We start from the raw sequence: 72,089 nt of genomic DNA, 5'->3' as shown, positions 1-72,089 counted from the left end.
TTAATGTAAACATGTATTGCTATAAACTTCCTTCTTCAAGTAGCATTTTCTGCATCCCAGTTTTAGTATGGTGTATTCTCATTTTCTTTTGTCTCAAGATATTTTTTTATGTTCCTTTTAGTTTCTACTTTGATCTATTGGTTGATTTGATCTATTGGTTCTTCTTTGATCTATTGGTTGTTCATGAATGTTGTTTAATTTTCATGTAGGCATGATTTTTTTCCAGTTTGCCTCCTATTATTTATTTCTAATTTCATACCATTGTACTCAGACAAGATACATGGTATAATTAAATCTTCTTGAATTTGCTGATTTGTTTTGTAACCTGACATATGGTCTATCCCAGAAGATGTTCCATATGAACTTCAGGGAAAGAAAAAGTGTATTCTGCTATTGTCAGGTAGAATGTTCTATATAATATGTCTGTTAGTCCATTTTGTCTTCAGTGTTGCTCAGTGTTTAGTGATTCTCTGTCTGCATATCCATCCATTGTTGAGAATGGGTGTAAGAATCTCCAACAATTACTGTATTGCTATTTATTTCTCTTTCTAGCTCTGTTAGGTTTTGTTTTCTATACTTAGGTAATCCAAAGTTGGGCATGTAAATATTTACAATTGCTCTATCTTTTGATGAATTGACTCCTTTATAATTACATAATTACCTTTGTCTTGTTTTTCCATTTTTAAAGTCTATTTTGTCTAATAAAAGTATAGATACCCTGATTTTTTGTTGTTGCTACTGTTACCATTTGCATGAAATTTCTTTTTCCATCCCTTTACTCTCAGTTTATGTGTGTCTTCAAGGCTAAAGTGAGCCTTTTATATGCAGCATATCATTGAATCTTGTCCCTTTTTTTTCTTTAATTTTATATTCATTATGTGTCTTCTAAATGGGCGAATTTGATCTTTCTACATTTGAAATGATTTTGATAAATAAAGGCTTTTGCCAATTTGTTTATTTTTTCTGGCAGTTTGGTAAACTTATTAGTCCTTGTTTCTTTGTGTGTTGTTTTAATATCTTTTTAGTATGCTCTGACTTCTTTATCATTTTCTTTTGTGTAATTAGTGTAAGTTTTTCTCCTGTAGTTACCATGAGGCTTATATAAAATCGTAAAATTATAACACCCCTACTTAAACTGATAATTTTTTTAACTTTTTTTCCATTTTCTTTATTTTTGAAAGACAGAGAGAGACAGAGCTCAAGCAGGGGAGGGGCAGAGAGAGAGGGAGACACAAAATCTGAAGCAGGTTCCAGGCCCTGAGCTGTCAGCACAGAGCCTGACTTGGGGCTCGAACTCACAGACCATGAGATCATGACCTGAGCTGAAGTCAGACGCTTAACGTACTGAGCCATCCAGGTGCCCCATAAACTGATCGTTTAACTTCTACACCACCCCTAAATGTATTTTTCCTTCTCCTCCCCTCACATTTCATGTTGTCAATATCACAGCATATTATTGTATCATACATCTAATAACAGATTATTGTAGTTATGGTTATATTTTACTATAATTGTTTTTTAACTTTTTAAACTAGAGTTGTGAATGACTTATGTATGACCATTACCAGATCATAGAATCTGACTTTATATTTACCATTACCAGTGAGTTTTACACTACCTCTTATGTTTTTAGGATGTTAAGTAGTGTCCTTCTATTCCATGCAAAAAGCTACCTATAGTATAACTTGTAAGCCAAGTGTAGAGGTGATCAAATCCGTCACTTTTTGTTTGGGAAAGTCTTTATCTCTCTGTCATTTCTGAAGGACAGCTTTGCTCCTATATTTCACTAAACTTCAAGAGGATTATTTAGAACTCTAGAAAAGTTATGTTTAGGCTATACTGTAAGTCTATTCAGTGTGTGATAATACAATAGTATGTCTTAATTTAAAAAAATACTTTATGCTAAAAAATGCTAGCCATTATCTGAGCTTTGTGTGTGATAATTTCTGGGCGGGGCTCATAATAAACATAATGATAACTTAAAAGTTGGAAATAATGCAAAAATTACCAGAACGTGACACAGAGACACAAAATGAGCAAATACTATTGGAAAAATGGCCAATAGAGTTGCTCAAAACAGAGTTGCCACAAACCTTCAATTTGTTAAACACACACACACACACACACACACACACAAATTATCTGCAAAACACAACAAAACGAGATATTCCTGAATTAGTTTCCTTTTGTGGGGTCATGTTTACCTGATTTTCTGTGCTCTTGGTTCCTCACATTGATATCTGTGAATGTGAATAATTGTCTGTTCATCCAGACTTTATAGTTTTTCTCTGGCAAAGACACCTCTTCACTAGTCAGCTCAGTTTGGGTTTCTGGTTATGTTGGGTGGCAAAGTTCTTGGGCAGGTGGGGCTTGCTATCAGAATTTATTTGTGGGTAAGGCCACTGCCCAAGTTCTGAGATGAGGGAGTAGAGGTGGTGCAATTGGCAGATAATAATTGGATAGGACTGCTAGTTTTGCTCTCTGGCCAAAGGAGTAGGATTGATTCCACAGTTGCCTGGATTCTCTGGTCAGGCATACTAGATGGTCAAGACCTATTATACTCAGGGACAGATCAGAATATGAGTTAACTTTTCTGCACTGGTAGGAAAGTAGAGCTTTCCCTAGGGCCTGCACAGCTTGTTGTTTGGGGAACCTGAGTCAGGCAAGCATATGCATTGATTTCCCTAGCCACACAGAGTCCCTGGTTTTGCTCTGCGGATGGGGAAAGCTCTCTGTTCAAGGCTGTTGAATGGAGCTATGTAGCTTCCCAAGTGCTCTGGCTAGGTTCCATTGTAGAGCAGGCTGAAGCCTGTCTTCAGCAATGGGCAGAGCTACAAATTAGTTTCACTGCCCAGGTGGAGAGGGAAAACCATCTCCAAGGTTGGTTAAGTTCTTTGTTTACGGTCTTAACTCAATCTGACCAGTGTCCCAAGTTACCTGGCTGAATAATGTCACTGGCTTTGCTCTGCATATGATCAGCTATCCTCTATACTTCTAGATTTTCTGCATAGGCTTTCTGTTGATAGGGGCTCAGCAGTGGGCCTGGCTATAACTCAGCTTCCTTGCCTTATTGGGGGCAGACTAGGCTCCACAGTTTGTAAGGCTTTTTGTTTGAGGACCTAAATCAAGTAGATTTATATACTCTGCACTTCCTGGTAAGACTGTCTTGGTTTTGTAGATGAGTCAATCTGCTAGGTGGCACTATGCCTTGAGTGCTGTGGATAGCAACCTGTTCCAACAAGATACATGTGCTGCTTGCTGCAAGCCCCGATCCCCTTTCCATCATGATTACCAGTGAAAGAGCCTTGGAGATCCCCCCCCAAATCCTTGTGGAGGAAAACTATATTTGGAACTCACATGTAGTGACCCATAATGCTCAAGGAAGTGGACATCCACTCTGGGCTCTTCTTTGCCATTGGAAGAACTGTGGCCTCAGGAGACGTCTTGACGTGATACTGAGCCTATGGGAGGAACACGGAGTTCAGTGTGTAGATGCTCCTCTTACCCTTCTAATGCAGTCTGTCTTGATCTCTGTGGTGCAGGGGCATGTGTCAGCATCAGTCTCGTGCTCTGAGATACTCTTATGAATATTTGTCCATGGATAGGTATTAGTTGTCCTTCTTGGGTGTGAGGAGAAATGTCAGGAAAGACCTATGTCACCCTCTTGATGACATCACCTTCACAAATTCTGAATGAAAATGCTTTGTGCAGATTATGGCCTTTATTACATAATCCATAAATATACTGTTATATTTCCTTCTTTCAATTAATCAATCTTCTGCCTATAAATACACATTAAAAGAACTTGTAAATCTGTAATTGAGAACTTGCTTGTTCTGTTCAGCTGTGCATTATATGGGTTATAGAAAATTAATTTTCACTCTTCTTTTCAACAACTTTTATTTAATCCCTAGTATGGAGTGTTAGTATTAGGTTATAAGTGAATAACACACAATGACAACTACTATCATGGGAATTATAGTCCGGAGAGTTAATAAGCATTCCTACTTCACATTAAAGATTAGCAAGTAAAAGGAAGATCTAATGTTTATAAATTGTAATGAGTTTCATGAAGATGGTAAAAATTCACCAGGAAGAGAGTAAATTGACTGGCAGGAATCAAAAAAAACTTTTGAAGAAAATTTATAGTAATGTCTTAGGTAAAAATTTGGGGTTGGGGTGGGGAATGTATTCCTGGCAAAGGAAACAAATCATTGGTGCAATTACCTCAGGTGGGAAAGGACTGGTTATATTAGAGGAAGTGTAAAAAATCCAAGATGGTTGTGGATCATCTGGGTGATTCAGCTGGCTAAGCGTCCAACTTAGGCTCAGGTCATGATCTTGCAGTTCACGAGTTCTAGCCCCATGTTCCAGCTCTGTGCTGGCAGCTCAGAGCTTGGAGCCTGCTTCTGATTCTGTGTCTCCCCCTGTCTCTCTAAAAAATAAGTAAAACATTTAAAAAATTTAAAGAAAAATCCAGGATGGCTGTAAAACAGTCCATATAATTAATGACATAAAAAAAACAAAAAACAGGCAGTGGTGAGAATCTTCTAGGTCATGCTAGTGGGTCTGGGAATCAATTAAAGAGCAGAAATCAGAAAAAAATGAAATATTCTATAAGATTATTAAGAGTGTTACATAAATTATGGATGGGAATCCATAAATGTTGCAAATATGTTGATTGGAATAAAAGCCCAGAAATTAACAAATAGTGTAATACTAATAAAACAAACATAACATAATTAAACAATTTTTAGGTATATATAATACATGTAGAAAATTATTTTGAAAATCAAAACAAATTAAGGATATACCAAATATTCAAGATAATAATAGCCTACGTGGAAATGTAGGATATGAAGTAAATGCAAAACTTTTGGTAACATTCTAGTGCTGAATTTTGGTGTCAATAAACAGCGGTTGTGATTTTGATTTCTAAATGTCTGTTACTATTATGTATTTTAATACATCAAGCATTATTTTAAAACAGAGTGGATTGGTGGTGGAGGATGGGAGGCAAAAGTAGAGGCTAAGGAAAGTTAGGAGGCTTATTAACTTGTTCTCAACTAGATGGAGTAGGTGAGGGAGAATAATGGGTCAAGGATGGCTCCTAGGTTTCTGGTTCTACCAAAGAAGAAAGAGTGTTGCCTATTCCTGAGATGGAGAAGATTAAAGGAGGGTTGAGAAAAACAAAATACTTAGTTTGGAACCTTTTGAACTTGAGATTCTACAGCGATCTCTTAGAGGAGATGTAAAGCCAGAAGTGGGGATTGGAAATCTACACAGTAGAGACATTGTCTTATTCATTTGCTGACAACCAACCAAATGCCAAGTATAATTGTATCTCAACAATGTACAAGTCTTTTACCCATATTTTTCCTTACATGGCTACCACCCTAGCTTAGAATCTTATTACTTCTTACCTACACTAATCTCTCAAATTCCATTTAATCCATTCAAATACTGTATCTATATCATACCCTCTAAAATGCAGGAGAAATTAAATTTATTTACTTAAGAGCCAGTGTCATCTTATACTTTTCACTAATACTGCCAAATGAATGTACTTCTTGTTACCTATTATAGCCTACATTTTTAATAATGTATTTTCTATTAAGCTCGAGGTTTTACAACTGTAATTCTCCCACCTTCTAAGCTAATTTTATTCACCTGTACTTTAAGCCAATGTCAAATCCCATCTTTATTATGATGTATTTTCTCATCCTCCCTAGCAGGTAAGATCTTGTTTTCTACTTTACTTCTCTTCTCCTAATTCCCCATAATCTTCATCTGTGCTTTGGTGTGCCTGAAGCTGGGTCATATTCTGCTCCATAGAAGCAGATGACAGGGATTCAGATGTATTCTTTACTTAAAAAAAAAAAAAAAAAAAAAAAGATCATGGTTAAGAAACTTAAGCCTTTGAGCTTCAGTTTCTTTATTTAAAAAAAGGGGGAGCATTCTATTATGTTCATATGAAGATGAGACAATACATAACAATAAAATATTAGATCTCAATCCTCTCTTCTCTTTGATTCATTTTTACTCTTCTACAACCTAAAATAATTCCTTGTACAAAATCTCCACCTATTAATATATGCCAATTTAAACTGAATGTTAAAAGTTGAATTAATAATTATCTTTAATAATCCTTTTTGTTTTAAGATAGGAAATTACGGCACTACACACACACACACACACACACACACACACACACACACAACCAAATTGCACTGCTACCATGAGAATAAAGAAAAGGAATGGAAAAAAAAAATGAAGATGGGAAAGAGCAAAGTAAAAACAACTTTCTCTTAAAATTTTAGCTTTGGGCAGGTCCTAAAGAGAACAATTTCATGGAAGAAACACCACGGCTCAAGAGCTAAAGTTACAAAATAAAACAACGTTTTTTTTAAGGTGCTATTATTGCCCTTTAAGAGATGTAATTGACTGAGATCAGCCTTCTAAGTACTAAAATATGTATATATTGAAAACAGAAACCACACACACATTTCATAATTTTCACAAGTATTTGAAATATATTAAAATATTTTCTAGCTACCAATTACAAATAAAAAGCTTGCTTCTTTTTTGTTGTTGTTAATCACATAGATATTTTCAAAGTCAGCAGGAACCTCTTGATGGCAACAAAGCTTTGTAATTCATATGTGTCTATTTTTATTCCACATTTTAGCATGGTTACCAGAAATGTTTCTAATTCCATATAAAGTACAAACTATTATATAATCAGTTTGTTACCTGAAGGTCGGATTATGGCTTTGCATTTCTGTGAAGTTTTAAACTCATGCTTCAGATGAAATATACATGCTTGGTGGAAATAATACTTAGCTGCATTTGTTGTTTACCATTTCAAAATATTGCAAAAAACCATAGTGACTTAAATCTGCCATGGAAAGTTAAGGCACCTTACCAGAGATCAACATGCTATAAACATAGGAGCAGGAAAAGTAATAGCATTTCAAAACCCAGCACAAATTCTTGGTATGTGATTGTTTTGTGGAGTCAGCAAGGAGTTTCTCAACTCCACAATTAATGCTGGTATTACTCAATTTAGGTTCAGCAACTCTCAAAGGTTTGGAAATCACATATTAGAACATGGGATGGATTTCCCCCACAAAACAATGTTATAAGTGGTAGTATTCCTTATGGCCTCTCACTCCTGAACTTAATGAAACCAAATTCTTTATATATACTATTTTATTATAATATTTTATACCCCCATGTTTCTATTTCCCATATCTGTGTCTAGGCTTAACAGAATTATGTTCAAATTTTCTGCCAAATTTCCCTTTTTTTTAAATGAGGGGAGCAGTGTAATAAGTTCTGGACTCAGAGATCAAGCTAGATGCCCACTCAGTTTGGCATTTAATATTTATTGGAATTGTTTGTATGCCCATGTATTTATATTCAGTAATAAGCTTACATATATTGATATTCTTGAAATTAGTGTTATCAGTTTAAAATAGACTATATCAATTTCTCTATTAGCAGATGTTCCTTAAAAACAAAATAATAATGATGTCTGTGAGTCTAATGTTCAATAGTGTTCAATATAGCCTATTAGCCTTTCCTCAAGATTAGATGGGAAGGATTTTTCTGAAATCTTCTGTATTTCCAAAATTTTGCCCTCTTCCTGATTACCTTAATCTTGACTTCTTCATTCAACATCTTATTTAAGAAAACATTTGGGGATAAAGGAGGATTTAGTAGAGTTCAGAGACTGATGATGTACCTTTGTTTTTCTCATATGCATGATATTGAGGGGAATCTTACATATTGTAAGTAGTTACCATATTCTGCAGTAGATAGACACATAGTCTTCTAGATCATCACATTTAATGCCACAGTTTCATGAAATCCCACCCTTTTCATGTTGTAATTTTCCATACTGGTGTTACCTTCCAGTTTCATACCTTCTGCTTCAGTTAGGCATATATTTTAACTCTTTACTCTTTGAACATAGTTTTCCCTGTATTGCTTATTGTCATAATGTCCACAAGGAGTATCACTGGATGATATTTTCCTTTGAGTCTCTTGTGCTTAACAACATATCTGACACCAAGTGATTGTTTAAAATTTTTTTCTGATGCATATTTCTTCTTTAAAGACAAAAATTTTTATACTATAAATTAATGATCAAACTCAAGATCACAAAAATTGTCCTTTGGTAAAACCTGCTCTGTAAATAAATGTGGATTTTTAAAAAAAGATTTTGATCAAAATCAGTAAGAAAGAACAAGAACTTGTATAAAATATATATTAACTATAATAAAAATACATTAAAAGTTCCCCAGAATTTCCAAGTGATAAAATGAACTGTCAAGAGAATCCTTCATGGTCATTAAAAAAGTGAAAACTAGAATTGAAATAACAAGTGATAATAATGAATGCAAGTGTTATAGAACTCACGTAAATATGACAGGCATACCTCACCTCTCTGCTCAAGTATTTTTACATGACCAGATTTTGCTCCAATACTTTATTTCTCTTAATAGGCATGCTGTTAACCTATTTAGGGATCAGAGAATAGGCAATAGGAATAAAGAGTGAGTCTTCATCTTTGTAATGCTCTCAAAAGACCTTAATCAACAACTATTGATTTTAAGTCTAGTGGGAGGTCAGCCACAGTCATGTACATTAATATTTATTAAAAGTTGTAGGTGAGGTATAATAAAAATTAGATTTTCTTTTTATCTGCATTTGGATGGCAAGGAAATGATGCTGTAAAAGCACCAATAATTGATTCCAGGTATTTTCTTTACTTTATCTTGGCAGGCTTTTCAGGTGCTGACTTGTGAGTGAATTCAGAAGTGATGTTTTACACGAATCAGACCGGAGAACAGAGGGCTCCAATAGTTTTATCACACAATCAGAATTAAGGGACAAGCAGTTATCTACATAGCAGTAGCAATGCAATCTTAAATTCTCCATAATCTGTTTTTATTTTTTTCTTCTTCTTCCATACGGGATATTAAACTTACAGAAGACTAGTAAAGGTGATAAGAGGGAACTTGGTATGACTCCACACATTTAGGAATCTTAAATAACTCAAAGATGGAGAAGTCAACTGAGAGGAGTCCATTCAAATTCAACAAAGGCTGATTTTATCTGTTGAATTGGATGTTTGCAAAATGATGTAAAGGGAAGGAAGGCAGGAAGGAAGAAAAAGAATAATGAAAGACATTTTTAATCTTTCAGTTTTTATATTTCAAATACTCTCTCCTACATTTTTAACATCTCAATATCTATAAGCTAGGTTATTGCTGGGGTAAAAGGTTGAAGTTCTATGGCAGACAGTGCTGTGTAAAAACTAAAGGTTATCACTTGCTGGCCAAGCCCATGATGATGTTCATTGAGTATTGTGGCAATGGAGGGGCAACCTGCAAAACCATATATTTGAAAGTTCAGATCCTTCTTATATTTTAGAGACCAGGAAGAAATTCAAACTTTGTCCCTGTCATCTCTTTGACCCACAGAGTTCACTGCAGGGAATTATTCTCACACAAATCAATAGGTAGTTAGAATACATGGCAGCCTAAAAAAGTACAACAGAAAGGAGACAATGCTCCTGATCAAGATAAAGTAGATGTACAGTATTCTGTAGTTTGCCTTAATATTAATTTTCATTTACATAGTTATGCTCTTCCAAAGCATTTTCACAGGTCATTGGAAATGCACAGCAGTTATCTCCAAGATGTAGGTTGCTGAATAATATCCTATTTGTTGTGATAGGCCCTTAACACAGTGACAGTCATATTTCAAGAAACTATTGCTAGTGAGTATTCAGTGATCTTTAAGGAACTTGGAAACAAAAGGATTGGACAAAAAAGGATTTCAGGACCAGGAGGGAGTAGAAACAGGGACATGGCTTGCCTTTGAGAAATCTTGAGTAGTACTAGACAGCAAATCCAACTATAGGACATGACAAAATATGAACTGATCAATATCATTATCAATCCAAAGAGGTGCAGAATGAATATTCAAACCTGGATGTCAGATATATCAGCATCAGTTACATGCCTTTAAACAATCATGCGTTTATAGTAGAGACCATCCACCTGTTTAACCACATCAATTTTTCTTTTTTTATTCCTAGATACATAGCTAGACCACAATCCTAAAATCACCACTAAATAGGTGACGATAAGGTTCAATATCATTATCTTGTAGTATTATACGAACAAGAAAAAGTGTCAGTCATGTTTGAGCGACTATATACTCTTCCTTTGTCTTCAAGAATAGCCACAATAACATTGACTTAGAGCCCAAATGTACCTAGTCATCCAAATGTCAACCAGTGTGCCTCCATCACTCTAGTCTCCGTTCTGGAAAATGGTCTGATCATTTTTTATTTTACTTCCTCCTCCCCTCCATTTATTGGTTTCATTTGAATGACTTCAGTCTCTTTGAAATTAACACAAGAGTTTATATTCCCCAGTTCAACCCCTGGTGTACCCTAGAATAAGACTTCCATATAACTCTTCATCTCTTATGCTTGTTGCTACTGGACACTTTGTATAAGATCCTTGTCTAGTTCTGGGACCTGGACCCTACTAAGTACTGGCCCCCTTCACTGTTAGTGCCCTGGCCAATTTTGCTTCATGAAGATACTATAGATTCTTCCACTTGGAATGTTAGAAGATGTTGTGGTTCCTCATGATGAGTCACTAAGCACACAGCACTAATAACCAGAAGTCAGTAGCCGGAGTTATGAGTGCTGAAGTCTAACCCCTGCTAGGAATCAAAAACAAAAAACAAACAACAAAAAAAAGTAGAGGACCTATGACATTTGTCAATATCCAGGTCAAAAAGCTTGGCATTCAGTTCAGATCATAAAGTATATTGAAAATATTGTAGTAAAAACAATGTATCAATGAAAATATTTGAAATATTTTAAAGTTACACTATATGTTTGTCTTTGCTTATTCATTTATGTTGAGAAGTTACCCAGTGCAGACCAAACCCCCTGCTTACAGCTGCAAAACTAATTCCAGATTCTACACTTTTTAACAAGTAGAGCTATGTCCGTGAAAGCCTGCATTAGTAATTTCTCAGGAATTGAGAGTATCTGAACCCAGAGCTCGAGAGGTCAATAGCTAGAGGTGAAAAAGGCTGGGACAAGTAGGCTGACAATGATTTGGGCTAAATAGCCAGTTCAGTAAATGCTTTGTTTGCAGGAATGACCAAGGCTGAGGTCCGTGGTACCATAGCTACCATCTACAGTAGGTGAGCTGAAAGAGGAGAAAAAATCCTAATTAAAAAAAAAAATCTTACTGTGTACGGCAAGGCATTTTGAGTCTCTTCAGTGCATTATACAGATTCATGAAATGAAGTACTCTTAGTTGTTTTTTGTTTGTTTGTTTGTTTTAACTGCAGGGGTCATGCCAAGTTCTCTCTTATCACTCTTTTTCATTCAATAACCCTCCAGGGAAGATTGCAAGACTTCAGACTTCATTTCTAATAACACATAGACAACACTCAGCTTCACATTTTCTTGCATTCAAATACCAATTTCACAAGGTTTTAATTTTCTTAGCTCTGTTTAGCACATTTAAATGCAGATATAGAGTAACAGAATTACTATAGCCTCAAATTTGTATTATTCTAACAGTATTTATTTCCTTTTAAAATAGTTAATATCTAGAGTGCCCTTGATCTTTTATTTTCTTTCCATTCTAAATTATTAATTCCAATCATTCCTCCATATTGTTATAGTTTCACAATTAAAAACGTTTTCAACATTAAAAATAATGTTCTAATACATGTGATAGATACCCAAGTAAGAGTATAAAAAATGTAAAATGTATTTTGTTAACATAATCTGTAATGTGTTCTGCTTAATATGTTTTCATGAGCACTTTTAAAATTGCCACTGGAAAAAAATATAAGTAGGAAATGCTCAGTTAAAGCTATTATAGCAAAATGGTCAAAAACACTGTACAATACTAGCAAAAAATTGAATGTCTTCATGCAAACAATATTTTATACTTTGTTATTAATGAGAGCACTAATATGCTCTAAGGAAACATTAAATAGATATTCAACAAAACATTTTAGCAAAATTGGAAAGCAACAATGTTTAAATTAGTCCACAGCCAAAGCTAATACACAGCACTATATAATCTGTTTATCACTATCATGATCCATTACTGTTCGTTTCTCCCTAACAAAAGGACCTCTGTATACATAGTCTATTTTTTAAATACTGTTTTAAAAAATTGCAAAACAAAAGCATTCTGACTGAATATATTTTTAATATGTAATAATTTAGGGGTGCTTGGGTGGCTCAGTCAGTTAAGTGTCCAACTTTGGCTCAGTTCATGATCTTCTGGTTCCAGAGTTCGAGCCCTGAGTCAGGCTCTGTGCTGACAGCTTGGAGCCTGCTTCAGATTCTGTGTCTCCCTCTCTCTCTCCCCCTTCCCTGCTCAGGTTCTGTCTCTCCCTCTGTCAAAAATAAATAAACATTAAAGACAATATAAAATAGGAAATAATGTAAACTTTTCTATTACAAATTCACTCTCCAAAAGAAAGAGTATGTATATACATTCCTATATATTATCCTAAATACTTTTGTGTACACACATATGCTTGTACATGTTTGTGTGTATAAACATATTATCTATTGTAATCGTATTATATATCCTGTTCTACAGTGTGATTTTTTTCACTTAATGTATTACACATAAAATTATTCATGTGAGTATGTATGGACGTTGAGGACTGTTACTCTGTTTCAATGCATAATGTTTTAGATATCACCTCCAATGTGTGGATTGTAAAAATTTTCTGTATTCCAAAGGTTTTTTTATTTTGTTAACTTTTTTTCCATGTAGACACTTTTAAGTTTGATGTAATCTCAATGGTTGTTTTTGCTTTTGTTGTACTTTTGGTGTCCTATTCAAAAAATCACCTGGACCAATGTTGAGAAGCTTCTCTGTTTTCTTCTAGGAGTTTTATTTTAGGTGGTCTAATGTTCAAGTTTTTTATCCATGTGACTTAATTTTTATGAGAAGTATTACACACAGGGGCCCAACTTTATTACTTTTTTAATTTTGTGAGCAGTGTTACATAGGTGCCCAATTTTATTACTCTACATGTAATACTCTGCATTTATCCAGTTTTCCCAGCACCAATTATTCTTTCTTCATTAGATGTTCTTGACTCCCTTCTTAAATATTCATTGATCATATAGGAATGGTTTAATTCTAGACTTTCTACACTGTTTCACTGATCTATGTGTTTATTTTTATGTCACTGCCATACTGTGGGGGTGGTGTTGTTTTTTAGGTTTATTTATTTAGAGAGAGTGCAAATGGGGGAGGGGCAGAATGAAAGGGAGAGAATTCCAAGCAGGCTCTGCTTCAATAGCACAGAGCCCAATGTGGAGCTCCAACTCATGAACCATGAGATCATGACCCGAGCCGAAACCAAGAGCCATGCTTACCAGACTGGGCTACCAGGCACCCCAATACTGTTTCTATTACTATAGTTTTGTAGTATACTTTGAAATTGGGAAGTGGGATACTTCCAACTCTGTTCTTTCTCAGGATTGTTTTGCCTACTCAAGGTCTTTTAAGGCTCCATGGAACTTCAGGATTTTACTATTTCTGTGAAGAATGTTCAAATTTTGGTAGGAATTGGATTAAATCTACGGGTGGCTTTTTGTAGTATGGAATTTTAACAATATCAATTTTTCCAATCCATGATGTTTTTACATTTGTTTTTGTTATCTTCAGCTTCTTTTAGCAATCTGATAGTTTCATTGTACAGATCTTTCACTCCCTTGGTTAAATGTATTCCTATGTATTTTAGTGGGTTTGATCATATTGTAAATGACTTTTATTTTTTTATTAGTGTATACAAATGCAACTGATTTCTTTATGATTTTATATCCTTTACCTTTACTGAAATTGTTAGTTTCAACAGTTTTTGATTGAATTTTCGGGATTTTTGTATGTACAAAACTATATAACCTTCAAATAATGACAGTTTTATTTATTTCCAATTTAGAGGTATTTTATTTCTTTGTCTTACTTAATTGTTCTAGCTAGGTCTTCCCAAGCTATAATGTATAAGAGTAGTGACAGTAGACATTGTGTCTTACTCCTGATCTTAGAGGAAAGCTTTCAATCTTTCTTTGTTGACTATAATGTTAGTTGAAGGTTTCATGTATATGGCCTTTGTTATCTTGAAGTATATTCTTTTTATACCCAATTTGTTGAGAGTTTATATGAAAGGATATTATTTTGCCAATGCTTTATCTGCATCTATTGCAATCATATGATGTTTTTCTTTCATTGTATTAATGTGATGCATTGCATCAATTGATTTGCATGTGTTGAACCATCCCAGGAGTAAAACCCACTTGGTCATAACATATAATCCCTTTAGTACATTTTTAATTCAATTTGCTAACATTTTATTAAGAATTTCTGCTTGTATATCATCAAGGGTATTAGTCAATATTAGTCTCTTTCTTGTAGTATTATATCTGGATTTGTTATCAGGGTAATGCTGGCCTCATGAGCTTGGAAGTGTTCCATTGTCTTCAGTTTTTTGGAAGCATAAGCATTAGTGAGTTTGTTTGTTTCTGAGAGAGAGAGAGAGAGAGAGAAAGCACCCAAGTCAGGGAGGAGCAGAGGAAGTGATAGAAAGAATCTTAAGCTCCATGCCCAGAGTGGAGCTGATGTGGGGCTCAATCTCATGACTGTGAGATCATGACCTGAGCCAAAATCAAGAGTTGAAGGCTTATTTGGCTAGTATTAATTCTTAAACATTTGGTAAAATTTGCAAGTGAAGCTGCCTTGTCCCTGGATTTTCTGCATTGGGAGGTTTTTGATTACTCACTCACTGTCTTTTCTTGCTACTGGTCTGTTCAGATTTTCTATTTCTCCCTGATTTATTCTTTTTTTAATTTTTATTTATTTATATTTGAAATTTATTGTCAAATTGGTTTCCATACAACACCCAGTGATCATCCCAAAAGGTGCCCTCCTCAATACCCATCACCCACCCTCCCCTCCTTCCCACCCCCCATCAACTCTCAGTTTGTTCTCAGTTTTTAAGAGTCTCTTATGGTTTGGCTCCCTCGCTGTCTAACCTCTTTTTTTTATCTTCCCCTCCCCCATGGACTTCTGTCAAGTTTCTCAGGATCCACATAAGAATGAAAACATATGGTATCTGTCTTTCTCTGTATGACTTGTTTCACTTAGCATAACCCTCTCCAGTTCCATCCACGTTGCTACAAAAGGCCATATTTCATTCTTTCTCATTGCCACATAGTATTCCATTGTGTATATAAACCACAATTTCTTTATCCATTCATCAGTGGATGGACATTTAGGCTCTTTCCATAATTAGGCTATTGTTGAAAGTGCTGCTATAAACATTGGGGTACAAGTGCTCCTATGCATCAGCACTCCTGTATCCCTTGAGTAAATTCCTAGCAGTGCTATTGCTGAATCATAGGGTAGATCTATTTTTAATTTGAGGAACCTCCACACTGTTTTCCAGGGCGACCACACCAGTTTGCATTCCCACCAACAGTGCAAGAGGGTTCCCGGTTCTCCACATCCTCGCCAGCATCTATAGTCTTCTGATTTGTTCATTTTGTCCACTCTGACTGGCGTGAGGTGATATCTGAGTGTGGTTTTGATTTGTATTTCCCTGATGAGGAGCAACGTTGAGCATCTTTTCATGTGCCTGTTGGCCATCCGGATGTCTTCTTTAGAGAAGTGTCTATTCATGTTTCCTGCCCATTTCTTCACTAGATTATTTGTTTTTCAGGTGTAGAGTTTGGTGAGCTCTTTATAGATTTTGGATACTAGCCCTTTGTCTGATATGTCATTTGCAAATATCTTTTCCCATTCCGTTGGCTGCCTTTTAGTTTTGTTGATTGCTTCCTTTGCTGTGCAGAAGCTTTTTATCTTCATGAGGTCCCAATAGTTCATTTTTGCTTTTAATTCCCTTGCCTTTGGAGATGTGTCAAGAAATTGCTGTGCTGAGGTCAGAGAGGTCTTTTCCTGCTTTCTCCTCTAGGGTTTTGATGGTTTCCTGTCTCACATTCAGGTCCTTTATCCATTTTGAGTTTATTTTTGTGAATGGTATGAGAAAGTGGTCTAGTTTCAACCTTCTGCATGTTGCTGTCCAGTTCTCCCAGCACCTTTTGTTAAAGAGACTGTCTTTTTTCCATTGGATGTTCTTTCCTGCTTTGTCAAAGATTAGTTGGCCATACGTTTGTGGGTCTAGTTCTGGGGTTTCTATTCTATTCCAGTGGTCTATGTGTCTGTTTTCATGCCAATACCATGCTGTCTTGATGATTACAGCTTTGTAGTAGAGGCTACAGTCTGGGATTGTGATGCCTCCTGCTTTGGTCCTCTTCTTCAAAATTACTTTGGCTATTCAGGGCCTTTTGTGGTTCCATACAAATTTTAGGATTGCTTGTTCTAGCTTCGAGAAGAATTCTGGTGCAATTTCAATTGGAATTGTATTGAATGTGTAGATAGCTTTGGGTAGTATTGACATTTTAACAATATTTATTTTTCCAATACATGAGCACAGAATGTTTTTCCATTTCTTTGTGTCTTCTTCAGTTTCCTTCATAAGCTTTGTATAGTTTTTAGCATACAGATCTTTTACATCTTTGGTTAGATTTATTCCTAGGTATTTTATGCTCCTTGGTGCAATTGTGAATGGGATCAGTTTGTTTATTTATCTTTCTGTTGCTTCATTATTAGTGTATAAGAATGCAATTGATTTCTGTATGTTGATTTTGTATCCTGCAACTTTGCTGAATTCATGTATCAGTTCTAGCAGACGTTTGGTGGAGTCTATCGGGATTTCCATGTATAATATCATGTCATCTGCAAAAAGTGAAAGCTTGACTTCATCTTTGCCAATTTTGATGCCTTTGATTTCCTTTTGTTGTCTGATTGCTGATGCTAGCACTTCCAACACTATGTTAAACAACAGTGGTGAGAGTGGACATCCCTGTCATGTTCCTGATCAGGGAGAAAGCTCTCAGTGTTTCACCATTGAAGATGATATTAGCTCTGGGCTTTTCATGAATGACTTTTATGATGTTTAAGTTTGTTCCTTCCATCCCGACTTTCTCGAGGGTTTTTATTAAAAAAGAATGCTGAATTTTGTCAAATGCTTTTTCTGCATCGATTGACAGGATCATATGGTTCTTATCTTTCCTTTCATTAATGTGATGTATCGCATTGATTGATTTGTGAATGTTGAACCAGCCCTGCAGCCCAGGAATGAATCCCACTTGATCATGGTGAATAATTCTTTTTATATGCCGTTGAATTCGATTTGCTAGTATCTTGTTGAGAATTTTTGCATCCATATTCATCAGGGATATTGGCCTGTAGTTCTCTTTTTTTACTGGGTCTCTGTCTGGTTTAGGAATCAAAGTAATACTGGCTTCATAGAATGAGTCTGGAAGTTTTCCTTCCCTTTCTATTTCTTGGAATAGCTTGAGAAGGATAGGTATTATCTCTGCTTTAAACGTCTGGTAGTATTCCCCAGGGAAGCCATCTGGTCCTGGACTCTTATTTGTTGGGAGATTTTTGATAACCGATTCAATTTCTTCGCTGGTTATGGGTCTGTTCAAGCTTTCTATTTCTTCCTGTTTGAGTTTTGGAAGAGTGTGGGTGTTTAGGAATTTGTCCATTTCTTCCAGGTTGTCCAGTTTGTTGGCATATATTTTTTCATAGTAATCCCTGATAATTGCTTGCATTTCTGAGGGATTGGTTGTAATAATTCCATTTTCATTCATGATTTTATCTATTTGGGTCATCTCCCTTTTCTTTTTGAGAAGCCTGGCTAGAGGTTTATCAATTTTGTTTATTTTTTCAAAAAAACAACTCTTGGTTTCATTGATCTGCTCTACAGTTTTTTTAGATTCTATATTGTTTATTTCTGCTCTGATCTTTATTATTTCTCTTCTTCTGCTGGGTTTGGGGTGTCTTTGCTGTTCTGCTTCTATTTCCTTTAGGTGTGCTGTTAGATTTTGTATTGGGGTTTTTTCTTGTTTCTTGAGCTAAGCCTGGATTGCAATGTATTTTCCAGTCAGGACTAGATTTTGTATTGGGGGTTTTTCTTGTTTCTTGAGCTAGGCCTGGATTGCAATGTATTTTCCAGTCAGGACTGCCTTCGCTGCATCCCAAAGCATTTGGATTGTTGTATTTTCATTTTTGTTTGTTTCCATATATTTTTTAATTTCTTCTCTAATTGCCTGGTTGACCCATTCATTCTTTAGTAGGGTGTTCTTTAACCTCCATGCTTTTGGAGGTTTTCCAGACTTTTTCCTGTGGTTGATTTCAAGCTTCATAGCATTGTGGTCTGAAAGTATGCATGGTATAATCTCAATTCTTGTATACTTATGAAGGGCTGTTTTGTGACCCAGTATGTGATCTATCTTAGAGAAGGTTCCATGTACACTGAAGAAGAAAATATATTCTGTTGCTTTGGTATGCAGAGTTCTAAATATATCTGTCAAATCCATCTGATCCAATGTATCATTCAGGGCCCTTGTTTCTTTATTGATCCTGTGTCTAAATGATCTATCCATTATTGTAAGTGGAATATTAGAGTCCCCTGTAATGACCACATTGTTATTAATAAGGTTGCTTATGTTTGTGAGTAATTGTTTTATATATTTGGAGGCTCCCATATTCGGCACATAGACATTTATAATTTAGCTCTTCCTGATGGATAGACCCTGTAATTATTATATAATGCCCTTCTTCATCTCTTGTTACAGCCTTTAGTTTAAAGTCTAGTTTGTCTGATATAAGTATGGCTACTCCAGCTTTCTTTTGACTTCCAGTAGCATGATAAATAATTCTCCATCCCCTCACTTTCAATCTGAAGGTGTCCTCAGGTCTAAAATGAGTCTCTTGTAGACAGCAAATAGATGGGTATGTTTTTTTTATCCATTTTGATACCCTATGTCTTTTGGTTGGAGCATTTTGTCCATTTACATTCAGTGTTATTATAGAAAGATATGGGTTTAGAGTCATTGTGATGTCCGTAGGTTTCATGCTTGTAGCGATGTCTCTGGTACTTTGTCTCACAGGATCCCCCTTAGGATCTCTTGTAGGGCTGGTTTAGTGGTGACAAATTCCTTCAGTTTTTGTTTGTTTGGGAAGACCTTTATCTCTCCCTCTATTCTAAAGGACAGACTTTCTGGATAAAGGATTCTCAGCTGCATACTTTTTCTGTTCATCACATTGAAGATTTCCTGCCATTCCTTTCTGGCCTGCCAAGTTTCAGTAGAGAGATTGGTCACTAGTCTTATTGGTCTCCCTTTATATGTTAGAGCATGTTTATCCCTAGCTGCTTTCATAATTTTCTCTTTATCCTTGTATTTTTCCAGTTTCATTATGATATGTCGTGGAGAAGATAGATTCAAGTTACATCTGAAGGGAGTTCTCTGTGTCTCTTGGATTTCAATGCTTTTTTTCTTCCCCAGATGAGGGAAGTTCTCAGCTATGATTTGTTCAAGTACACCTTCAGCCCCTTTCTCTCTCTCTTCCTCCTCTGGAATCCCTATTATATGGATATTACTATGTTTCATCACATCACTTAGTTCTCTAATTCTCCCCTCTCACTCCTTGATTTTTTTCTCTATTCTTTTTCCATAATTTTATCTACTAATTCACCTATTCTCTCCTCTGCCTCTTCAATCTGAGCTCTGGTCATCTCCATTTTATTTTGCAGCTCATTTGTAGCATTTTTTAGCTCCTCCTGACTGTTTCTTAGTCCCTTGATCTCTGTAGCAATAGATTCTCTGCTGTCCTCTATACTTTTTTTCAAGCCCAGTGATTAATTTTATGACTATTATTTTAAATTCATGTTCCGTTATATTGCTTAAATCATTTTTGATCAATTCATTAGCTGTCGCTACTTCTTGGAGTTTCTTTTGAGAAGAATTCTTCTGTTTCGTCATTTTGGATAGTCCCTAGAGTGGTGCAGAACTGCAGGGCCCTTCCCCTGTGCTGTCTGGAGTAACTTGTGTTGGTGGGCGGGGCCCACCACTGATGGGCCACAGTCAGACTGGTGTGTACCTTATCTTCCCCTCTCCCAGGAGCAGGACTCACTGTGGAGTGGTGTGGCCCCTGTCTGGGCTACTTGCACACTGCCAGGCTTGTGGTGCTGCTTTGATGGGATCTGTCGTATTAGCTGGGGTGGATCCACAAGGTGCACAGGGGTGGGAGGGGCAGGCTCAGCTCACTTTGCCTTTGGTGGTCTGCGGCGGGAGGGGCCCTGTGGCACCAGGAGGAAGGAAGACCCATCGGAGGGATGGATCCACAGAAGCACAGTGTTGGGGGTTTGTGTGGTGTAAGCAAGTTCAGTGATGGGAACTGGTTCCCTTTGGGATTTCAGCTGGGGGTTGGGGGAAGGATATGGTGCTAACCAGCGCCTTTGTTCCCTCCTGAGCTGAGCTCTGTCTTCTGGGGTTCAACAACTCTCCCTCCCATTGTCCTCTCGCCCTCCCGCTCTCTGAGCAGAGCTGTTGACTTATAACATTCCAGATGTTAAGTCCCACTGGCTGTCAGAACACACTCCGTCTGGCCCCTCTGCTTTTGCACGCCAGACTCAGGGGCTCTGCCCTGCCCAGTGGGCTGCCTCTCCACCACCCTGGCTCCCTCATTCCAGTCCGCATAGTGCACACCACCTCTCAGCCCTTTCTACCCTCTTCTGTGGGCCTCTTGTCTACGCTTGGCTCTGGAGAGTCCATTCTAATAGTCTTCTGGAGGTTTTCTGGGTTATTTAGGCAGGTGTGGGTGGAATCTAAGTGATCAGCAGGATGCGATGAGCCCAGTGTCCTCCAATGCCGCCATCTTCCTCTGTTATCCGATTTATTCTTGATAGGTAGTTTTTATAAGAATTTATCAATTTCTTCTTGGGGCGCCTGGGTGGCGCAGTCGGTTAAGTGTCCGACCTCAGCCAGGTCACGATCTCGCGGTCCGTGAGTTCGAGCCCCGCGTCGGGCTCTGGGCTGATGGCTCAGAGCCTGGAGCCTGTTTCCGATTCTGTGTCTCCCTCTCTCTCTGCCCCTCCCCCGTTCATGCTCTGTCTCTCTCTGTCTCAAAAATAAATAAACGTTAAAAAAAAATTAAAAAAAAAAAATTTATCAATTTCTTCTAGACTAATTTGTTGGCTTTCATAGTAGTCTCTTATGATACCATGTATTTCTGTAGTATCAGTGGTAATGGTAATATCTCATCATTTTTTTTTTTAATGTTTACTTTGAGAGAGAGAAAGAGAGAGAGTATCCCAAGCAGGCTCTGGCTGTCAGTCAGAACCCATCACAGGGCTCAATCTAAAAAACCCTGAGATCATGACCTAGGCCAAAATCAAGAGTCAGATGCTTGACCAACTGGGCCACCCAAGTGCCCTTCATCTTTCATTTCTAATTTTATTTAAGTCATCATCTTCTTTTTTTTTTTTTTCCTTAGTCTAAGTTTGTCAGTTTTGCTTAACTTTTCAAAAATCCAGCTCTTGGTTTTACCAATCTTTTCTATTGTTTCTAGTTTCTATTTCATTTATTTCTTCTCTGACCTTTATTATTTCTATCATTCTAACTTTGGACTTATTTTTTCTTTTTCTAGTTCAAGTTGTAAAGTTAGGTTGTTTGAGATCTTTCTAATTTCTTAATATATGCATTTAGTGCTATAAGCTTTCCTCTCAGAACTGCTTTTACAGCATCTGATAAAGTTTGATACATTTTTCCACTTGTTTTGAGAGAATTTAGTTGTTTTAAAGTATTTTAGTTCCTTTTCTTCTAACTAAATTGAATCTCCATCCACTCCTTCATGTCACTTATGCTTTCTTCCATCTGCTCTGCCCTGTTACTGATGCTTTTTTATGATATTCTTCATCTTATTCTAGCTGTGGAATTTCTATTTGGTTCATTTTTATCATTTCAATCTGTTTGATAAAGAACTCCTCATGTTCATTAATTTTATTTTAGAGTTCACTGAATTGCCTTTCTGAGTTTTCTTGAAGATCAATGAATTTCTTCATAACTATCTTGAATTATTTCATCAGAATCTTTTCCTATCCTCTAGTATACACATAAACACATATATTTATCCCTTCACTGCTTCTTATATCCTAATTTTAATTCTCAATATGTACTGTGTCAACATCTTATGGTTTCAATCCAAACAGTGAGCAAGTATATATTATCTTTAGTATTTTCATTGAATTTCAGTTTCTTCAGCTACAGAAGTGCCTGGCACTTAATCTAAATGCCATTTTTACATCAGATGTCTTTACCATCTAGACCTATGGAATATGTTTTGCTAAGAGAAATGATAAAAATAACTGTCATTACAGTAGAGAATCTTAGTGGCCAAGGAAGACCCCTACCCTGCCAAAAAAACAAACAAAAAAAAACCCACACACAAAACCAATAGTTAACATAGCAATGATGTATTTAAATGGAAAAACCAATGTGAATTTATAATCTTAGAATTTTCCACCTCTGTAACTCAATGTGGCCCAACAGTGGTAGCTGCCTCACTTTAGTCCCTTAACCAAACAGCACCTCAATTTTCATTTCTAATACTTTCAAAGAAAAAACCCAGACATGCTTAAGGTATGACAATATCAGAAATAATAATAATAAGGACTATCTGTATCTATCACTGGTTGGGAGACCCTGAAGGGGAGAGAGCAGGCTCAGAAATAAGTTCTTGTCTCCTTTGGAGTAAGAGCAGTTCTGCTAGAGACTACTTGGTAGCATGTACTGGTTAGAGGAGGAAATTGCATGTGGGGTGAGCCCAGCCTCTGTGGGGTTCTTTAAAATGTAGTTAGAAATTTGCATACAGATACAAAATGAGTAGTCCCTGAAGAGGAGAGTAAACTTGAAGACAAGGAACAGTTTAGGAACTGGGTATATCTATAAAATTCTCTTCTGGAACTACTTAATTTTTTGAAAGTTTTTGCTATTTGTGCTATTTGTCATACTTGTATGACACAGCAGTACAATTTTAATGTATTCTCTTTTAAAGTGTAAGGTTGAGAAAGCAGAAAACTTCATATCAACAGTCCCTAAAACCGTGCTAGGCACATAGATAAGATATATATCAATCATAATTATATTTTTAAAAATTTGATGGGCACATAATTAATGCTATATATGAAAGTAAAGGACATCAGAAAAGGAAAGAAAGCCTGCACTATCCCAAGCCCCAAGTAATGCTTTTTGGAGGCAACATGTCTGATTCAGGAATGAGCACCTAGTTTCTCAAATACATGAGAGGAGATGGCTTTGAGGGAATGTCTTACATTATACACAGTGTCAAAATGTATTTGTAATTAAGTTGTAATACAAATATATTTTATAAAAAATTTTTGAGAGAGAGGGCAGGGGAGAGGCAGAGGGAGAAGGAACAGAGAGAATCTCCAGCAGGCTCCATGCTCACCGTGGAGCCTGACACAGAGATTGATCTCATGACCATGAGATCATGACCTAAAAACAAGAGTTGGATACTTAACCGACTGAGCCACTCAAGCACCCCTCAATTTTTTAAAGATATAATTATGATTGATTAGATATATACATCTTATCTGCGTGCCAAACACTGTTCTAGGGACTGTTGATACAAAGTTTCCTGCTTCTTCAACCTTATACTTTAAAAGAGGACAATACAAGGGCTGCTGGGTGGCTCAGTCGGTTAAGCATCTGACTTCAGCTCAGGTCACGATCTCCCAGTTTGTGACTTTGAGCCCCGCATTGTGCTGTGTGCTGACAGCTCAGAGCCTGGAGCCTGTTTCAGACTCGGTGTCTCCCCCCACCCTCTCTCTGGTTCTCCCTGGTTCTCACTGTCTCTCCCTCAAAAATAAACATTAAAAAAAATTAAACGAGAGTACTCTAAAACTGATCTACCAATGAGCACTCAAAGTAATTTCAGAAAGTGATAACCAAGGAAAACAAATGGTACAAAGTGAGAGAGAGAAGCACAGACAATGGAATAGGTCTACTTGAGGTTAAGGGATAAGAAAAAGATCTCTGAGAGAGTGATATTTGGTGAGAGACTAGCATAGCAAAACCAAAGGAAAAGTGTTTCAGGCAGAGGGATTGAATACTCCAAGAGCATTAGGTCAATATGAGTTTTCAATGTTCAACAAAGAGAAAGGAAATAAATAGGGCCTAGGGCAGCAAAAAACAGAGTAGTTTTGTAGTTAATTTATGATATAGAGTGCTTGTTCTCAAACTCAAGCAAACCTGGAAGATCTGCTAAAAAAAGAACAAAACAGATGTCTGGGTCCCCTTCTATCTTCTAACTTCTAATTCAGTAGGTCTGGGATGAGGCCCAATATTTGCATTTCTGATGAGATTCCCCTGGTGATGCTGATTCTTCTCATCTCAAGACCCACCTGGTAAACCAAGGATTTAGGACTTTGAACATAAGATGAGAAATTTTGATTTATTGTCTCTACATGTAATGGAAAGCCATTAGGTGATTTTCAGCAGTAGACTCTGAAAAAAGAATGGATTGGAGGAAGAGAATGAAAGCACACTATGTGGCCAACCTTTTGCATCTTTGGATCTGAAGTGTGTCTCCTGTAAAAGGCATAGAGTTAGATGCAGTTTCTTTGGTTTGGTTTAAAAATGAACAAAAAACCAGTCTGACAACCTCCGGCTTTTGATTGTTTTATCATTTTACATTTAGTGTTATGCCTCATTACTAATTTGTTAAGAATTAACTAACAAATAGAGGAGAAATAGATTAAGTATTAGTTAAGTGGATACTTTCTAGTATGTTTTAATTCCTTTAATAATTTTTGCCTGTGTTTTTTGAGTTATTTTGTTAAGGGCTCCCTTAAGGCCTGGAAAGAATGGTATATTGAGACTGCTATAGAAAATGCTCCAAAATATAAGTAGTATAACACAATAGGAGCTTTTTTTTCCTTTCCCCTCTTTCTCTCTCTCATAATATGGAGGTTAGCCTGGTAACTTTTAATGCAGTGATTCAGAGACATAGATTTCTTCCATCTCTTGGCTATTCTCTATGACTTCATAATCCTTGGAGTTTAGCCAGTGAATAGGAAGCAATAGGTAAAGAAAGTCCACTTGCTTCTCAGCCACCTGGGCTCAGAAGTAATGTTGTGCATTTTAACACATAAGTTATTGGCAAGAAATTATCACATTCCTTACCAAGCTACCAATGCAAAGAGCTTTACAACATGATACCTGACTGGGCAGCCAAAGCAGCAATGATGCATGTTAGAAGGGGAGACTAAATTTTTGGTGGACTTTAAGATGTTCCTGCTATGTGAAGAGACATGCTAGGAAACTACTTCAATAATCTAGGATAGAGATTTTAATGATTTAGACGAAAATTATAGTAGGAGAGGTGGAGAAAATGATAGGTTCAGAATATGTCATGGAGATAGAATTGATAAGTTTGCTGTAGGGATGTGAGCTACACTGTAGATGGTAACAATATTTACTGATATAAGAGTTTGAAGAAGAAAGAAAAAAATTAGTTTTAGACACATTAATTCTGAGGTGCTAATTAGATATCCAAGTAAAATAAAAAGCAGGTATTTGGTTATATGTATCCAGAATTCAATAAAAAGCTAAAGACTGGATATATATACTTGGAAATCACTGGCCTAGAAGTAATATTTAAAACCATAAATACAATTTTCTAAGAAAAATGCACACATAAGAGAAATGGTTCACCAGTATTTCAAAGGACAGCAAAGATACCTTAAATATGTGTGGTCATGGAACCCAAGAAAAGATAACCACGCTGTTTCTCTTGTAATGCTAACTATGCCAATTATTTGACTTACAATGTTACTAGGTTATTCATAAAAAAAATGTGTTGAAAACACAGTTTCAAGTCCTACCCTTGTACTTAGTCCAGATGTCATAATTGCTTTAATATGGAGGCAGTGATGCTATATGTCTTTGCAAGATAAGCCACAATAAGAATGTGGTTTCTCCAGGGTTGTCTTTCTCTCTATTAGAGAGGAAGATTATATGGAGAGAAACAAGCCCCCCAACTGAACATGATTCCAGACCTCAGCCTTAGTATCTTCTAGCTGAAGACTCATACATTTTGGAGAAAAGTCATCTCTGCAGTGCTCTCTCCAAATCCATGATCCTCAAAATCTGTGACCATAATAAATACTTGTTTTACTCCACTAAGTTCTAGGGTACAATGTTTTGCAACCATTTTAAGTAGGATACAAAACTGAACTCACGTAGTGACTAAGCAGTAAATGTGGCTAGGGAGAGAGAACAAAGAGTCTGTTGCTACAGGATGGTAGGGTGTAAAGTGTACATGGGTTGGGAGGCCTTTAACTTTTACTCCGATTGAGATGAGAGCCTTTGGAGGGTTCTGAACAAAGGTATAAAATTATCTGTGTCAAAATATGTATTTGCTTCTTGTGATGGCAAATTTTTTGATATTCCTTGTATTCTTCATTATAAACAAACACAGCCCTGTGGCAGTAACTTCTTTCCTAGTAAATTTCTACCTCAATTTTCCTGGAAACGTAACTTTGTTAGCAAAGATGCCATAAAATACAATAGACAATTCTATTTTCAGTTTTCTTGTTTGAAGGAAGTTACTAACAGAAAACTATTAAGGGATATATTCACCTATATGACATTTCTATTTATTTCTGCTTCTAATTATGCCAAAGAATGATACATTTTGGGCAGAAAATACTTTGGGTATATTGCAGATTCTTATCTAAATTAAAGATTCAAGGGGAAAATATTTTGGAATTTCATAGGTCTCTTAAACTCCAGCACAATATTTTGCTCCAACCCTGTCTGCCTCCTTCAAGAATGCCCAAGCAAGGGGTTAAAAATTGAAAGTATCAGGAGCATGCTACTCTGCAATATGGATTAGAAATGCTTCTCATTGGTAAGTTTCTTTGCAATATTATACATATTTTTCTCATGTGAGAAATAGTACACTATCATATTTGTAGTTTTACTAAATTTTTTTTCAGAGATTAGAAAATATAAAGTTGCTATGACTACAAATATTGAGTGCAATATTTTCTAAATTATTTGTGTTTCATTTCTCTTATGAAACTTGTAAAATCAAATATGGGAACTTTACTATAATTAAATGATGAGCAATCCCTATAGAACACATACTTTTCATAAGGCAAAAATATTTAATGAAGAGGAAGGATCTCAGTGCAACACAGTCCATCTATGATGCCTAAAAGTACTGAGATTTGCAAGACATTAAATCAAATACCTAAACTAATTGTATCATATCATGGAGAAGTTGAAGAAAAAAACCCCTAAAAATCAAACTGTAAGATAAGCACATTATAAAGCATGTAATAGCGTATTTGATTTGTTTAAACAATGATCAGTATTTTTAAATGGCACAATTATTTTCAACACCACTAATTATTTTGTTGCTTCTGTACTTAGTCTAATGATATTGTTCCAAACATAAATTTATTTTTGTAATGCACTTCTACTACATGTTTATATCAAAAGAGAGTCATTAATAGATAATCACAGATAGAGACTCAATCAATACAGTTCATAAAAATGAAGTCAAAACTCATGATTTCCATTTCTAAATGACACCATAGAAGCTCAACAAATTGTATCATCTGTCTCATCTTTATCACTTATTACATATGAGATTTGATTGCTATAGCTGTTATATTAAACTAATATTATGGAAAACATCAGATAATATATATAAATCAGGTCTTCTCATCAGATGAAAAGCACCAGGGAGGGAAATAAATTCAATTATGTATTTCTCGTGTAGGCATAGAGAATTTCAGTGTCTAGTATATGTTTTCCTTTTATGTTTTCAGGTTGACCCTAGAAAACTGTGTTCTATTTTTTGCTAGCATTCATTATTCAAATTCACCATTGAGTAAGCTGGTCTGAGGTAATTACATTCTCTATATGTAAAGACTATAGATTGTAATAAAATCATCTCATGCAGCCAAAGCCGTTTCTTTCTGTGAGCAGTTAATTTCAGAAATGACTTTGAAGATGCAGGCAAAATTATTTTATTACAAAATACAGATTTATTTTTAAAAAAGGGTACTAGACTAGCTGAGACAGATTTGAAACATTCAAAGATGTGAATAAGAATTAACAGAATGTATGTAAGACCTTTCAGCCTATGAAGGAACTAAACTTGAAGTTATTAAAAATAACTTGTGTTAGGGGCGCCTGGGTGGCGCAGTCGGTTAAGCGTCCGACTTCAGCCAGGTCACGATCTCGCGGTCCGTGAGTTCGAGCCCCGCGTCGGGCTCTGGGCTGATGGCTCAGAGCCTGGAGCCTGTTTCCGATTCTGTGTCTCCCTCTCTCTCTCTGACCCTCCCCCGTTCATGCTCTGTCTCTCTCTCTGTCCCAAAAATAAATAAACGTTGAAAAAAAAATTAAAAAAAAAAATAACTTGTGTTATATAGTGGTTATTGACCTGGCTTTATGAAAACAACTTTCTTCTTTCCCTCTAAGGAGGTTTTAGGGCATAAACCTTCAATTTTAATATATGTATAACACATATATATGGGTGTGTATACAGTCATATTTCAATACTGTCATGCTAGATGAGAGAAACAATACAGCTTTTATACAATTGTGGCTGGAATATTAACTGATGTTAATATGTAACTGATGATATAAGCAGAATGATGAAAAAATCCACACCAGAAATAAGGAAGATACTCTCCACAGAGAAGCAAAACAACATGGGGCAGAACATTAACTTAGGGTGTTTAGTGAGGAATTGAGTTTTTATTCTATAGCTGCATTTCCAGCATGAGCATTTTGCCTGAAGAATTTATTTTACTTTTCTATCTCCATTCCTGAAAAGTCACAAGCCCTAATAATAGCTTTAGGAAGATCTATAGCTATTTGATCAGATCTGAATGAAACCTCCATTCATTGCCTCATACTTTAAACCTACTATATTGTAGTTTATACTTCCTTACTATGGTAGTTCTCCATATTCAGATTACCAGGATTTAGAGAGATTGCACTGCTTAGAGTCTTTCACACTACATAAATGGATATTAGAAAATGAGTATCAGGAAATCTTAAGAGAAACAGGAAGGAGTCAAGGAGGGGTGGGGAGGAAAGATTGCTGTGGCTCAGAGTTGAAGGTACTAGTCATTAAAAAGTAAATAATTGGTGAAAGAAGAAAGTGAAGAGACCTTAGGTATAGATTTGCATTATTACTAATTAGAGTAGAAAGAGGAAAAATGATGAGCATGAGAGGGCAGCTATCAAAAAGAATGAAATCTTTCTATTTGCAACGAGATGGATAGAGCTAGAATTTATTATGCTAAGCAAAATAAGTCAATTAGAGAAAGAGAAATATCATATGATTTCACTCATATGTGGAATTTGAGAAACCAAACAGATGAACATATGGGAAGAGGAGAGAGGGAAACAAACCACACTGGGCTCTTAATGATAAAGAACACACTGATGATTGACCGAGGGAGGGTATGGGCTAGATAGGTGATGGGTATTAAGGAGGGCACTTATGATGAGCACTGGGTGTTACAGGTAAGTGATGAATCATTTAATTCTATTCCTGAAACCAATATTGCACTGTATGGTAAGTGAAATTTAAAAAGAAAACACAAAATAATGGAGTAGGGCATTGTGTACCATGATTGGTTTGGGGGAAGGGTTTGCAAAGGCCAGAGAAGGATTTGGTTGAGAAAAAATAAAAGATCAGAGGAGAAGACATGAAGAAAGTAATTTTTTGTAACTTAAGAATGTTCTTTGTTCAAAGTAATATTCAGAATGAAAGACTGTCTATCCTTAATAGGAAAGGTTTAGGTCTCTTATGGATTATAAACTTCTTGAGAACAAAGATCTTTACAAACTTTTCAATTAGCACGAAATGCAATTATATTCACCTTGTGGGAGATTGGGTGATAGGAGATATTTGTCATACCTAGATTATGTAGCAGCAGAAGATTGATGGTTGTCAATAACTAAAGCAGTAAATACAAATCAATGACTTCTTTAATAAGACAGTAGGGTGCTGTAATCATTAATATCTACATTTTGCTTACTAAAAACGCATCCAGTCATTTTCCTATTGTCTCTTTTGTACTGTATATTCTTGTTTATGTAAACTCATATCCATTCAATTCATGTGAAAAAGCAATGTGGAAATGAACTCGTCACCGCTCTGAAAATTCAAATGTTAAAGGAACAACTGTGGTGATTTAACAAACTTAATTTGGGTCATGCTTACCAGTAAGTAGAAAATAACATTCTGCTTTAAAATCTAGAGATATTAGGAACAGTTGTATTTTAACAGAATTATTTATATAGGCGTATACTTACCTGTGTAAGGAGCTTTCCATGGGCAGTTAAACAACTACAATAACCTCAAGATGTTGCACCAAGAGTAGTCCTTTGATAGACATTGCTGGCCAGTAGATACAAAGAAAATCACCTCAGGAAGAAAAGGAACAGTCATGTCTAGAAATGAAATGGAACTAGTAATCAGCAGGTCTAAGCCATGAAAAGCAGTATGGTAGCATAAGTAAGAACATGGAAGGTATAGTTTGGTATATGACCAGGATGAGAGAGAAATCACTATTGTTGATGTGATCTGGAATCCTAGAATGAATGCAAAGACTCTGCTTATTTGCTCCCAGTACAGAAGTGTTATATAAAAATATCTAGTACAGGGCAGTTCATGAGAGAATTTTTCTAACTGTAAGCTAAAAGCACTACCTTCTAAATCTTCACTTTAGTTATTCCTTCTAATGGTTCATATAATAAAATTACTTTCTTGCTCAAATAGCAGACACTTCCAATTTTGATGAGAGTAATGTCTTTCTAATTCATCTATTTTCCCTAGTTATACATCACATTACTTTGTTCTCCACCTTTACCATAGGATTTGACATGCTTTAGCTTGAAATTTTTTTCTCAAGTATTAAGTATCTGTCCTTAACTGATGTTGAGTGTTAGGGCCCATGGTCAGTCAGTGGAGCAGTTTTCTGGCAAATTTGAATGAAAAAGCAGCATTGTTTTCAGTTTTTACTCTGAGCTTTTGATAATTTCAAATTGAATAACAAACTTGAGTATAAGTAGACAATGTAAGTAATCTTAGTATTTTCTGCTATATTTGTTGATTTATATACATGCACATATTTATTTCCTTAATGTCCACATCAAGAATTAACTGCATATATTCGTGTATTCATATATCTATCTACCTCATTACATAAAATAAAATGGCAATTTAAACTTTTTGAGGAAAATAATAAATTCATAAGCACAAATGATATTCTTATATGATATCCATAATAAATTAATGTGGTTATTTCCTATGAAAAAGAAAAAAACAAATTTATCACATAAGTCAGAGAAACTGACAAACTAGAAAAGGTATAAAGTATTCAAAGAAAAGTCATCCCAGCTTAATAATATTGTACAAGTCTATTAAACTGTCTCCAGTGATTTGACTTAATCATCATGTCACATACTGTTGAGTGACCTTGGTCAAGTCGCATAGCCTCTTCAGGTCTCAGTCTTCCAGTCTCTGGAATTTGTCAAACTTAGTTAATTTCAGTGTCATTCACTGTCCCCAAGGTGTCTGCATTTTATGGTCTGAAAATGTACCACTAATGTTTATATGAAAAACTCTGTTTACATGAAATGATAATTGTAACATATACTTGGCACTCCATAAAACCATGGAAATGCCTATTTAACAATAAAACATTTCAGTGATAAGCCTTCAGAAAATAGTATCAATCACAAAAGACACTCATAGAAGAGAAGAATAAGGTTAAGATGGAGGGTGAAATAAGAAGAAAGGTTATGTTAAAAAATACTAATAAAATTATGAGGCACCTGGGTGGTGCAGTTGGTTGAGCTTCTGACTCTTCATTTCAGCCCAGCTTGCGATTCTAGGGTCATGGGTCAAGCCCCACATGGGGCTCCATGTGGAACCTGCTCGAGATTCTCTTTCCCTCTCCTCTACCCTGCGTTCTCCCTCTCTCTATAGAAAAAAAATAACATCAAAGCTATAAGAAAATACTAGTAAAATTAGTAAACATTGGGTAAAACGTTTAGACATCTTAACCTGAATATGTATTTTATAATCTCAATTTCAACAAAAGAAAACTTTGAATTCTTCAAAAATAGAGAAGACTTAGTTCTATATGGAGGACATCCTACAGTGGTGGTATTTAACAGAAGCTCAATTTTTTCATGTCTTATGGACATTTTACTGAAACTTTTATTAAGTACCCTTACTACCAATTAGAGACACAATAACTGAGGCCAAGCCCCTGCTCTGATACCTGCTAGGTGTATGACATTAAGCAGGAAATAGGATCTCTTTGCCATTAAGTTTTTCACACAGCTTTTGGGAGGGTAAATGGGTTGGATATGCAAAGTTCCTGGCACAATATAAGTACTACAATAGTGCTAGCTGTTATGATTTCATAATTCGTCGATTTTTTTCTTATATCAATAAAAGAAATTAGAAATTTTCGTGCCTAATAACATTACATATTTAAGCCATGGTTTTCACTAGTTGAAGTGGCATTTTTTTCTTTCAACAGGTATGACTTGGTCATTTTTTAATGATCTTTGCTTGGTTAAATATAAATTTCCTTTTTTTTTTTTTTTTTTTTTTAAATTTTTTTTTTCAACGTTTATTTATTTTTGGGACAGAGAGAGACAGAGCATGAACGGGGGAGGGTCAGAGAGAGAGGGAGACACAGAATCGGAAACAGGCTCCAGGCTCTGAGCCATCAGCCCAGAGCCTGACGTGGGGCTCGAACTCACGGACCTGGCTGAAGTCGGACGCTTAACCGACTGCGCCACCCAGGCGCCCCATAAATTTCCTTTTAACCATTACCTCATTTTAGGTAGAAGGAAGAAGAAAATGCATTCCTTAGACTCAGTTTACTATAACAGAGGCTTTGTAACAGGAAGCAAAACTGCCATATTCCAGATCTAGGATAAAGTATTTCATCCATTGACCCAATAAATAATTAAACACCTATGCACATGGTACTAAAAGTTCTGTTCTCAGTCTCATGTACATAAATATGAAACTGTCCCTGCCCTCAAAGAGTTTCAGGCTATGAAAGAGATACCACTTATTACATGCACTAATATATTCCACACTAAAACTCCCTGACAAAGTGCTTTGTTGAATATGTTATAGTCCTTTCTTCTCAATTTTTCAGAGAACTCATGGGAAAATCTCACAAAAAGCATCATATATAAGGGAGGTGTCATTTGGAATGCAGCAATGAAACATGGATAGGATAGAGTTGAACATCCCAGGCTGAAGGAATAGTCTAAGGAAAATCAAAGAATAAACAGTGATGTGAAGGCAAGAGCAATTAGATAGCACTGAATTCTCATAAATGACAAATTCACAAACACAAAATTTCCTAGATGATTCAAGAATACTAATTCATATTACACCTTAACAGAATAACTTCATTTAAGTGCTAATACAGAGAGGAAAAAAACAAAACAAAACAAAACATAAAGCTCTTTGGGTAGACCTTTTCCAGTTTAAGAAGAATTGATATTCTTTGAGTTCATGGCCTCATAAAAAAATAAATACATTTTCAACAAGAGTAAAGAAAGCTCTATATTTAGGTTACAGTAAAGGAGAGATTAAATACAAAGATGACTTTAAAAACCATTTTGTAACTACATAGTGCAGTATTTTCTAGTAGCGTGGAATTACTTTTAGAATAGTAACTCAATCAGTTTTGGTTTATGCTTAAAACCTTTTTGTTACTAACAGGAAAAGAGTAAGAATTGAGGTAAACAAGATGGTGTGCCTTGAATTGAAAAGGAGTTTTATTTCTTTTTATGATGTTCTATTATTGCTAAGCAATCCAATAAAACCTAGCAACTGGAAAAGAAAAAAACATTAGTGAAGCATTCTAAAATATTTTGTTGGGAATGAAGGAAAGAAAGAAGGCCTGCAAGGAGAAAAATGGGGAGAAGAGATAAGAAAAGGTTATGAAGTAAGATGAAGGTAAAATATTTTTCACAATAATTTAGCATGTTCATATATCTGAAACAAAAATATTATCCTTGAAAGATTACTTGCTCTAGTGGATTTAATGGGCATTGTAAAGGAAACTGGTGGCATTGTTCTGTTACTAAAATTCAAGGCCACTGAGAAAACATATCTTTTCCCATGGAAATGAGCAATTTCACAAACCTTCTAGAGAGCATATGGTCACCACTAATCTAGTGACTTAATCCTTTCCTTTGGGTCTTTCATTCTATTTCAGGTTATCTATCCTTTGCCTCCAGGCAGGACTACAAGTAAGCCATGTAAGACAGATGGGTTTCTAGCCCAGTCAAGATTTCTAGGGAAGTCATTTCCACAGCCTCTCAACATTAATCAAAATAACCAGCCCCACAATTGAGGAGAATAGCAAAATATCCCAGGTAGGCAACAGTTTTTAATAAAGTGTTATCTGATTCCACATCTGACGATGGTTCCTTTCCTAACAAGACATAGGAATCTAAAACAGTGTAAAATATATACCAGGATATTTGATTCCAAACAACCTATTAAATCTCTATATTTTCAAATAATTTTTCTGGCTGTCAACATAAAATCTAATTGGTAAAGAAACACAAATAAAATACTTTGCCTACTATATCAGGCTCTTTACAGGTACACATCTATGCTCTTTAAGGTCTTAAAGTCATAATGTTGATTTTTTCCCACAATCAATTTAATCCTCAAAATATTTGAAAATTTTATCTACTGACAATGTGAAATTTTACAAAGGGAAAGTATGTCCCACAAAGTAAAAGTGTAGGAAAATATGGACGAAATCAACCTGCTTAACTGACTTTCAAAACATTTTTCCTTATCATATTTAATAGCTAATTTAATATTTTTATCTTTCTCAAATACTTGTTAACAAGTTCTGTGTCCAAACACTCAACCCCAGGCTTTGTAGGCATTAATTTCATTCTATAGTATCATGTCTAAATCCAACACATTCATAAAAGTCTTTTTAAAAATGACTCATGCAAAATGATGCCTCCTCCTATCCACTGTGAAAACATTAACCAGCAGTCTTTATCAAACTATATTTTATTTACTGCTTAATATAGCTCAATACGAGAATTATAATGCATGCATCAACTCATTTGTTCCAAAAGACATCCATCCCATAACTAAATACTAATATCCCCAATTTTAAAAAGAAAAAAAAAAAGATGAATGGAAATAGTAACATTTACTAACAATTTATTTGGGCCTTACTATGTCTTAGGGACAGTTCTAACATAATTCATAAGTAATTTTTTCTATTATAGTAACCGGTTGCCCAATGAAACATATTAGTGACAAATATTTTCAAAGTAGTGTCTTTTTTTTCCCCATTTGACATTGTTAAAAATTTAATTTCAGGACAGTGAAAAAAATAACAATGGAATTTTCTTCATAGAGTTAGTGCTGTATGAAAGACGGATAGTCTGAAGTAGTGATTCATATTTAGAACTAATTACTGAATTAATACAATATTGATATTATATTGAAACTCCTAAACAATGAAAGAATACTGATCTTGATGGTAAAGAAGGTGAGAGGAATGTTTGAGGCAATGGATAGGTTTAATGGCACAGGTTAATTAATAGAGTTAGTTTCAGGGACTTATATCCTCTCTAAACTCATCATGTCGTTGTATTAAACAGGTACAGCTTTTTTGTATGTCTATCATACTTCAATAGTTTCACAGTCTCTGTACCTGACAGTATATTATCTCTAAACAATATACATGTATACATATCATACACACATCATACCCACTTACCCATGTGGAGTTACTAAAATAGTTAATCTAGGTAAATGATCGATCCAATTTTTAAAGTTATTTATTCACTATAATAAATATGATTAAACTAATGGAACTTCCAAGACAGATTTCTTCAGCTCAATTTCAGAGTAATATAAATTACTATAGTTTAGTAAATTCTTACCAATTACACTAATGCTTTTAGAGCCCTGTAGTAGAAACTGAAATTATTGATAAACACTGAACAATTATCTTATGAGAGAAAAAGTGTCACTTGTTCCTGCCTTTTTCCAAAAGTTGATGTGATATCACTTTCAATCGTATTCTCTATTTTAATTTTCTAAAAATTAAATCTATAGGTATGTAATAAAAAGTCACTATAAGGCATATAACAAAGAGCTGACAGACACATCAGGATTTTTAATCATAGGTAGGAGGCTTATCTTCCTGCTGCTGCTCTGAAATTTTCTACAGATTTCAGAATAAGTGGGATTTCAGACAGAAGAAAGTATGTTCAAATGTCAGTTTAACTTGTACTTTTTTTCAAAATATACATCAAGAATTCATCATGTCCTAGATCAAATAGACTTTTAACAAGTTCTCTTTCAAAGAACTCTATCTTCATTAAAAAAATTTTTTTTTAAATGTTTGTTTACTTGCAAGAGACAGAGAAAAGAGCATGAACAGAGGAGGGGCAGAGACAGAGAGGGAGACACAGAATCTGAAGCAGGCTCCAGCCTCTGAGCTGTCAGCACAGAACCCAACGCACAAGCAGTGAGTTCTGACCTGAGCTGAAGTCAGACGCTTAAGCCACTGAGCCACCCAAGCATCCCAAAGAACTCTTAATATCTTCATAAAGGAAACAATGTAGATTATACAAAATGTTTGAAGTTTAGGTAAGTAAAATGCTCTGCAATTTACAAAATGACTTTTTTCTCCACACGTGCTGATACTTAAGTGGTGCATGCTACCTGATTTCCCCTTATCACTAATTGCCTTTTTAATAAACAATTGCTAGGATAAACAGACACCTATTTCAGTTTGATTGGGACACCTGCCAAAAATTTTTATATAGGCGTTTTTCTTCCCTCACAATATCTTAGCAAACTTATAAAGGAATTTTTTTTTTATCCAAGCTTTGATTAAGCCATGTAAACTAATCTCATATTGAAGAAAAATCTTTCTTATTTGATACCGCTGCGAATTCTATGTTAACTACAAATGCTTCATTCTAGGAATGGATTTGGGCTGAATATGATGCATTTTCTTCCCTGGAATTTGGGTTTGGATTTTTTTTTAAGATAAAAGATTATTATTGGTTACCTGTCTTGGTTCCTTGATTCCTATATTGATATTCTCCAAGGTAATTTTCATTAAGCCTTACAGTGTGACCCTGCCACACCTTCACTGCTTTGTGTTTGCTTCAGTCAGTACCCTCAGACTCAGAAATGTGTAGAGAGAGATCCTTCTGTGATTGATTTAGGGAAGCAGGTGGAAAATTTTGTGACCTGACTTTTTTTTTTTCCTGCAAGTCTTCTCTTTCAAGTCCCTTAATCTGATATAAAGGACATGGTAGTCTGTAATCACACTCTAATCTCTATTGGTCTAAATCCAAATAATTTCCTTCCGCACCCTGCTTGGTTGAGACTTAAATCCCTTATTATTCAATGATCCTATTTTTAAACTCTGCTTGGGAAAGCAGTGGTGACTTTTGATGCTAATCCTATTCAGTCCACTGACTCTATCCCCTTCAGGGAAATGGCCAGGGATTTTTAAGGGGGTAAGTATATAGCAGCTGTACAACAAGAAAAAGAGGAAAGCTAAGTTAGAATTTTCAAAACTACAGAGGATAATAAAAATAAAGCCTTTATATTAAAACCCACGTGTATTTATTCTGATGAGCAATCTATTCATTCCATTGGAAATAGCTAGTTAAATCCTTTACTCAGAGTTTTTCATTGCCTAGGAGTTCATAGTTATAGGATTGTAGGATAAGCAGTTGATTTTATATTCAAGGCAACAGCACTGGTAAGTCCTCAGACACTTCCAAAAGAAAATTGAATCGGACCATATTCAGATTCTAAATAAATGTTAATTAATATAATAATCCTTAGGATTTTCTTTGACTTCCCATTTGGAAGTTACAAATGACCAAAAAAATACATAAAATACAATGCAGGAGACAAAGCTCTGAGCTGGGTGTCAGAACACCGGGCTTCTATGTCTGAGACTCCCATCATGGTCAAATAAGTGTATAAAGCTTAAATTATAAACCAATTTTTAATAAAAAGGAGCTCAGATAAATAATGATGAAGCCATTTTTAGCATTAAAAGACTATGAAAGGCACACCTCTCATGAGCAGTGTTTCCATCCCTCTTGGCCACATTACAAAGGGCCTAGCACACTACCTTGCCAAGAGATAACGAGGCCTCATATCCTGTGCTGGGCTCATCACCCTGTGTGGGAATATCTTAGCATGTTTCAGATTCAGTGTCTACTACTTTGTTCTGTTTAAGTATATGGCACCTAGCCAACCATCCTGCCACACTTGTCCCCTTTGAAAAGAGGATGGGATCCTAGTGCTATACAAAAACAATTCTTGTAGGTCAAATGCCTGTGTCGGCTGCCAAAAGAGACCTGCTGGCCGCAGGGAACTAACTAATGTTGCCTATGGAAGCTGCTCTTGTTGTGTCTTCTCTGAGTACAGCACTGTTACATCCATTACTGGACCACAGTGTGTTTTCCGTACACACTCCAATACCAACAGGCAGTGGGCAGAAGCGTTCAGCTTTCTACTCCTGGAGATAAGTAACAAGATGCCACTTGCTTCACCAAAATTTGTCTAAAATAATGACTTGATGGACTTGTGGTGAGAATTTAGCTAATACAAGCCTGGTCATGAGTAGCAATAATTTTGGTCCTTTTTCTTGTCATGCCATTACATTGTTAGTCCTTCTAGATGGCATGACCTTCCCTCTGTATCACTTCATTTATCATTCTTTAAGCCTTAACATTTAACAAAATTTTCTTTTTCCCTTCCCAAAGGATAACCTTGGCTAATCCACAATGTGTACTAATCACATTGTTTTGTAATTGTGTACTGATGGACAAACTAACTTTTTCTATTACAATATGAGCTTTATGAGGACAGGATTCATGCCTTATAATACACATGATATTAACATGTATCTTAAAGGTATTATTCAAAAACTTCTTGCAAATGAATACCCGAATGAATGCCTGGATATTCTGATATTTCCTTTCTCAGAACTTCTCTTTAAAAAAAAAGGAATTTGTGATCCCTTAATGTTTATTTTTGAGAGAAAGAGGGAGACACAGAATCCAAAGCAGGCTCTGAGTTGTCAGCACAGAGTCCAACATTTGGCTAGAACTCGTGAACCACAAGATCATGACCTAAGCCTAAATTGGAAGCTTAACCGACTGAATTAAGTATCCCCAAGAATCACAAATTCTTATAAATCAGAAAATAGTCTTCCTTAAGCTACATTGCATAGTGTTTATGAGCCCAAGTTTGTAAACAGACTGAGGTTTGAATACTGCTCTCTTTCCAGCTAAGTGACATTAGGAGGTCTCAGACCTTTCTTCACAACTTCACATATTCTCATCTTCTATTAGAACACCATTATTTTTCCCAATATTTACATTTCTTTTACATATAACAATAGATTCTAGCACTTAGCTAATAAACCATAGTACTTTTTTACATTTAAAAATATATTCATGGTTTGTATCCTTAACAAGTGAAATGTATGTGATTGGATTCCACTTGGCTTCTTAAGTAAAATCCTGGAGGGGCGCCTGGGTGGCTCAGTTGGTTGGGCGCCTGACTTCGGCTCAGGTCATGATCTCGCGGTCCGTGAGTTCGAGCCCCATGTCGGGCTCTGTGCTGACAGCTCAGAGCCTGGAGCCTGTTTCAAATTCTGTGTCTCCCTCTCTCTCTCTGACCTTCCCCCATTCATGCTCTGTCTCTCTCTGTCTCAAAAATGAATAAACGTTAAAAAAAATAATACAATCCTGGATAGCAATAGAGTTACATGTGTGTTTTCTGACTTCTGGTGCTGGCTAAGATAGAGCAAACCCACTCCATCCTATCCCCCTGCCACAACTTTTACAACTAAAAATCTGGACACAGTACACAAAGTAGCTACACCAGGACTCTCAAAACTGAACAGTGGCAAACAGATTGGATGAAAAGTCAGCACTTGCCGACTGACTGGGAGAGTGGTCAGTTTTCTGTTGCCTGCCTTCCTTTCTTACCTGGCTTTGTTTCACCTGAGTGTGGTCTGAACTGAAGAACTGCAGAGCAGGCAGAGAAGGAAATCTTGTAGGGAGAGCCCTTCTTTCTTTCCAGGAGATCATGGGATTTGAAATCCCAGAGGTGAGAGAAAAACATACGTTTTTTCCTCCGATCCCTACTCTCAGGCCAGCCCCACTCACAAAGATGAACTGCCATGGTGCTATGACAAGGGCTCCTAAAACACATAAAGAGACAAAACACTTGTCTTTAGCCAGAGAAACCCCTGTGATATGAAATACGTGTAAAGAACCACCATTATTTTATTCTCATTGTATAACATCTTCTCTCAAGGATGGACCCAGTCATATATAATTGTGTGACAGGACAGGGGATAAAATTCTGAGAGAAATTATTTTTCCATCCAGAAGACCTAGGGAATGAGGCCCTGGGTACTAGAAATTGTGAATAAAATACTGAAGAAGAGTAGGCTAGAAGAGCAGATTCCCTAGCCCTATGCATGAACAAATACATGGACCTTGATTCATCATCAAGATCAACACCCAATAACAGAGTGTAGTGTTTCAGAATTGAACTGTGATATAAAATTTCCACCAAATATTTTAGTCCCAGATGAAGTCCTAATTTTGAAGGCACACTGACATTGGAACTACTGCCACTAAAGATGAAATAAAATTTGCCTTCTGAACTTGCCATGTCATTTGCCTTTTAAAAGAACAATGATGCAACAAACAACATTCTCCAGAGGATTTGACAAATGTCCAAAGTACAATAGGAAATAACACTATACCAAAGGGTTGTGGGATAAAAATTTGACTAATCATCAAGTGCAAACACCATCAGTTATCAACCCAGTATTGCCAGAACAAAGACTGCAGTATAAATCTGTTAAGATTAAACACTCTTGAATGGAAAGTAGAAGTTCATAGCAGAAAAAAAACATAAATCATAAGAAATATGAACAGAAATTTTAGAAATATATATATATATATATCTGAATTAAAAAAAAGTTAGATGGCCTCAATATCAGAATAGAGGCGCCAGAACAAAAACATCAGTGAATCCGAAGATCAGTAGAAATTTTCAAATATGAAGAGAATAAGATTGAAAAATTAATGAAGTAGCTTCTTCATTCCTATTCAGTACATGCAGAACGTTCTAAACAGTACAGCAAGGAAAGAAAAAAAAATATAAAATAGGGGTTGGAAAAAATGAAATAAAACCATCCCTATTTATAGACAACACATAAATCTCATGGACTCTTCACAAAAAGCTCCTAGAACTAATAGGTGAATTTAGCAAGATGGCAATATACAAGCTCAATAGTACAAAAATCAGTTGTTTTTACAAATAGAATTAAAGACTTGAAAATAAAAAGGTCTAAACAATATCATTTACAAGACCACACAAAAATAAAAGATTTAGCTATAAATCTAACACAATATGGTCTTGGTCTGTCTGCTAACAACTATAGAACACTGATGAAAGAAATAAAGACCTAACAAGTAGACATACTAAGTTTGTGATTGGAAGACTTACTGTTGTATCAATAAACCTCAAATTGACCTATGTCAATGTAATCTAAATCAAAATCCAAGTATATTTTGAAGATATTAAAGAGATTAAAGTGCATATGGAAAAGGATAAAACAGTTGAATTCACACTTGATACTCACTTAATACAGAGTAATCAAGGCAGTGTGGTATTGTCCAAATATGCACATATAAATAGAACAAAATGGTGAGTTCTGAAACAGACCCAACATATATGATCAACTGATTTTTGACAAAGGTGAAATCATAATTTTAGGTGAAAGGATAGCCTTTTCAACAAATGGTGCTGGAAAAATTGAGCATTCATGCACAATTGATCCTTGACCCATATTTCACATTTTAACAGAAATTAACTCAAATTAGACCATAGATGTTAATGTAAAACGTAGGAAACAGGAAAAAATATTGTGGCCATGTTTTAGGCAAAATATTTTTAGATATGATACCAAAAGTATGATCCATCTAAAAATGTTGATAAATTGAACTTCCTCAAACACATAACAAAAAAAAAGCAACAACAGTATTAAAACTGAAAATAAAAATATTGGTGAGGACGCAGAGCAGCTAGAAGTCTCACATGTTACCAGTGAGAATGCAAAATAATAGAGCCTCTATATAAAGGAGCTTGGTAGTTTTTTACAAAGTTAAAAATACACGGATATTTATATAGTTTGCAGATACCTACCTAAGAAAAATGATAATATGTCTGTAATGTATAAAGCAGTTTTCTTTTTAATTGCAAAAAACTAGATACCATCCCATTTTTGTTTGATTTAAAAAAAAAAAAAACCTGGCACATCGTTATGATGAAACACTACTCAACAATAAAACACCATGGATATATCACAAATGAACTGTAAGTGAAATACACCACACTAATAAGACTATAAACCATATGATTCCATTTTTATGTTATTCTGGAACATCATAAGAATGGAGAAATACTATGGTCTCTAGGATTTAAGATAAAGGGAATGGTCTACTACAAAGAAGCAACACCAGGCAATGCTTCGGTTGATGAAACTGTTCTTCATCTTTTTTGTAGAGGTGGTTAAATGATATATACTTACCAAAAGTCACACAACTGTAACCAGAAATAAGATAATTTTATAATAGGTAAATATTAAAAGTTGTCATTTTCTTAACTGCAATGTCTGTTTTTAAGTTTTCCAGCTGTATCGTCTTTTCCATTTATTTACTGAAAAAGTATTAGTGGTTTTAATATGCCAAGTACTATAGAGAAACATTTAAAAAAGGAAGATATTTTTGCCTTCATGGAACTTACTTTCTAGTGAGAAGAAACAGTGAACATGGATATGAAGCGAAATATAGGATATGTTATTTGATAAGAGTTGAGAAAAATAAAGCAGGGGAAATAATTAACAAGTTTGAAAGTGGTTAAATTATTACATAGAATAGTCAGGGAAGATCTCACGTGCCAAAGGAAATCTCACTAACAAGACAATATTTTAATTAATACTGGATCATCATGCATTCTCTCTCGTTTGCATTCTATCAATAGCTGAGGAATGGTGAGAAATCCGTGATAATAAAGGAGAAAAATTCAAGAATTAATAGTAAATATCCTTTCATCCATAAGATTTATTACATTTTTAAGAATCACTCCCAAACCACCTTTAAATTTATAGCCACACTTTGTGCTATATTGCTCTGATAATCCTCAGATGGTCACATCTCTTGTTATTAGGAGGCAGTGGTATAGAAAGAATCAAGGTGTTTCAATAAAATATATGGACAGTTTGATTGTTGATATGACATTTATAAGCATGGGAAATAATGTCATATTTTTATGTTATTTCATGATAATTCTGGCAGCACTAATGATATTACACAGTAATACTAAATATATATGGGTAAGAAAAAGCACAAATTCAAAACGGCAGAATCAGGTCTTATTTTGAAGGAGAAGATGCCTTATTTAAAGGGTTACTGAAAAAACTAGAAGGTAATAAGGTACAGAGGCATTGAAAACATGAATCCCAACTCAAACACCAATATAAAAATACATACGAATTAATAATTAATTTTTAATGAATGCAATTTAATAGGGATAATTTCAAGCAGCTATTTAAGCTATAAATACTTAATACAATTTTTAATACTCTATCATAATTTTCATTATAATGTTATTAAATGTTCATACATTTTATTAAAATTTTAAAAATTTGTATTTGAATTTCAAAGCATAATATCCTTTTGACTGGTATATTGTAGTAATGCAGGAAACTTGGGTAGGGTTGATTACTTTATAAAGTATTTGAATCTTTTTAATTTTATAGAAAATACTTCCATTAAAAATATAGCTTATAAATTTATGCTTTTAAGATTAAAGCATGAAAATACAGCTCATACCCCCATTAAGAAAAAAACAAAAACAAAACAGAAGCCACTCTTCAGAGAGAATCAATATTGCAACAAATCTTGGATTTGTAATAGTAGTTGAGTTATCGGCATTTAATTGTTTTTTTAATGTTTATTTTTGAGAGAGAGACAGGGAGGCACAGAATCTGAAGCAGGCTTCAGGCTCTGAGCTGTCAGCACAGAGCCCAATGCAGCGCTGGAACTCATGAACTGAGAGATCAAGACCTGGGCCAGAGTTGTACACTTAACTGACTGAGCCACCCAGGCGACCCCAGTGTTAGGCACTTTACAGTTTAATTGCTTTGTGGATGCTTCTGACTTTTCCATTTCTGCTCTGAATTTTGCCTAATTTTTCATCTCTTCTTATGAAGATAAATTTAAGCTTTTATTTTTTGTGCCAGTGTGTGCATGAAAGGAGGCCCATAAACTTTTTTGCTCTATTGTGGTTTTGTTTCCTTTAAAAATTATCACTGATAATTTTAGGATATTTTTTTCCTGTTCTCTCCATTTAGTATTGTAAAATCAAAGAGAAAAGGGTCTGAGGGGGATAGACTTAAATACTGGAACTTCAATACAGGAATATCAGGTCTTTGTTCACCATGCCCCAGCAATACCCTGGTTTCATCTGGTGTAGAATAATAAGGTCCAAAGACCCAGTACCAATGATCCTTTAATAGATAATGGCTTCCTAGTATTTAAAGATGCTGAGGCAGTTCAGAGAAAGGTTGGTGATAGCCTGCTTACATATTACAAATTCTTAATTGACCCTCAAAAATCTGAGCATTAAATACTGCGGACATTGTAATTTTCCTTATGTTACAATTCAGGATGCTAAGGCTCAGAGAACATAGATAGTGTGCCAGAAATCACCCAGCAAGGAAAAAAAGTCCTGGGAATTACAGCCTGAGCCTTTAGTCCCCCATCCTTCAATCTCAGGCTTTATTTGCACAACTCTACATTGTATCATTTCCTCATTTAAATTTTTTTAAATATTTATTTTGAGAGAGCATGCACATGAGTGATAGAGGGGGTTCAGTGAGAGGGAAAGAGAGAGAGTCCCTCACTGACAGTGTAGGGCCCCACATGGGGCTGTACCCCGCTAAGTACAAGATCATTACCTGAGCTAAAATTAAGAACCCCGGCTTAACTGACTGAGCCACCCAGGCTCCCCTTTTCCTCATTAAAATAAGATATACTGAAAGAGATTCTACTAGACTCCACCATCAAATAATTCTTGCTCTGGTGTTCATAAGATACCTGAACTTGACTTTATTACTTCAATTATTATATATGAACTTACCAAACCATATGCATAGTCTGATAAGATAGGTGAAATAACTGGATTGTCCGAAGTTGTATTGGGTCAAAATAGCAACAAATCATATAAATTAAAGTTAATTTATTCTTTTATAATGGGGTAAAATTCAACCTCAATGTTTGTATGTTTGAGTATATATAGCTCTCTTAATTTATAAAAGACTATTTGTTTGCTTGAGTCACCTATAGGCCTGAATATCTAAAAGGGAACAAAAAATCATCCAGATCTCAACTTTACGTCATCATTTTTTTGACCACACTACCCTCCCATTTCTCAAAATCTATAGCTTAATTTCCTTTCCCATTATTTGAGTCATAATATCTATATTTATACTACCGATCTCTGTGTATCAATGTTCCTAAACAAATATTAAATCATATAAGAACAGAAACAATGTGGGGTGCCTGGGTGGCTCAGTTGGCTGAGCGTCGGACTTCGGCTCAGGTCATGATCTCGCCATTCGTGAGCTCGAGTCCTGCGTCGGGCTCTGTGCTGACAGCTCAGAACCTGGATGGAGCCTGCTTCGGATTCTGTGTCTCCCTCTCTCTCTGCCCCTCCCTGCTCACCCTCTGTCTCTCCCTCTCTCTCAAAAATAAATCAACATAAAAAAGAACAGAAACAGTGTTTTATAACTACTTATACATACTTCAAATACGTGCTAATTGAGTGGTTTAAAGTAGACCTGGCAGCATATATACACATACATATGCACAGATTTCACTGACCTATTTCAATATTCCATAATCATTTAATGAGCACAACTTCTCTTGTTCCTGTCTACATACCTGTTTCCTGCATTCATTTTTCAGAGGGATTATTATATATTTGAACAACAAATTAATAGCAAAAAAAAAATTAGAGCACCAAATTTCTCTGTATTTTAATTAGGATGCACTCATGGTATGTATGGTAATATCATTAGTTGAATTTTTACATCCCATTACTGTAAACTCCAGTTTTAAAAAGCCACCTCTCTGCATAAAGTTTACGTTATGAACAAATAAACACCAATTAAATCTTCCCTATGTATGTTTCACATCTTTTTAATGTAATTTGCTTTATTACAGTCTGCGCTCAGTTGTTATTATGGCTATTACTCAGCTGCTACTCAATAAAGGTGTTGTTCTTATAAGTTTTATGATATTTTTCATTGAGAGAATTTACAAACACAAATAAATGCATACTTAAACATTCTGCATCAAAACTGGCACTTAGAAGAAATTTGAATGCTTTTGACAAAAAAAAAACTATTTGTTATCCCAAGAGTGCTATAGATAATAAAATTTTTACTAGACTAACAGGAATCACAGAAGAGTTAAGTAGTTAGAGAACTGTATTTTATATGGAGATTTCAGTTAAGTCCCATCTTAATTGTTAATTACCTAGAATATTAAGTAAGTCATACTCTGGCTAAGCTCCTTCATCCATAAAATGATTACACTGAGTGGGGAAAAGACAGATTAGTTAAAATTAGTGTAAAGTTAACAGCCTAATTATTTATGAGAAAGTAAACCCAAATACCAAACTTGCTCCTTAAGTTAAAATAGTTTCTGTAGGCTTAAGGATTTAAATATAAATTAAAAAACATAAAAGAACTAAAATTAAAAGTGATTTTATTTCAGTTGTATATTTTAGAATTGGGGAAATTTTTTATAATCATGACTGAGAACTCAATCAGACTATATAACTTTTAACAAAATATAAACATTTTAAAGAGGCAAAGTGGAAAAATATATACAAAACAAGAAATGCCTAATGTCTTTAATGTGGCAAAAGGTTCTTAATATTTTAAAAACTCAATAAAAAATGAGCACAAGATTAATAGAAGTTTAGAGAAAAACATGTACATGCATATGTAGATGTATATGTAAAAAAAAAACATGCTTTTCAAACTTCTGGTATAGGTCATGTGGCAAAAGTTTTGCCTACTAAAAACATCTGGAAATTGAAGATAAACTTATTACAAAATTATAATTTAGTTTATAAGAAGAGCAGGAGGAGAAGGAAAAGGAAAAAAAAGAGAAAGGAAACAAAAACAGAAGGCAGATGTCATTACCCAGGGAAGCATTTGTCCACCTACAAAAACTAGTGGATAAGCTTTAATTTCACAAGGACAGCTGAACAGGCTATGAGTTTCTGAAAGGTCAAGAGTTAGATATGTGGCCAACTTTGAAAAGCTTCCAAATTAGTGAATAGCTAGATTAAAAAAAAAAAAAAAATCACAGGGGAAGGGAGATACTAGGAAACCTTTATCTTTTTTTGTTGGGAATTTGAAGACTGGTGACTCTCCCAATGCCACTCACAGATAGGTGGTAAATCTTTCTAATAACTTCCAGTATCTGGAAATTCTGACACTAAGAAATCAATGTAAAATTCTGTTCTAAGCAAATGTGATGGTTAATTTTATGTATCAGTTGGCCAGGTCATGGCATCCAGATGTTTGATCAAATTTCACAGATGTTTTTGTGAAGGTATTTTTTGAATGGAATTAACACATTTAAATCAGTAGACTCTGAGCACCTAGGTGGCTTAGTCAGTTTAGCGACTGACTTCAGCTCAGGTCATGATCTCACGGTTTGTGGGTTCAAGCCCGCATCAGTCTCTGTACTGACGGCTTGGAGCCTAGAGCCTGCTTCGGATTCTGTGTGTCTCTCTATGCCCCTCCTCAACTTGTGCTCTCTCTTGAGATCTCTCTCAAAAATAAATAAATGTTAAAAAAAAAAAATTAAATCAGTAGACTCTGAGTAAAGCAAACTGCCCTCTGTAATGTGGGTGGGCCTCATCCAATCAGTTGAGGCCTTAAGAAAAAGACTGACCTTCCTCAAGAGAAAGGAATTCTGCTAACAGACTGCCTTAGAACTTGAACTACAACACTTCCCTGGGTGTGTTCAGACTGCCAGTCTATCCTTCACATTTTGGACTTGCCAGCCTCCACAATCACATGAACTAATTCTTTAAAACAAAACTTGCCATGCATACACATTCTATTGGTTCTGTTTCTCTGGAGAACCCTAGTTAATACAAGAGGTGATATATTTGTAAATACGAAGAGAAACATTTGCAAAACCACTCTGAACAGATGCACCATAATCCAGGCCATGGAGACTCACATGAAAACAAAACAACCAAATAACAACCAGAAAGTTTTCTAAGAACTCAACTCACAAACATAATAAAGATAAAACATATTAATTAAAATCACTAGGAGGCACAAAACATGTTAGGTACAGCATGATATGCTTTATGTAGCATTATAGTAATCAAAAATATAAACTAAAATATGTATATTTAATATTATTCTGATCATAATGGAATAATTGAGTGTTTAGGAGGATGAAAAACTCTCAGGTGGATTGGAGACATACCAAATAGAACCAAATAGAATTTTCATTAAAAATGAAAATATATAGACAGTGAAATTATAAAAAAAAACCTCAAATGTGATATATTGTAAATCAAAGAGTTGAAAGAAAATTGGAGAACTGGGTCATCACACTAATTAACTAGAAGGCAACAGAGATGGAAAATATGACTAAATAGTGAAGAGTCACTAAGGGTAAAATGAGATATTCTAATACGCACTTGAGTTCTCAAAGGAAAGTATGAAAAAAGAGGCAAAATTTGAAGATAACACATGACGCAAACATTCCTTCTTTATACTCTTGTCATGTCATAGTGTAACTACATAATAATAAAATATAGAAAATAGTATTAAATCCACTGGGAAGCAAGTTGGTTTATTTGCAAAGGGATAAGACTAAAACTTGAATTGTCACTCACTCCATCAAAAGGGGACAAAACATTTTCAACACGCTGAATGAAAGCATATATAAATCTGGTAGTCTATACTCTGGTAAATTACTACTTAAAACTGAAGTTGAAAATGGAGTTTCTAATGGAAACTGAATAATATTTACTGATTCTGGACCCTATTATTCACCTAGTATTTACTAGAAGAGCCATATTAGTTGTTAAAACATTGAAATAATTTCTTATTACTTTGAAAACAGCTGATGCTCTAAACCTTGTGATTGCCTTTCTCTGAATGATAGACTAGGAGAAACAATGTTAGTCACAAAAATTGTTAAGCATTTGGTTAAAAATGAATCAGGAACTGACTGTATAAAATAGGAATAATTATACAAATCAGTATTTAATTCTATCTTATTTTTAGAGTCTAAAGTGTTAGACAAAAGTATTATGTAAGAGAATAAAACATACTTTTAATAATACCATAATATGCTTACATTTTTAATTTTAGAGATACTAACTTTATCTTTTGCTAAATATGCACATTAAAAATTAATAAAAATTAACCATTAAAAGCAAGTCTCTAAAATTGCAAAGCATTACTAGCAAACAAGCTACATTATCTGACCACAGAATAATTTTAAAAATCAATAATAAAATAGTAATCAGCATGTCTTTGGGAATTTGCAAAACACACTTATATTATTCATCAATGAAAATAAACCTTAAATTGTAGGTTAAAACTATTCAGAATTCAACCATGAAATCCTGACATAACACCTGTGAAATGTAAATGATACACAAAAGACTTTAGTGAAAATAGTCAAGAAATAAAATGGGAAAAAAACAAATGGCACATAGATTAAAAAATAAGGATTTGAAAAAGTACAAATAATGTTGAAAGCATGAAACAGATGATTTCCTAGACAAAATATGAAGTTCCCCAACTTACTGAAAAAGTAAGATATAATCTCAATAGTCCTATGCCATTAGAAAAATTGAATATTAAAAGTTTTCACTTTTCCTTATTCATTTCTGACAACATACATTTTAAAAATATCTAGATCCAGCTATTTTATGAGATTATTTTAAAGTTTTTTAGAAACAGGCATTTGTCTTATTCAAATTATTTCAGACATTAGGGGATAAAACAGAAATCTATCCAAATAATTGTAACTTTGATATCAAAACTAGATAGGGGCACTATGAGAAAAATTACAGATAAATTTCGTGTAAAAATACAAGTATAAAAGCTTCAGACAAAATTTTAAATAAAGTATTAGCAAGTCAAAATTATTTGAGGAATACAAGATTTTACATTTAACATATTTAAGAAAAAAGCATCTCAATAGATGAAAGAAAACTATTTTATAATATTCAACATTTCTTTAAGAAAAAATATTAAATTAATTGTAGTAGGCTGAAAAATGGCTCTGAAGTTATCTAAACCCTAACCTCTGGACCCTCTGTGCCCTCATATGAAAAAGGATCTGGATATGGGATATGATAACCATACTGGATTAGAGATCAGGGCCTAGATGGAATCACAGTGTCCTAATACAAGGAGGCAGAGAGATACTTTACTGCAGAACAATAAGTGATGGATGATGGAAGCAGCTATTAGAATGACATGCTTTAAAGATGAAGAAAGAGGCCACAAACCAAGGAATATAGGCAGCCTCAAAAGCTGAAAAAGATAAGGGAAATCATTCCTCTCCCAGAGTCTTCCGAAGAAGCCAGCCTGCCATCACCCTGACTTGAACACAGTGAAAATGATTTTGGACCTTGACCTCTAGAACTGTGAGACAATAAATTTATGGTATTATTTCGAACACTAAATCTGCCGTAATCTGTTGCCATATTAGCAATAGGTAACTGACAAAATAATATGTGGGTGCTTTGCATATCATTTCATTGGCACTACAAATCACTTAAGAAAGGAAGGACAGATCAGAGAATGTTCTGAGACAATTTACTGTCTACATGGGAAAATACAATGTTAGATCCCCAAATCATTCTGTTTGCAAGAAATTAGGGAAGATTTGTTTTTATCAAAGCTAAATGTGCACTATAACCGCAAAAAAAATTAGAAAAATATGGAATAACTTTATGCCCTGGTATAAGAAAAGATAGTTAAAAAAAAAAAAGAATAAAACCGTAAAGGAAAATAATGTTAATTCTGCACCAAAGGTAATATATCACCAGTAAAGACCAATTTATTTATTTATTTCTGGATAGCAGATTACTATTCAGAATAGGTGTATATTTGTTATATGTGATATATTTACAAGCAATAAGGAAAAGCAAAAAATTGGGGGGAGTAGTGGGGATATGACAAAACAAACAAACAGTCCCCTAAAAAAAGAAAGGGTAGGGGCGCCTGGGTGGCTCAGTCGGTTGAGCGTCCGACTTCAGCTCAGGTCACGATCTCACGGTCCATGAGTTCGAGCCCCACGTCGGGCTCTGGGCTGATGGCTCAGAGCCTGGAGCCTGCTTCCGATTCTGTGTCTCCTTCTCTCTCTGCCCCTCCCCCATTCATTCTCTGTCTCTCTCTGTCCCAAAAATAAATAAAAATGTAAAAAAAAAAAAAAAAAAAAAAAAGAAAGGGTATCCACATGGATAAAACAAATTTGAAAGACACCTAATCTTGCTGTTAACCAGGCAAATGTGTAATAAAATAGTAATAATTATGTACAATTTTACTGTCATCAGTTTGGCACAACTAAAGAGTTAGTGAAGGTACAGGGAAGTAGTTCTCGGGGGGGGGGTGGTTAAATTGATACAATCATATTAAAAAGAAATTTAGCAATACTAGTGTAATTGAAATACACATACATGCATCCTTTGGCTTGGCAATTTCTCTTTTTTATGGTGATGGCATTTCTAAGTGAAAAAGTGAGAAATAACCTTATTGTCCCTTAGGGAATGAAGAAATCATTCCAATGAGAATGGACAATACAATTCACATGAATGAACTAGATCAAAAAGAATTTATATGAGTAGGTATCAAAAATGAAATGTTGAGTCAAAAAAAAACAGTTTTCAAAAGGACACATACAGTATGATTCCATTTATATCAAATTTTAAGATATACATATTTCATGAATACTTATATTTGTGTTAAAAGTACAATGATTGGAGTGAAAATACACATTCCTATTAATTTGTTCTTTATTCATTTGACAATTACTTATTGAGTAGTTACTGGAGATTTAAAGTGAACCAAATAAACATGAATTCTTCCCCTCAGTGCTTAAAGACTAGTGGAGGAGGAAGACAAAAAGGTAACTGTAAAATACATAACATGTTAAGCAGAAAAAAATATTTTCAGGGTAATGTTTCCCTGTGATGGAAAGAAAGGAAGGAAGGAAGGAAGGAGGGTAGGAAGGAAGGAATGGAAAAATGGAAATACAGAGTAATAATCGAAGATCTGTGTGGAAATTCTAAATGAAATATAATAAGAAACTTGAAACAATGGCCCCAAATATTAAAATATTTCAATCTCATCAGTACTTGCATGTTTGTTATACATATATTTTGTGCACTTAAAATATTTCAGTTTTTAAAATGTAAAATGAGAGATGCCTGAGTGCCTTAGTCAGTTGAGCATATATGACTCTTGATTTCAGCTCAGGTCATGATCTCAGAGTCATGAGATCAAGCCCCGCTTCTAGCCCCATGTCTAGCCCCACATCTAGCTCCATGTTGGGCATAAAGCCTACTTAAAATTCTCTCTCTACTACCCCTCTCCTCTGCTTATGTCCTCAAAAACAAAGACAAAACAAAAAGATTCTCTCTCTCCCACTGCCCCTCCCCCTGCTCATGCCTTCTCTAAAAAAAAAAACTTAAAAAAAAAATTAAATTGAAAAGTGATACACAAACTCTTCATAACTTCATGAATATATACTTAAACAAGTTACAATTTTTCATATGTAGTGTTGAGAACTTGGAAAAAAACTAAATTGCTATGTTCTTTGTGGCTACCATTCAGTAGAGACTGTGAAATAGTGCACATTCTTTGACTAACCAACCCTTCTTCTAATAATCTGCATTAGAGGAATAATTCAAAGACTAATAAACTGTGGATAAGGATGTTCATTTTTGTATTATCCATAATGGCAAATACTGGGAAAAAAACTTAAATCAAAAAAATGATTATTTAAAAAAATTATGGCTCAGCAATACAATAGCATAATACAGTTGTGGAATGAGATCTCTGAGTACCAGCATGGAAGTGTGCCTGTGATATATTGCTGAGTGAAAAAAGTAAGTACCAGAACCATATAAATAGTGTGAAGCAATATTTGGTTTAAAAAAAAAACCTGTTTATGTATTCATAGAAAATGTCTAGAAGGATAGACATGAAACTATTTATAGTAGGTACCTCTGGGCATGGAACTGCAGTGGATTTTAATATGAATTTGTTTACCTTACACACCTTTGCATTGTTGCATTTTAACCACCAATATTATTTAAAGAATAATATAGAGTAAATGATCACTAAATGAATAACTTTTGTACATGAGAAATTGAACACCAACCTTTAACTTTCTGCTACTCTCATTATTTATCATAGTCACTTAACAAACATCACCTCTAGTTAAATACACTCCTAGCTTATTCCACACTTGTACCCATACAGATGAACATGGCTAGAGAAAAATGGCCAACCATGGTGACTGGCCTCACTTTAAATTCATAATCACTGACACCAAGTGTGCTGTTTAGTGGTACCAAGAAATCAAAATGCATTTCCCTTAATCCATTTAATACCACAGAAAGCTTTTTTCCCTCTTTAACTCTATTTCCCCTGTCCTCACTCCCAGCTAATAATCTTGTTTCCTATTTGGGGAAAAAGAAGCAATCAGGAAGGAATTTCCAGCAGAGGCAACTAATCGATCTGTCCCATGTCCCTTCCCTTGTGTTGGATCAATTATGTTCTAAGATCAATTATCCTCATATGCATTGCACTCTTTCTCATCCCCACGAGAACATAACTTTAGTGACTCTCTTTCTGCTACATCATTATTTATCCATCTTTACTGAATTATCGCCAGTAGCATACTAATATTCTATAATCCCTCACATTTAAAAAAAAAAGAGTAAAGGGGCACCTGGGTGGCTCAGTCGGTTAAGCGGCCGACTTCGGCTCAGGTCATGATCTCGCGGTCCGTGAGTTCGAGCCCCACGTCAGGCTCTGTGCTGACAGCTCAGAGCCTGGAGCCTGTTTCAGATTGTGTCTCCCTCTCTCTGACCCTCCTCCATTCATGCTCTGTCTCTCTCTGTCTCAAAAATAAGTAAACGTTAAAAAAAAATTAAAAAAAAAGGAGTAAAATAAAAATACAAAGTTCTTGGCTCTATATCCCCTTCTAACAATACCCGGTTTCCTTGCTCTGCTTTTACAGCAAATACTTCAATATTTCATTCCCCGTACTACAACTCTATTTCCATACTTGCATTTTCTCTTGAATTCACTGCATTTAGCCTGTTACCCCCACCACTTCACTCATGATTCCTCTTATCAGAGTCGGCTATGAATGGAGAATCCTCAGGTATCATCTGACTTGGCCTCAAGTAACATACTCTTGACTATGCTTAGAGATCATTCCCCTAGTTTCCTCCTACTTTAGTGGTTATTTCTTCCCATTACCCTTCATGATATCCTTCTCCATTATCTCACCTTTCCAATGTGGAGAGCCTTAAGGATTAGTCCTTGCTCCTCTTTCTTTCTGTCTTCATTGACACCCTTGGTAATCTTATTTAGTCCCATTGATTTAATATCCATTTCCATTTTTACAACTCCCAGAAATTTATCCCTAGCTCAGCCCCCTTTCTGAGCTCCATATCAAATACTCCAATTACCGATTCAATATTCCCATTTAGAAGTCTCAGTCCTCATACTCACTGTTACCTTTCCTCCTCTATTCTTTATTATTTCAATACATGAAAACTTGATCTTTCTAAGTAATTAAGCTAAACCATTCCCACAGCCAGTCTGTCAGCAAATGCTACTATGTCCATTTTGAAATGTGCCCAGAAACTGACCATTTCAAACTGTCTCCACCATGAACATCCTAGTTCACACCATTATTTATCTGGATTATTGCAATAGCTTCCAACTTATCTTTCTCCTCTTTTCTTCCCTACTGCCTATTCTCAACACAGTTCAGAGGGTTCTTGAAATATAAGTCAGACCATGTTATTTCTCTGCCGAAAACCCTCCAATGGCTTCCCATCTCATAGCAAAAGCAAAGGTTTTTACAATGACCTAGAGGACCCTACATGACCTGTTTTCCTTTTTATTACTTTTTGACCTCATCACCTACTATTTATTCTCTTCTTCATTCAGTTCATGCCCTGTTACTTATTGAACACGCTAGAAAAATCCCTTCCTGAGTGCCTTGGTGCTTTCTTTTTCTTCTGCCTAGAATACTCTCCTACTACATAGACATATAAATGCTGGTTTTCCTCTTTATTCCAGTTCAATTTTATCTGAGTTCAAATTTTATCTTTTGATTGACAACTTTTTTTTGGCAACCCTTTTTAACACTGTAAACTTGTCTCCCACCCTGGTATTTCCTAGTCCCCATCTCTGCTGTATCTTTCTCTAAAGCACTTAACACCATTAGAAATACTAGATTTATTAATTTTCATATTTCTATATGTACTATAGTCTGTACTATAGTGTCCATCAATGGATGAATGGATAAAAAATTGTGATATATACACACAATGAAATAACATTTAGCCATAAAAGAGAAGAAAATCTTGTCATTTGCAACATGGATGAACCTAGAGACTATTATGCTAAGGGAAATAAGCCAAATGGAGAAAGACAAATACCTATGATTTCACTTATATATGGAATCTAAAAATAAAACCAATGAACAAACAAAATAATACTCATAGATACAGAGAACAGATTGGTGAATATGAGAGCAAAGAGGTAGAGGGCTGGGTGAAAAGGGTAAAGGGGGTCAATTGTAAGGTGACAAATGGTAACTAGACTTACTGTGGTGATTGTATGCAATCTATTTAAATATCAAATTATCAAATTATGTTGTACACCTGAAACTAATAAACCAGTTTTGCCTCAATAAATGAAAATGTAAATATTTTATTAAATTTTTTATTTTAATTTTTATTAATTTAATTTTTATTAATTCCATGTTGAAGTGATAAAAACTTAGAAGCCCAGTTAAGTAAAACACATTAGTAAAGTTAATTTCACAATTTCTTTTTTACTTTTTTAATGTGGCTTCCAGAAAACTTAACATTACAGGTGTGGCCTGCATATATTTCTACTGGGCATGCCAGGTTACAAGGTTATCTGCCATTGCTGTGTCATGTGCACACATGGTCTACACACAGTAAATTTCTAGGTCATCTTGAACATACCAATGTTTTTTACACCTCTGTTTTCTCACATGATACATAGATACATAGACAGACAGATAAGTATATCTATAATTATTTAGATTGCCCTTCATATCTTTCTATTCCTAAGAAATCCCTACTAATAATTCATTACTTAGCTAAAAGGTTAATATGTCTGTGAAACTCTCCCTGATTTTTCCAAGTTAGATCTTCCCTTTTCTGAGCCCTTCTATCCCTTGTGCATGTCTGTACCTTAGCACCTATCACATACTGCAACTATTTTTCTACATGTTTGTTTCCCTGTGAGATGTTGAGGGCTAGGATATTGTTTTAATTAGCTTTGCATTCACAATCCTCAGCCCATTATCTAGTGAATGCTCAGTATGCACACTGTGAATATTCAGGTAATATTGTTGAATGATTTAATAAGTGAATGAACAAAGAATAACAACTATAGTTATAGCTGAAAGTGTATACTTTATATATAACTCAGATGACAACTTAGTTATCTTTGCCCTACAAATCAATGAAACCCCATGTAGGCTAAACCCAAAGAAGTTTAAAAGCCTCTCTATTGAGGCTGTGAATCTATCACTTACATTTCTGGGATTTTACTTTGTATAATTCATTTCACCTACAGATTACCTCTCCTTTCTAGGGATGTTATTTCTATCCCTCACTTTATTCACCCATATGTGGAATTAGGTCATTTCCTAAATTTTCAAACACACACAAAATCACACAAAGCACTTGTGTTTGTAATAGATCTTGTTTACAAAAATAAAACAAGTTCAAAAGAAATATAGGCACTTAAAACGTTTTTTTTTTTTTCCTCCCCTAGGAGGAAACACTGGAATATATTTTATCTTTTCATCCCACAGAGTACCAGTGACACTTTTTTTTTCCTTCTCCTATCTCTTCCCCCCAAAACTCTTTTCCTCTTCCTTTCACTCTTGAATGTCCAGGGAGACTAATCCTTATACTTTATTAGATATTCACTTATTTCTCCAGACCTTACTTTCAGACTCTGCTCCACATGTATCCTTTAACTATCAAAACAATCAGAAGAATGAAAGGTCCTTTATTTACTAATAATTATCATTTGTCATGGGCATTTGTGTTGGAAAATACTCAGCTTTGTGGGTTTGAGCCCCACATCTGACTCTGTGCTGACAGCATGGAACCTGCAGCCTGCTTCAGATTCTGTGTTTCCCTCTCTCTCTGCCTGCCCCACTCATACTCTGTTTCTCAAAAATAATAAATAAACATTGATTATACATATATAATATTTGTGAAAACAAACACCTAGAAAAATACTGTACATTTTTTAAAAGTTTATTCATTTGAGAGAGAGAGTACTCAGGATCACACATTGGGGAGGGACAGAGAGAGAGCAAGAGAATCCCAAGCAGGCTCTGCAGCTGTCAACACAGTGCTGGATGTGGGGCTCAAACTCATGAACCCTGAGATCATGACCTGAGCTGAAACCAAGAGTGGGACACTTAACTGACTGAGCCACCCAGGTGCCCCCATACTGTACATTTTTATTGTACTTTTCTGGATCCCCAAACTAAATTGCTATATTCAATTTAATATGTTTTGTGAGATAAATGTGAATCACCAGACTGAAATTTCTGTGTTAGTCTGCAATGTATTTAAAGTTTTACCAACTGTCAAATGTACTACTAAGTAGTAAGCAAATTCTCATAAGTGAATCATCAACAGGGTAGAATACTAGGTATTTTTACCAAGTAATTAGCATAACAATTCCAGAACCATAATACCTAAATAAGTCTGCAGGTTCACCATAAAATAATCAAGAGCTTAAAAAAAATGTATTTTGATTAGGTCCACTTAATGTTAAGTATAGATTTAGAACAAATAACCAATTTGTTCAGACCAAGTTCAAGATTTGTTATCTACTTCAAAGTAATTATGGTCTGAAAAAAGGCATTTAAAAACAGCAATTTGCCCTCCTACTTCAAAAATTCTGTTCAGTATCAGCAGCAGCTTAATTTGATTTTAAAGTATGTGCTTCACTAATTCCATCCAATAGTGATGTGGTCTAAACTAAGTCAAAGGCAGTAATCAAAGTGTTTTAGGAGGAAAAAAGTGTTTAAGATATATTTAGAATACACAGTCAATAAAGTATCAACATAAATTTGATGTGGCAGTTGCAGAAGTAACACAAAATGAGTCTTTCTTTTTCAGTGCATGCAAATAAAAGACCCATTTATGATAAGAAACAGGATACTACAGATTCTTCTTGGTAATCTCTAATTTATGCAAAAATTAGAAACCAACTGCAAGATGGAAAAAAAAAAAAAAAAACCAAAACTTGAAGAAAAGAATGTGAAATAAGAATTGACCTGCTAGATGGCAGAAAGAATGAAGGAATAAAAGTCCAGGATGTTTTTGCATAATTCAAGTGCATGTTAAATTTTTAGACCTGTATTTATTTATCCTGACAGAAAACAATTTTCTGATCAGAGCACAAACTGATTATTTATCCTCATAGCAAATTTAGCCAGGATTTCCTATGTTCTAATTCCCAATGGGGCAACTCAGTGAGGGCCATATGGACCCTCCATGTACAGAGTTTATACCACAGGAGGTCATCCCTGAGATCAGGACTCTGGGAACTTAGAAAAGGGCAGCTGGCATCTACCCCACCTTTTCTCCAGAGAGAGAATGATCTTTGGTTTGGAATGTAAAGGCATCCTATCTGGGGAAAGGAGGTAAAGATCCCTACATCTCTTTTCATTTGGAATGTAAATAAATGGCTCCAGGAGAACTGTCTCTTAATATTTCTGAAAGTTTTGTAGGAGAGGAAAAAAAAAAAAAACAAAAAAAACTTTTGTTACCCTCCTAGTGTCTGGCTGGGTGTGAGAATTAAGTTGACATAAGACAGATTAACAAGAGAAAAGCGTAGAAGTTTTATTTTCATATGTACATGGGAGAAATGAAGCCCCCAAAAATGGTTAGTTTAAGTGCTTATACACTAGGTCGAAAAGTAACTAAAATATAACGGGAGGCTTAAGGAGGGTAATGGTTATTTCAACAAATTTTATTTGTTCAAATTCTCCTGGTCTCTGATGGTAAGAATGTTCTTTTTGGGCTAGTATCCAAAATCTATAAAGAGCTCACCAAACTCCACACCCAAAAAACAAATAATCCAGTGAAGAAATGGGCAGAAAACATGAATAGACACTTCTCTAAAGAAGACATCCGGCTGGCCAACAGGCACATGAAAAAATGCTCAATGTCGCTCCTCATCAGGGAAATACAAATCAAAACCACACTCAGATATCACCTCACGCCAGTCAGAGTAGCCAAAATGAACAAATCAGGAGACTATAGATGCTGGCGAGGATGTGGAGAAACAGGAACTCTCTTACACTGTTGGTGGGAATGCAAACTGGTGCAGCCGCTCTGGAAAGCAGTGTGGAGGTTCCTCAAAAAAATTAAAAATAGACTTACCCTATGACCCAGCAGTAGCACTGCTAGGAATTGACCCAAGGGATACAGGAGTACTGATGCATAGGGGCACTTGTACCCCAATGTTTATAGCAGCACTCTCAACAATAGCCAAAGTATGGAAATAACCTAAATGTCCATCAACTGATGAATGGATAAAGTATGGTTTATATACACAATGGAGTACTATGTGGCAATGAGAAAGAATGAAATATGGCCCTTTGTAGCAACGTGGATGGAACTGGAGAGTGTGAAATAAGTGAAATAAGCCATACAGAGAAAGACAGATACCATATGTGTTCACTCTTATGTGGATCCTGAGAAACTTAACAGGAACCCATGGGGGAGGGGAAGGAAAAAAAAAAAAGAGGTTAGAGTGGGAGAGAGCCAAAGCATAAGAGACTCTTAAAAACTGAGAACAAACTGAGGGTTGATAGGGGGTGAGAGGGAGGGGGGGGTGGGTGAGGGGTATTGAGGAGGGCACCTGCTGGGATGAGCACTGGGTGTTGTATGGAAACCAATTTGACAATAAATTTCATATATTAAAAAATTAAATTAAAAAAAGATTTTAAAAAAGAAAAACAGGAAACTACATTAAAAAAAAAAAGAATATTCTTTTCCTCCACAATAAATTTCTAGGTCTCTCCTACAAAAAAAAAAAAGGAAATATGCCAAATGGGCTTATTTTGAGGTGGCACATTCAGAACTTCTACATTCTCTGTCTTTAACTTTCAAGGTTTGTTTTTCATACTTATATCCTTTTTTAAAAAAGCTGTTAGGGTGCAGATATATGAAAATATTCATGATGTATTGTTTCCTGACCATGCAGTGGTAAGGTAGGTCCTCTGCTAGAAGGGATGGTGAAGTTTATGGATCAGGTTGTTCAAGTGGAGTACAAGTAGATACCACCTGAATCCAAGAGATGGACAATGTGCAAAGTTAGGGAATTAGACTAGTTAGCCCCACAGAGGCTGCAAGATCTCTTTCAAAGTCTCTAAAGTATGCATTGGAATGTCCCAGTATAAATGGGGAAAGCATAGCCAGAGGGCATGAGTCACAAAGGAAGAAGGCATTTTATAAGCAGGCAAGAAATAACAGTTGAAAGCTAAAAGAATTTGTAGTCCTCCCCCCCAACTTTTGAATCAATTTCACTGGAAAATCAGTAGCCATCCTATAAAAGGACCACAATAAACTATATACTATGAGGAGAGCTAGGTTCGAGTGATATCAAAAGTGGACTGCATGTGTTCTATGACTGGGCTGAGTCAATGGTGTTTACCACAAAAGCAGCATTCCAAGGACTTGAGGAGAAAGAGAAGAAAGAATCTTTAGGACAAAGTCAAAGTAAACAAACAGAAAAACTCCTGTTTTCTGTATCCTACTATAGTTCACTTCTGACACCAGATACGTGGGTTTTTCCACATCAAGCAATTTTCTCAACGTTTATTTATTTTTGGGACAGAGAGAGACAGAGCATGAACGGGGGAGGGGCAGAGAGAGAGGGAGACACAGAATCGGAAACAGGCTCCAGGCTCCGAGCCATCAGCCCAGAGCCCGACGCGGGGCTCGAACTCACGGACCGCGAGATCGTGACCTGGCTGAAGTCGGACTTTAACTGACTGCGCCACCCAGGCGCCCCACATCAAGCAATTTTCTAATGCTCAGTGAACTGGGTAGCCTCAATTCGGACACACCTGCTTGGAATTAGCAAAGATTCACATAGGTTAAGGGCTCAGTACCACAAAACTTCACACTCTCCCACATTTCAGAAATCAATCTCAAGTCCCACATTGCCACCTGCATTTCTGATTAACTAATTCTAGATTGGGGGGGGGTGGTTGGGGCCAAGGGCATGCGACCTCACAATAGACCACTTTGGCCTATCATTTTAAATAAAAGTTACTTAAGAAATAGCCAGTGCTCTCTCCCCCTAAAAGCAGGTAGTAACAGTAACAAAAAACTACTCTCAGGAAATTACACTTAGGAATTATTTAGGGTATTACAAGAGTTTTAGGACCTCTGACCAGAAGCCTGGACAAAGACCAAACTATATAAATTTCTTATGCTATCACAATATTATAGTAGACAATGTCCAAAGCAATTACATGAGGAGTTTGAAGACAGGCCAATGAATTAAAGAGTTTATTTTCCTTGAAGAGATTGAAGATTATAGGGATATTTTATCTCAAGTCCTTAGAATAAGGCTTTTAAATAATAGTAATAATAAAATCATATTGAAATAAACACCACATTTGAGTTAATGTTTGTTAAGTAGTCATTTGAAATGCTTATTATCTTTTTGACATTATAATTCATTTGTAATTGAGTTTTATTATTCACAAAAGATAAAAGAATGGAAGAGGTTTGGTTTAAAGAAAATGTTGGAAGCGTCCCTACACAGTGGGTCTGATGAAGGACCACAAGGCAAGCTGGGGGCCAAGCTAGCATAATGCTCCCCTTGCCCCCAAACCATGGGATATGTGTGATATTCCTCAGGCACTCCTGGCTGCCCAAGAACAAAGGAAAAAGAAAAATGGTTAACTGATAGAGTTCACAGTCATGCAGAACATGAGTCCATCAGTTTACAAATATCTTGGAAAATACAAGGAAAAGGCAATCTTATCAATAATCTAATCTCCAGAAACCTATAGACTGTCTCCTGGAACCCCGTAATATCACCCTGCCCTCCATAGTGATGTGGGAAACAAAGGCAAGAAGGAAATAGCAGGTAAAATTAATTTTCCTTATTACCTGCTGCCCATTGACAAATACTTGGGGCAAATACAGAGGGTAACATTTCTCCAGGACCCCCTAGTGTCCTAATGTTGATGCCTTACTAGAGGGAAAACAACCTTAGCTTGACAATAGCTAGGCCTCTGGTATTTTAGGAGTCTTCTTTAGCACATGAAAGTCCTTCTGGAGGCCTCCCTTTTGCCTTTACCTCCCCCAACTCCATAGTATATAACCAGTCAATCCTCACAGCTCCAGTGCTGCTCTTTCTGCTCACGTGCTTTAACAAAATCACCTTTTTGCACCAAAGACGTCTTCAAGAGTTCTTTCTTGGCTGTTGGATCTAGACCTTACCCACCCCCCCACTCCCCACCCAGCAACCACTGCAAAACCCTATCAGGTCCGCCTGCAGCAGAGGGAACATGCAGAAGATTCTGAGGGAAGGCCTGCCTGCCCCTCATGCCTGGCACCTGGATGGTGAGGAGCAGAAAGACTCCTCTTCCATCAGCCATATTTCTTAGCCGTAAACAGACGTGAACAGGAAAAAAGGAAACTAGAGAGAAACCATCAGCATTTATTCCTTCTTTGCTCTTTCCCACATTATCTTCACTTGTTTTTTCTTCTCTCTCGTTTGCTCCTTGCTCTTCACCCTGCTTTGTCTTTCTTCTATCATCACCTTTCTACCTGTATCCTCCACATTCCTCCTCTTCCCTGTTTTCTCTCCAAACTTCTTCCTTTTTAAGACAATGCTGGCCACTTCTGGGGCACCTGGGTGGCTCAGTCAGTTAAGTGTCTGACTTCGGCTCAGATCATAATCTTCTGGTTCCTGAGTTCAAGCCCCACATCAGGCTCAATGCTGTCAGCACAGAGCCTGGAGCCTGCTTTGGATCTTCTGTCCTCCCTCTCTCTGCCCCTCCCCTGTCAGTTCTCTCCCTCTCATTCTCTGTCTCTTGGTCTCTTCCTCAAAAAAATAAATTAAAAAAAAAAAAAAAAAGACACTGATGGCCACTTTCCACAAAAAAAGGAAACAAGTGTTCTAATTTTGATGTGCTCCAGCAAGTAATATGCCCCGTAGAGGTTCTCTATATTCTGATTTTTTAAAACTGCATTTTCAGTAACTGCTAACTGGCTTTAATTCATGTGACTCTACTCTGAGATATTAGACAGTACATGGGAGAACACTATGCTGTTATAGCCCAGTTTATGATTTTTTACTGAGCTCCTGAAGGAAATGCAATGCAAGTGGCAGTGTTAGAACATGAATAGTGTTACATGCATTTTACTGACCATGTAAGGAGCTTTGAGAGTTCTAAGTCCTCTAGACTGCTTATCTGTAACTCTCATATTAGGTCAAGTTTTGACAACTCAATTTCTGACAATGTGCATCCTTGAAACACTATTTTTTACTAAAATTCTTATGTATACCTTAAGCCTGTTAAAAAGAAACAACAGCCCCCTACTCCCATTCCGTCAATGGAGTCACTTTGTTAAGCCCTAGTGAGACAAGGAAACTAAAGGGACTAAATTAAAGGGACAAGTTTTGCTCCCCTTCCTACTTCCATTTTTGCTAGTACCTCCCATCTGGCCCCACATTTACCCCTAAGGGAAGGTGATCTCCTCTGAAATAATCCTTTCTTTTCTTTTGCTAATAAGTTATTTGTCCCACCCTACTTCTGTCACTAAGATCCTTCCACTTTGCACAGCTCATAGGAGCTCCTTTCTCTTTACTAGGTGGGAAGGTGCCCCATTAGTCATTGAATAAACCTGGTTAGATCTTTCCATTTACTCAGCTGAATTTTGTTTTTTAACAAGCCATATTACAGAACACACAGCTACATATTTACTCATTCTTTTTCAAAATATGACTGGTCAGAACAGAGCGATAATAATCACTGAAACATGAAACACCCAAAATATATATTGACATGTAATATGTCAATATGTCTTCAATGATGTTCTTCAAAGATCTTGTGGAAAATTAAAAATTATTTTTAATAGTCTTCTAATATTTACTCAAGGCCCCAAAAAATTTACTTAAAAATTCTTTTCATTCCATTTGGGGTTTTAAATTTGGGTTATTAAAATTTAGCACATGATTTGCTCTATTCTTATACATTTGGTTTTTATTTATAGAACTTCCTTATTTAACCTAATCAAGACTAGGATGTCCCCAATCTTTCATTATAAAAACAGGGCATGTGTAATTGGAGGGAAAATCAAGTTTGTCAAAGTATTTTAACTTCCTTAGGGTCGTTTCAGTTCAAGCTTTGGGCAAAGATTCAGGCCACTTCTTATTTTATCCAAACTAGTGCATCCCTAATCATAATGCTAGCAACCAGCTGTGTTGATTCACTTGAATCTAGTACATGCTTTCATTGTGCTGTAGAGGAAAAGAACTCCATTTCATTTTGTGCTCAGACAAGGGTATTTTTCATCAAAAACAACATAATGCCATCTCTGATTTGTGCCACATTCTATAGGACAGTTGTAAATGATCACAGCAAAAAGATTATGTCTTAGTCTATGACTAATTTAAATAAACTAAATTAAATAAACATTTACCTTTCTTGGGTATGAACATAGAAGAATTATTTAATCTAAGGTTTATTATATAATCATTCACAATACAAAGGTCACGGTCTCTATATTAAGTCATTGGTTAATGGAATATGCTGAGAGATGCTCCAAACCACATTCAATGTTGATATAAAGTTGTCTGTCCTATTATTTTTATTTATGTACATCTAACAAAGGCTGTATAAATGTGGGGACTGACAATGGTCCTTGATATCATACTTGTTCGCACATATAAGTTCGCACACACTATTCAGCATTAGTTTATTATCAGTCTGTTTGTATACTTTTATGAAGGAAAGTCACTTTCAAATTCATTAAAAAAATAAATTCAGCTGATTTTGATTTAAAAATAAGGCATATAGTCAGGGACACCCTGGTGGTTCGTGGGTTAAGCGTCTGACTTCGGCTTGGGTCATGATCTCATGGTCTGTGGGTTCTGTGCTGACAACTCAGAGCTTGGAGCCTGCTTTAGATTCTGAGTTGCCCTCTCTCTCTGCCCCTCCTCCCTCTCAAAAATGAATAAAAATTAAAATAAAATAAAGATAAAGATAAGACATATAGTAAGCCTAATAACTGAGAATATACCAGAATATTTTACCTCATTATGTTATTTTAAGATCCAATTTTTAAAATATGTGTAGCAATGGACGAGTTACCTGCTCAATTAGGTGTTCCATATAAATATCATGTGTAATCCTCATTCTAACTAAATTCTAATTAAATGCAATAAAATCAATTATATCGTATTCTTCAGGTACTCCAAGATTAAAAGTTAGGTATAATTATTTCTATTTTTAGAAATAAAAATAAATGCAAATATATTTGGACTTATAGTATTACTATGCTCTGACCAACATAATCTGGAAAACCTATTAAATTAGAACATATAATTTGCAGTTCAAGTCTTCTATAATGTATTTGTAACAAAAGTCATTTGTTTAAAAAAATTTTCAATGTTTTTATTTTATTCTTGAGATACAGAGCATGAGTAAGGGAGGGGTAGAGAGAGAGACAAAGAATCCGAAGCAGGTTCCAGGCTCTGAGCTGTCAGCATGGAGCCCTGTGTGGGGCTTGAACTCAGGAGCCATGAGATGATGACCTGAGCTGAAGTCAGACACTCAACCAACTGAACCACCCAGGTGCCCCTGTAACAAAAGTCATTTTAAATGCCTTTCTATGTAGGACTAAACTGAACAAAATATTACAAAATTTTGTTTGAATTATTTCTGAAATATCAGAGAACTGACATTTTATTTCTATTATACTTGTATAACAAAAGCATCAAAGTCTGCTAAAGAAATTATAGATGCTGTAATAATGTACAGCACAGACTTTTAGTATCAAAATAATAGTTTTTACACAGTGTGATAACTCAAAAACTGAGAACATAAAACAGTAAAACAATGTATCCTGTTCCTGAACACTCTCAACCTATGAGCCCATAAAATTACTTGTCTCATTTCAAATGATTAATTATTAAATCACTATATTAAGAGAACCATTTTGTCAGTGCTTCTACCAAGCCCCCTCTTCCTCATTTTTTCAAGTTTCTGCCCTAGGAATTTGTGGTCAGTGAAGCAATTCCAGTAGGTGGAGTAATAGTAAAGCAAATACTCTGTGTGACTCTAACTTTCCGCTTCTGCTGTCATTTGGGGGCAGAAATTAGCATAAATTAGGTTACTATAGAAGATGAAGTTAATATACAAGTAAAAAGCATAAGTGTAGATAAATGCTTACTTTACAGAGTAAATGTATTGCTGTAAAACCAAAACTCACTCCCTTTTGTGTTTAAATTTCTCTGTATTTTTCCTTTCAAAAGTTTCCCGGAGAACTTGTATTTAATACAGAAGTCTGAGAAACTAGCTTACTATTAACAGCACCAAATGTGCGTTGGGGGAAATCAGAAAGGATAGAATCAGGCAAATTCAATGTTGATATTCTAGTCATTTGTGATTTCAGAGAGAATTTTCTAATAAGGTCATGGCCTTGCCAACCCACACTTGTTTAGCGTGGTCAGAACCTTCACTGTCTTTAGTGAAAGCATGACAGATCTAAGCCAAGTAGTAAGGCAGAAAGAGAGTGCACAGACAGTGATAGGGATGGAAGCTTTTGATGCATCTAACACTATTTCTCTTGGGGATCACATAGAGCTTTCACCACCAAAAGTTTACCTACCAAATATATATGTAAAGAAAGATAAATATTAACTTATTCCATCTCCATATTTATATCTATCATCTACCCATACTTATATCTATACCTGTCTGTATCTAGAACTAAAGAAAAAACAAATGTTTGTATTTTATTACCACCTTGTATGATTCACAAGAAAAGTCTCCCTTCCCCCCCTAGACTTTGGTCAGAAAATCTTGTAAAGAGCTTCACTTGAACAAGTGAAAATGTGCCTCATGTCCAAAAAAAAAGACCCCAAAATAGACAGCAATTTACAGACATCACTTGTGAGTGCTTTCTATCTGTTGTGGATTAATTCAGAAATTACTCCAGGATACTAGAATAATCTAGGTGAGAAGCATGAAGTCCTGAAGCCTAGCTTGCTTTAATGTTTTCCCTTTGGCTTGCCAAGTACATTGTTAGCTGATGCCTTGAAATCTAGATAACACATTACTGCAGTGATATACGGAAACATAGCATCCTCGATTTTTTCTTATTCTCAAAGTACTATAAATCATCAATTAAAAACAATTGAAGGGGCGCCTGGGTGGCTCAGTAGGTTCTGCATCTGACTTCGGCTCAGGTCATGATCTCACAACTTGTGAGTTCGAGCCCCTCATCGGGCTCTGTGCTGACAGCTCGGAGCCTGGAGCCTGCTTCAGATTCTGTGTCTCCTTCTCTCTCTGCCCTTCCCCAACTTGTGCTCTAAGTCTCTCAAAGAATAAATAAATGTAATAAAAAAATTAAAAAAAAAACAAAACAATTGAAACAACATATAATTTCCTTAGTCTAAAATTTGTTTCCTTGTGTTTTATCTAATCTTGTCTTACCAGCTTTGTAAATATAGATACTATTTTATCAAATATGCATTAATGGGAAAATGCTATAAACCATGAACTCCAAATTCTACATTACCTCATCAAATATTGCCCTTTAAGATATTTAACATTATAATTATGTATCAAAAAAACTTTTAAATGAGTATAACTACTAGTTACTCAAAATAAGACACAAATGTTTAAATTCATCCTCTCACTTTTATTTTTGTCTTTTTTTTAAACATTAAAAAAATTTTTTTAATGTTTATTTTTGAGACAGAGAGAGAGAGCGGGAGAAAGAGAGGGGCAGAGAGGGAGAAACAGAACTCGAAGCAGGCTCCAGGTTCCAAGTTGTCAGCCCAGAGCCCGATGTGTGGCTTGAACCCATAAACCGTGAGATCATGACCTGAGCTGAAGTCGGATGCTCAACCAAGCCACCCAGCGCCCCTATTTTTATCTTTCTATATTTAGTTTCATAAAGAAAAATATCTATAGAATGTGATTTGCACACTTCTACCTTCTAAGTCTACCTCAGTGAGAATCAGTAGATAATTGAACATAAACTTCGAAAATCTGAAAGTACTTGGGGCGCCTGGGTGGCGCAGTCGGTTAGGCGTCCGACTTCAGCCAGGTCACGATCTCGCGGTCCGTGAGTTCGAGCCCCGCATCAGGCTCTGGGCTGATGGCTCGGAGCCTGGAGCCTGTTTCTGATTCTGTGTCTCCCTCTCTCTCTGCCCCTCCCCCATTCATGCTCTGTCTCTCTCTGTCCCAAAAATAAATAAACATTGAAAAAAAAATTTAAAAAAAAAAAAAAAAAAGAAAATCTGAAAGTACCTCATAATGGCAATTTTAATTAGCATAACTGAATAGCACAGAAGTTAATAAAAAAATATTTTAAGATCTAAACAAAAGTGAATCTTTTATCAAGACTAATCTTGATTCTTTTAATAAATGTTAAACAGAGAAAAATTAATGCTTTCATGTAAACATTTCCTACCTCATAATCAAATCAAGGTTTGGTAATTTCTTTGTCCATATAATTCCATATCTCTCACAAGTAGATAACCAATTTTTAACAGCAGAGCTACAGAATCCCTGAGGACACATTGACATTTTTTCCTCATTTTGAGGGGATAAAAAATTAATGAGTTACTACCAGGAGGATAAAAGTATTTTATCAGGGAACAGTCAATAAATTAAGTGAAATACATTTTATTAGAATATGTTACATTGGTAGGTGGAACACTCTCTTTCTCTGCTATCACAGTTTGATGTGAAGACATTTGGGTTAGAATATCTTCCTTACTGCATTCCTTAGCCTTTATTTCTCTCTTGACTGGTTATCTGACTGGTGGGTTCAACAACAAAAACAACAACAATAAGCCTTTCACTGGTTTATCATTTCTTGACTTTGTAGCATTAAAACATTGAAAGGTTTCACTTCTGGGCATGTACTTTTTTTCTACCTCATCTAGTAAGAGGCAGAGGTCTTGAAAACTCAAACTGCTTTGTAGATACAGACTTTCCCTGAGATGGGAGGTTCCAAGCCATTTACAAGTTCAAGTAAAGGGGGTAATATGGGAGAAAGAAAGAATAATAGCCAACCCATTTTAGAAACAAATGTAATTTTCTATACATCTGTAATAATTTTTTTTTTAATTTTTTTTTCAACGTTTATTTATTTTTGGGACAGAGAGAGACAGAGCATGAACGGGGGAGGGGCAGAGAGAGAGGGAGACACAGAATCGGAAACAGGCTCCAGGCTCCGAGCCATCAGCCCAGAGCCCGACGCGGGGCTCGAACTCACGGACCGCGAGAGCGTGACCTGGCTGAAGTCGGACGCTTAACCGACTGCGCCACCCAGGCGCCCCTGTAATAATTTTTATATTCACCTAGCTGTCTCTTGTGTCTTGGTTTTCAATTTTTTTTCCATTTTAGGAAAGAAAGAAAAAAATGCTATATGCTGACAACCTTAATTCCCAAGATATGTTTAAGACATTCTTGAGAACCTTTCTGTTGAATTTAATTACGTGTTAAATACGGCATCAATTTTGAAATACTTTTCAACTTACCTGAAGAAAGATCATATCAAATCAGTTTTATTTATTATCAGAGTATTTTTACATAATTAGTAGTGTCTTCTAAAATGATTTCTAACCAGGAGATAGTCACAAAATAATATAATCTGCTAAGGACATGACAATTGATTCCCTGATAAAGCAACTGTTTAAATTTTAGGGCCTTCATATTAGGCCTGACAGTAACATGTTAGATCTTTCCTAAGAAGTTTTAAACTCTGGATCATGAAATGAACCTTATTATAACTAAGTGGAAGCTATTTAAATAGAAGAGTTGATTTTGTCAATATGCACTGTCTTGAAGCTTCCTGTACGTAAAGCTCCAGTTTGCTAAAATATGTCAATGAAGGGCACCTGGGTGGCTCAGTCAGTTAAGCATCTGACTCTTCATTTCAGCTCAAGTTACGATCTTGCAGTTGGTGAGTTGGAGACCTGCTTGGGATTCTCTCTCTCTCCCTCTTTCTGAACCTCCCCTGCTCATGTTCTCTCTCCCTCTCTCAAAATAAATACACAAAAAATAAATAAACTTCAAGATATGTCAATGAAAGAATAGGTAACAAGATTATTTAAGATTATATCAACCGGTATTAATTTATAATGAACACAATTAAAAGCACACTTTATAATTAGATCAAACTTCTGTATTCTATTTTTTATTACAAATATAGCATAATATTATCACATAACCTCCTTTTGAGAAAAATATGTATTCTCTATTAATTTCAAACTCTCCATTTAAAGACAACATCAGCACTCCTAAATTTGAGGTACAAAATAAAAGCAGAAAAATAATTTGGTCATATGAACCTATTTATATATAGATATGTAGGCATAAAACCCAGAAGAATCAGCTCAACAATAAGGAAAGAAAAAGTAAAAACAAAACAACAACAAAATCTATAAATCTATATGCAGGCTATTTTGTTCAAAGACAGAAAGCAGACTTATTCCATAAAAATGTAAAAGATTAATGGATTTATAAATAGGAATAAATTTTTAGACACTCATCTCCTAATTTCTCTGACATATGGACACATACTTGTACAACTTTAAAGGCATAACATGATTTAAAGTAGAATGTTGTATATGGCACATTGTGCCTTGAAAATGATGTTTCTAGTATGAATGTAACATTAGCACAAAGAAAGTACATTCCAGAGAAGGAAAAAAATCATTATGTGGTAAGTTCCATCTTATCTAGATGGCAAAAGAGGTCATGTCAGTCATGAAGGACAATTCCAAACTATCACAGCTGAGCAAAATTCCATTATAAATCATCTCAATATAACGTCTCAATATACATAGATTCAACTTTACAAAGTCATCAAATCATGACCTCATTTTGATAGTGATATATAATGTAACTGTGGATCTGGTTTCACTACTAACTAGTTGTGCAATCGTGGATTGACACTTCCCCTTTTTGAATATTATTCTCTCCATATATGAAATATGAGGTTTAGAATAGATGATCTCTAAAGGCCCCTGTAAAGTGAATATTCTTTGTTTGTTTCCCTGAAATCACAGAATATAACAAGAATGCTATCCTTGCTTCTCACTGTCAGCACTCTTCAATGAGATTATGTTGCATTTTAAATGATGAATAAAAGAATTTCAGTTAAGCTAAGTGCATCAGTTCCCTAGAATGGTGAATGAACTCTTCATCAGCTCAGGGAAAAGTCACTCATCATTAATTTATCATAAATGCAATATTTCTTGATGTTTGGGAGCCTTTAAATTCAGTTCTT

The 72,089-nt window shown here is 35.4% G+C and overlaps 1 long non-coding RNA gene across 1 annotated transcript; it reads right to left on the bottom strand.

The window, feature by feature from the left end:
• Positions 1-12,412: 12,412 nt before the first annotated feature.
• LOC123576077 lies at positions 12,413-40,316 on the bottom strand. Its single transcript, XR_006701156.1, has 3 exons — positions 40,112-40,316; positions 30,362-30,499; positions 12,413-12,459 (listed from the first exon to the last, which is right to left on the bottom strand). It is a non-coding gene; the product is annotated as an uncharacterized LOC123576077 (long non-coding RNA).
• Between the last annotated feature and the right edge of the window lie 31,773 nt (positions 40,317-72,089).

Source organism: Leopardus geoffroyi, chromosome C2 (assembly GCF_018350155.1).
Source record: "Leopardus geoffroyi isolate Oge1 chromosome C2, O.geoffroyi_Oge1_pat1.0, whole genome shotgun sequence".
Classification (NCBI taxonomy): domain Eukaryota; kingdom Metazoa; phylum Chordata; class Mammalia; order Carnivora; family Felidae; genus Leopardus; species Leopardus geoffroyi.
The sequence above is the reverse complement of the archived record's forward strand: the minus strand, read 5'-3'. Positions and strand labels throughout refer to the sequence as shown.